This window comes from Myxine glutinosa, chromosome 6, assembly GCF_964187855.1.
Source record: "Myxine glutinosa chromosome 6, kmMyxGlut1.1, whole genome shotgun sequence".
Lineage (NCBI taxonomy): Eukaryota > Metazoa > Chordata > Myxini > Myxiniformes > Myxinidae > Myxine > Myxine glutinosa.
Window position 1 is genome coordinate 71,077,550 of NC_136266.1, and position 72,089 is coordinate 71,149,638.

Below are 72,089 nucleotides of genomic sequence, written 5' to 3' on the forward strand. Positions count from 1 at the left end.
GAATCGGTGATAAAAATTCACCATGCCGAGGAACTCTTGGAGGGCCTTGATGGAACGGGGACGCGGGAACGTGGTGATGGCCTCGACCTTGGTCGGCAGCGGCACGGCCCCGGTCTTGGTGATGCGGTGGCCCAAAAAGTCAACGGTCGTCGCGCCGAAGTGGCATTTGACCGGGTTGACAATTAAGCCGTGCTCGCTGAGGCGACCGAACAGTGTTCGGAGGTGGAGGAGGTGCTCGGCGCGGGACGTGCTGGCGAAGAGGATATCGTCCAGATAGACGAAAAGAAACGGCAGGTCGCGCAGCACGCCGTCCATCAAGCGCTGGAACGCCTGGGCCGCGGTCTTGAGGCCAAACGGCATCCGCAAAAATTCGAACAGGCCGAACGGCGTGATGACGGCCGTCTTCGGGACGTCGGCCGCCCGGACAGGTACCTGGTGGTAGCCCCGTATCAGGTCAATTTTCGAAAAGATGACCCGTCCCGCCAAACGGGCGGAAAAGTCCTGAATATGCGGGATCGGGTACCTGTCGGGGGTGGTAGCGTCGTTGAGACGGCGGTAGTCGCCACACGGGCGCCATCCACCCCCCGGCTTTGGCACGATGTGCAGTGGCGAGGCCCACGCGCTATCGGAGCGCCGCACGATGCTGAGGTGCTCCAACGCGTCGAACTCGGCCTTTGCCACGGCGAGCTTGGCCGGGTCGAGGCGGCGGGCCCTGGGGTAGACCGGCGGGCCCGTAGTGGATATGTGGTGCTCGATCCCGTGCCGCACCACGACGGCCGAAAACGTCGGCCGCGTGAGGGCCGGGAATTCCGCGAGCAGGCGAGCGAACTCGTTCGCTGCCGGGAGGGCGCACGCCAGTTCGGTCGGCGCGGAGCTGCTCATCGTGCACGCCAGGGAGCTGAAGGTCTCGGCGTTGACAAGGCGACGACATTTGAAGTCGACCAGCAGCCCGTGCGCGCAGAGGAAGTCGGCGCCCAGCAAAGCCATGGGGACGCAGGCGGTCACAAAAGTCCATTGAAAACGCTGGCTGCCGAAGCAGAGGGTGACGACGCGTGGGCCGAAAGTGCGTATGGCCGAGCCATTAGCAGCGACCAAAGAGGGGCCGCAAACGGCGTCCCGCCTGTCCTGCTCGGAGGCGGGTATGACGCTCAGTTGGGCGCCGGTGTCACACAGGAAACGCTGCCCAGACGCTTTGTCCCGAATAAACAGCAAGTTGCCCTAGTGGCCGGCGCTCATGGCTGGGAATGAATGCCGGCCCGGCCGTTTCCCGACCTGCCGAAAGTGCACGGGGGCCGGCACGTCCGAGCCTTGTGTCCGAACCTGGCGTGGTAATAACACCACGCCCGGTCAGGTTGGGGCCCCGGCCGTCGTGTCGGAAGCGGGCGGTGTGGCATGGCGGCCGCCAGTTGCACCGGCAGTTCGGCCTCCAACCGCGCAGGGCGCTCGGGCATCGTGGGCGTCGCCTCGGACGGCGGCGGGCTCCAGGTAACCGCGCCGATGTGCTGGCCCGCCGAGGAGATCTTATCGGCTTCCCTGGCGAGGGCGCGGGAATCCGTGATCAACGTGCCAGCCAGGGCGAGGCGTACTGGGTGAGGCAGCTGGCGAAGGAACAGCTCGCGGAACAGAAAATCCGGAGAGTGCTCACCGAGCAACGAGAGCATATAGTCCATGCGCTCTGACGGGCGCATGTCGCCGAGCTCGGGCAGAGCGAGCAGGCGCCGTGCGCGTGCTGCCGGTGAGAGGGCGAAAGCGTCGAGGAGGAGTGTCTTCAGCGCGTCGTATTTGTCAGCAGCCGGCGGGTGCTCGAGGAGGCTCAAGGCACGGGCTGCGGTGGCGGAACCGAGCGCCGCCACAACATGGTGGAAGCGGGTGTCGTCCGCGGTGATGCCTCGCAGGGCGAACTGAGAGTCCGCCTGAGCGAACCAAACAGCCGCGTGAGCCTCCCAGAAGGTAGGCAGTTTAAGCGTCACTGCCGTATCCATGTCGGTAGGTCACCAATGAAGGAACTGCGCTCCAACGCGAGTCGAAAGAATTGACGCGACCAAAGGCGGAATTCGTCCGAGTTGTTTTATTGAAACAAAACAGCTCAGGTATTCTGACAAGCCCGTTTATCGGGCAGCAATATATATACACATTTATGTCGGGAAGTTTGCCCAGCAAAAGCTATACCGGGCATGCCCGGGTGTCAAGGGCGAGCCTTGGAAAGGCGAGTCTGGACCTGCCCGGGCGTGTTTGGCTGCGGCCTGGCAAGTCGAGGCTGGGCGTGCCCGGGCGCTCTGGGCGAGCCCTGGAAAGGCGATAGCGGGCATGCCCGGACGCTCTGGGCGAGCCCTGGAAAGGCGATAGCGGGCATGCCCGGACGCTCTGGGCGAGCCCTGGAAAGGCGAGAGCGGGCATGCCCGGGAAAGACGAGACCGGGCGTGCCCGGGAGGTTCGGGCGTGCCCGGGAACAGTGAGTCCGGGCATGCCCGGGAGAGGCGCGTCTGGCCGTGTTCTGGCCGGTGCAAGGCGATTGTGTGCATCCAGCGGTAACCGCTACACCAACGTGATAACGCGGATGCATAGGTCAGGGAAGAATATTTTCTTGCGGCCAACATACTACCACTACAACATACTACTACTACAACATACTACCACTACAACATACTACTACTACTACATACTACTACAACATACTACATACTACTACTACAACATATTACTACCACTAAAACATACTACGACTACTACAACATACTCCTACCAAAACAACATACTACTACTACAACTACAACATGCTACTACAACAAACTACTACTACTGCAACATACTACATACTACTACTGCAAAATACTACATACTACTACTACAACATACTACGACTACTACAACATACTACGACTACTACAGCATACTACTACTACTACAACATACTATGACTACTACAACATACTACTACTACTACAACATACTACGACTACTACAACATACTACTACTACTGCAACATACTACATACTACTACTACAACATAATACCACTACAACACACTACTACTACTATAACATACTACTACTACTACAACATACTATGACAACTACAACATACTACTACTACTACAACTACAACATGCTACAACAACATACTACTACTACTACTGCAACATACTACATACTACTACTACAACATACTACCACTACAACAACATACTACTACTACTACAGCATACTACGACGACTACAACATACTACTACTACAACATACTACTGCTACAAAATACTACTACTACAACATACTAATACTACTACAACATACTACGACTACAACATACTAATAATACCACAACATATGAATACTACTACAACATACTATTTCTACAACAAACTACTACTACAACATACTACAAACAACTACAACATACTACATACTATTACAACTACAACATACTACTACAACATACAACTACTACTACAACATACTACTACTACTACAACATACTACTACTACAACATACTACTACGACATACTACTATGACAACTTGGCACTACAACTACTACTACTACCACTACATACTACTACTACCACTTCATACTACCACAACATACTACTACTACCTACATACATACTACCTACATACATACTACCTACATACATAATACCTACATACATACCACCTACATACATACCACCTACATACATACTACCTACTTACATCATACCTACATACCACCAATAGGAATACCACTACATAACACTACTTATATACTTGTGACATAATACTTACTACATACATACTTACTACCTACATACATACTACCTAAATACATACTACCTACATACATACTACCTACATAAATACTACCGACATACATACTTCTTACATTCTAACTACATACTTACTTACATACTTACATACTTACATGCTACATACATACCACCACATACTTATATCTACATACTTACTACCTTCTTTCCACATACTACCTTAATACTTACTATCTACATACTTACTACCTTCGCACTACATACTACCTTCATACTACATACTACCTTTATACTTACTACCTTAATACTTACTATCTACATACTTACTACCTTCATACTACATACTACCTTCATACTACATACTACCATCATACTACATACTACCTTAATACTACATACTACCTTCATACTACATACTACCTTCATACTACACACTACCTTCATACTACATACTACCTTATTACTTACTACTTTAATACTTACTATCTACATACTTACTACCTTCATACTACATACTACCTCCATACTACATACTACCTTCATACTACATACTACCTTCATACTACATACCTTAATACTTACTACCTTAATACTTACTATCTACATACTATTGTGGTTTTGGAACCCACACGTGTAAATATGACATTATTAAAAGGTTAAAGGTTGCACCCCATAATTAGGCCACAAGCAACACGTAGGCCACTATAGGACTTCAGTTATTTCATTAGTATGTGTTTAGATAAGGCCGTGTTTCCAATAGTTGAATTAGTCAGGTTCACTATGTCAATAAATTATATTTCGTTCAAAATCATGGTAGATTAGCAAACCTATACATTTTTGGAAAGGTTATAGCATAAGGAAACTAAAAATCAATGTTTACATTTGGAGAGATACCTGTATGGCGGCCATTTTGGATTTTCAAAATGGCCACTGTAAAATACATATTTTGTTCTATTTCTGCCTCTAATTACCCTAAAAACTTTTAAAAATATACTAAACCTATATTTTCAGGGACAAGGAATCCAATGAAAGTATCAAATTAGTGCTATGGGAATGGTAAGACACGAATCAAAGGTTTTGAATTGCAAAATAGTCTTTATATTCACGATAAGTTGCATAATCAAATACATGTTATCATTTTGTACAGGCAGTTAATAACATCAAAATGTGTCACAATAATTCATATCACCAAACATACACAGGCAGTCAGCAAAATCATATATACACATGCAGTCAGTATAACTTCACATCTACACAGGCAGTCAATGGCATCAAACATACAGAATATGCCATTTAGAGTTCGTCATCACTGTCCTGTGTGTCGTATCCGACAATATAGTCCGCATCGTTTTCACAGTCCGTTCCACACAAGCAAAGGTCGGTCAAACTGATTAAAAAAAAAAAAAAAAACACCTTTAGAGGCCATTTTTCCCCGCAAAGCGGGGGTTGGCCTTTTTCGGGAACCGTGGTTGTTGTTGTTTTTCGGTCCCCTATTTGAAGCAATGTTTTACGGCCGGATGCCCTTCCTGACGCCAACCCTTTTTGCCGCCTTTAACGACAAACAGGGAATTACCAGTGAACTGGTACTCAATTAGCCGACCTCGGAAGGATGACAGGCTGAGTCAACCCCCCTGGCGTTAATTCAGCGATCGACCGGGATTCTGAACCCAGGATCCTTGGATCCTAAGCCGGCACCCTAGCCGCTAGCCCAACACCAGGGATCAAATTGATTGGCAAATCGAATTGGTCGAATGGTCGATCGAATCGAATTCGATGAATCGAATCGAATCGAATCGATCGAATTGGTCGAATGGTCGAATGGTTGAATTGGTCGAATGGAATTGGTCGATTGGTCGAATTGGTCGAATCGAATTGGTTGGAATTGGCAAATGTAAACATTGATTTTCAGATTTTCCATGTAATAACGTTTCCAAAAATGTATAGGTTTGCTAATCTACCATGATTTTGAACGAAAAAACATCGTGAACCTGACTAAATCTGCGTTGTGTCAATCAAATAAGAAGTAGGCCCATTCTGTTCATTTTGTCAGCCTCCCTCTCCAAGCGACGCCATTACGCGCCCTCCAGTCTGCACCTCATGCCCCCTCCCAAGTGTTACATGCCTCGACCAGCAGCAGCTGCCTTAGCGCTCGCTCAACGCCGCCATAAGCATAAGGAAAAGGGGGGTGGAGCGCCAGGAAGAAGGTGTGGCCACGTCAACCCACCATCAGGGCGTGGCCGGTAAGCGATAACCAGCCAACCAGGGCTGAAGTGACATCGCCGACAGGCGTGGCTTTGGGGCTCGCGGAGTGATCGCTTGGTTGACTTATATAAGCGCGAACGCAAAGCCCTTTCACAGGACTTATCGGGAGAGCGCACCTTTGTGAGGACTTATGCAGTGGCGCTTATTAAAGGAGGGCCTTATTAAAGGAGGACTGACTCGCTGGCGCTGATTGTGACAGGACTTGCCAGCGAGGAGAGATATACGGCGCGCTTGATGAGAGAACTGTCCAAGATGGCGTGTACAGGACTGTGAGGACTGCAAGGAAGCGCGCTGATTAAGAGGACATTGGAGGGAGTGGGCGTTTGGCATGAGTGTGCACCTATTATATTCCATACGCAGCGTACCAGCTTTCCCACTGTTATATAAATTGTCCGATCGCGTTCCAACTACACGCGGAGCTGCCTGCCGGGTTTTGCCCGCCGGACCGGAGCCTCTACACTGGAGCCGACTGGAGCCTGGATGCGCCGGTGACCATCCACCATCTACAATCCCCATGTGAGTGTGTATGTGTGACGGGCCTGTTTGTCCTGGGTATTAAGAATAAGATTGTTTAAGGCTGCTCTGTGTTCTTATTCTTCCTCTTCCTATCTTGTACATTTCTTTTGTTTCCTCTTCTTTCTGTACATTTGTGATAAATTGCCTTGTTCTTTCTTGGTTTCCTCTTATCCGACCACATTAGTCTTTTCTCAATTGGGTAAACGTGGCACGATTAGGAACCGCTCAGAATCGGGTTTAGTCATTTGTTAATAGCTGTGATCGCGGATTGCTATCCGCTCGGCATTTTCCATCATATCTGTGGTTCGAGCGGGAGTTATTCCCTCGTTTCCAGCCGGCGTTAGTAATTAGGTAGTAGTGAACCCCTAGGCCTAACAAACCCTACCTAACGCTGCGCCGGGAAGGAAGGTATAACTTCCAGGACTCGGGTCGGCCAGATAAAAGGACAAGGGGATTAAACCCCCCCCCCCTTGATAAGGGGAGAGCCGACGTCGGAGATCCGCAACAATAGGTGCCGAGGAGTGGGATTTGGACCCAAACCAAATTTTTATATTTTAGACAAAATTTGGTCAAAATTACGAGCGGCTGAAATTTTATTAACAGCTAAATTTAAAATCATGCCATGGATAGCCAAGGCGATCGGATGCCGGTGGGGGTAGACGAAGAGGAGTTAGAATTAACCCAGGACCCCAGGGAAGAACAATTGGGAGAGATGGAGGAGGAAAGGAATGAGGGTGCGGCAGTGGGGGTTGCAGGCACACAAAATGGCGGCGCCTCGCATATGGCGACGAGGGCCACGCCCGCTGCGCAAGTGGGAGGGATGGACATGCAGGCGCTCATTGCGCAGCTGCAGGCAGCCATACAAATGGGGTTGGGAAACCAAATCGTGGGATGGAAAAATGATATGGGCAACCAAATTGGCGGATTGAGAAATGATATGGGAAGCCAAATTGGGGGATTGAGTAAGGAGATGGGAGAAATTAGGGCCGATAAAAAGCAATTGGGAAGCCAAATTGGGGGATTGAGTAAAGAGATGGGAGAAATGAGGGCAATTGGGAAGACAAATTGGGGGGCTAGAAAGCAAATTGGGAGGATTAGAAAACAAATTAGGGGGCAAATTGAAGGACGTGGGTGGCCAAGCCCGGGAAATAAATGAGGGGTTGGCAAGGGAGAAAGCCAGGTATGAGATAAAACAGATGGGGAGAGACAGAGACCGCAGGTCAAGCGGGAGGGGTACACGGGTATGCGACAGGGTAGCGCGGCTTGAGGAGCGCGGGTTGAGCGAAGTTGAGCAGAGCACAGCCGGGTGGACCGGGATAGAAATCGCGACACGGGGGATAGAAAAGCCGACGACCGCAGAATTAGAAAATTTTATTTTATTAGCACCAGCGGTCGTCGAGCTTAACAAGGAAAAATAAATTGAAATCAAAGAAATAGTGGAAATTGGGGAGGAAAAGACGACAGAGGGAGTACAGGAATTGAAGGAAGAGATGGAAATTGTATAAAGTCTATGTTCGCATCATGATGCCGTACTTGTTAACCCAAATAAAGATTTGCAGGTGCGTGTGGAGAAAAGGATCCCGAAGGTAAGCCAGGCTGTATATGGTGCGAAAAGGTTTGGCGCGAAAAGATTTTTCGTGCGCTTGGGATCCAGATGTCACCCGGGCGCTTGTGGAAGGTCCGTGGAGAGGTGTATGAAAGGAAATGGCACGCGTGTGCGGACGGCGCCGGAGTGTGAGTGTATTACAGAGTGCGAGGAAGGATGCACGACAGAGTGTGATAGTGAGAGTGAGTGTGATACAGAGAGTGAAATGGATGGAGAGAGTGTGCAAGGATGCACACCGGAGATGGATGAGGAGCGTGTGCGGGGATGCACACCGGAGCGCGTGATTGGGTGTGCAACAGGAGATTGCACACCCGTGGGTAGGTGTGCGCTGAGTGGGTGGATGCAAGAGTGCACACCCGGGGTGGTTACGGAGTACGTAACGGGGGAGAGTGCACGGGAGGAGTGCCTGGAAGAAAGGTGTGTAACGGAGTTTGCGAGTAGAATGAGTGCGCAAGAATGTGCGCGAGTGTGTGTAGTAATGGAGTGTATGGGCTGTGAGTATGGGCAGAGTCGCGAGGTGTGGATGTGAGCATGCGATTCGAGCATCGACGCTGACCGGGGCAGCGCTTAGGCCGATGTACAGCCGACGCGAGCTCTCGGGGCGTGGTGCATTTTGTGTGCTGCGGGGGCCGGCGTGGATCGTTGCAGCGGCGCTTTTGCAAGGAGCGCCGTGCACGATTCGGGCCGGCTCCGCCCTGTATGGTCGGTGCCGCGTCGTAGCGGCGACCGGCACGATTCCGGGGGAGAAAGGCCAGGTCGGACCTTCGCCCCCTGGCGGAGGCGGTGCTCCGGCCGGGGGAGGTTGGGTCATCGGGCCGGAGACCGCAAGGCTCTGCGCCGAGATGGACCTTGGAACCTCGGCCCGAGTATGCCTCCTCCCCAGAATCGAAAATGCCGGACGGACCCAACCTACAGGAGACAGACCACCGTATGCATTGCTCGGGTTTTCAAAGCCGAGCAGTAAAAATGTATTTCCCGCACGAGAGGCTCATAGTTCAGAGGACTGGACAGTTAGTAATGGCAGTAGCTTCCGCTTCCGGTCCAGTCTGAAGAGGACGCAGGCGTCACATGCTCGCCGCTTCTTCGACTGGGCCACTGTCTGTGGCTTGCTTTTTTGGTGGTCGTGCGGATTTTTTGGCCATTGAGTCTGCCCTCCGCATAGTCCCGGCTCTGCTCCTTGCTTCGCCTACCCGGCTCCTTCGCCTGCTCGCTGTTTCCTCGGGCACGCTCTCGTGGGTTGTGTCCTTCGCAGCGGTGTGGCGGCGGTTTTCCCGCCGTGATCTTGATTTGTAGCGGCGGTGGTTGATTGCCGCTGCATTTCCCGCTTTGCTGTGATCAACCTTGGCCTCGTGATCGTCTCTTTGCTCCTGTCTGCCCTCTGCCTGGTCCCGACTCTGCTCCTGGCTTCACCTACCTGGCTCCTTCGTCTGCTTCGTTTCCTTGGGCCTGCTCCCGTGGGTTGGGACCATTGTTTCACCTCCTCAACCTTGGCCTCGTGCTCGCCTCTCCGCTCCTGCCTGGCATGGCTCTGCAGTACTCCGCCGCAAGGCTCCTTCTGCTCAATACCCGCTCCACCCCATCATGCATCTCTGCCATCAAATCAAATGGACTCCTCCGACGACCCAGGTACATTCACCGTGGCTCCGGTCGTAAGTTTGTATATGTACAATCAGGTCACTCTATCCGCGTCCTCTGGTCGGCTCAGCGCACTCCCACTCATCGTCCCAGCGCACCTAGTCACGGCAACGCACAAAAACGCACCTCCTGCCTGCGAACCCTGGCTAAATCACCTGAATTCATCCCTGCTGTTCAAAACAACATCAAGCTCACCCTGTTCAACACCCGGTCCCTCAACAACAAATGCCTCATCCTCAACGACTACATCCTGGATAACAAACTGGACTTTCTCTGTCTCACCGAAACCTGGCAACAACCACTGGACTACTACACGCTCAACCTCACCACACCCAATGGATATTCCTACGTCAATAAACCACGCTCGGAGGGCCGAGGTGGTGGAATTGCCGTTATCCACCGTCAAGACATCAGGACCAGCCTCATCCCCATCGCCTCATCCTCATCCTTTGAACACCTGGCTTTTAAACTCTCTGGTCGCACGCAGTCAGTCATGGCTGTCGTCTACCGCCCTCCCAAACCACACCCATTATTCCTGTCTGACTTCTCCTACTTTCTGACCCAGCTATGTTCCCTCTCCCCCTCAATCCTCCTCCTTGGTGATTTCAATATCCACATGGACTCCACTGACTCCACAATAACCACTGACTTCACTGATTTACTCACCTGCTTTAACCTCACTCAACATGTCAACTTTCCTACGCATATCCGTGGTCACATTTTGGACCTTGTCTGCTCCACTGGATTAATTTTGCACCATCTCTCTGGCTCCGACCTCACCCTCTCTGACCACTTAGCCATCACTATGACCATCAACATCCCCACCCCAACACCAAGACATTATCGCACTATCAACTTCCGTAAGCTAAACGCTCTTTCACCTACCTCATTCTCATCCACCCTCTCTGAAAAAATGTCCACTTCTCCCTTCATTGACCTCCACACCCCTTCCGACCTCACTGACTACTACAACCACACTCTCTCCTCCTGCCTTGACCAGCTTGCGCCTGTAAAAACCAAAACAGTTTCTTTCACCCATTCTGCTCCCTGGTTTACCCCTGAACTCCGCCTGATGAAAACTCGTGCTCGCCAACTTGAAAGACTCCGCAATAAAACAGGTCTCACAGTTCACTCCCAAGCCTACAAGGACCACCTACAACACTACAAAGATGCCCTCTCCCACGCCCGCTCCGCCTACTACTCTCAAATTATCCACTCTGGCTCCGGAAACCCAAAAGCACTCTTCTCGACAATAAACAAACTCCTCCGCCCCCTGGACACCACCACCCAGTCATTCACAGTAGACAACTGCATCTCCTTCCATTCTTTCTTCCAACGCAAAATTGACAACATCTACAACAGCTTGACCACCACCGCACCCGCTCCCCCTCCAGCCACCTGCCCCCCCTTATCCTGCCTTCCCCTGTCTCAATTCTCCCCGGTCTCCCCTACTGACCTCTCTGAACTCCTCATAGGATTGAAAACTGCCACCTGCACTCTTGATCCCATCCCCTCCAGCTTGGTCAAGGCCTCCCTCCCTGCTCTCTCTCCACTTATCATTGCAACAATAAACTCCTCCCTGTCTACAGGCATCGTCCCACCATCCCTCAAAATTGCTGCTGTTACCCCCATTCTAAAAAAACCTGGTCTAAACCCTGACACCCTAAATAACTTCACACCCATCTCCAACCTACCCTTTCTGTCAAAAGTTTTGGAACGCGCTGTAGCCGCGCAACTCAAACATCACCTCTCTGCCAATAACCTGTATGAAACATTCCAATCCGGATTCCGCTCCAACCACAGTACTGAAACTGCTCTCCTCAAAATCACCAACGACCTTCTCCTCTCCTCTGATGCTGGCAACCTCAACATTCTCGTCCTCCTCGACCTCAGCGCCGCCTTTGACACCATCGATCACACCATCCTCCTCACCCGACTTGAATCCACCTTTAACGTTACCGGCACTGCCCTCTCTTGGATTAAATCATACCTCTCTGACAGACGCCAGTTCATCTCCATCAATAACTGCAAATCCCCCACTGCTCCCCTCCCCCAAGGTGTCCCCCAAGGTTCAGTTCTTGGCCCCCTCCTCTTCATCCTTTACCTGTACCCCCTCGGTCACTTAATCCACCGTCATGGTCTCCAATTCCACTGCTTCGCCGATGACATCCAGCTTTTCATCTCCACCAAGTCCGTCTCCACCGACACCCACTCTATCCTGGCAAACTGCATCTCTGAAATAAAATCCTGGCTTCAAATCAACTTCCTCAAACTTAACTGTGATAAATCTGAAATAATCATCATTGGCCCAAAAACGCTCACAAAATCCACCCATAACTTTGCCCTCAACATCGACGGTATCCCAGTATCCACCTCCCCTCTCATCCGGAATCTTGGCATCATCTTTGACCAAACCCTCTCCTTCGACAAATACACTAAACAGATCACAAAGACAGCCTTCTTTCACCTGAAAAACATCGCCCGTCTCCGCTCATCCCTCTCCTCCACGGCTGCAGAAACCCTCATCCACGCCTTCATCACCTCCCGTCTGGACTACTGCAATAGCCTCCTCTATGGTTCACCCTCAACAATCACCAATAAACTCCAATACATTCAGAACTCCGCTGCCCGTCTACTCACCCATTCCCGGACCTGTGACCACATCACCCCCGTCCTTTACAAGCTTCACTGGCTCCCCATCTCCCAGAGAATCCAGTACAAAATCCTCCTCTTGACCTACAAAGCCCTCCATAACCTGGCCCCATCCTACCTGGCTGACCTCCTCTCCAGACACACTCCCACCCGCAACCTCCGCTCTGCTGGTACCAACCTCCTGACCCCCCCCCCCCCATCCAGACCAAATTCAGATCCTGGGGGGACAGGGCCTTCTCCATCGCTGCTCCCACCCTCTGGAACTCACTACCTCACACCATCAGAGACTCCTCCTCACTCACCACATTCAAAACATCACTCAAGACCTACCTGTTCAGCACTGCATTCAACATTCAACCCACAGCATTTAACCCCTGACTATCTCTTCTCCTTCTCCCTCCTTTTGCTTTAAATATTTCCCTATTGATTCTTGTCTTTTTGCAATTGTTGTTTTCATGTTTTGTTATGCATTATGTTTTGCACTCTGTCAAAGCGCCTTTGGGCTTCATGAAAAGCGCTATACAAAATAAATGAATTATTATTATTATTAGTAGTGATGGCGAATGGTAGTTTTACCATTCACCTCACATTTGGGGCGAAGGAGCTATAGGTTTATGGGGTTTGGCGGTACGAACTAGCCAGGGAGGGTTAGGGTAATCGTTAGGGATCTAGAGATGACCATAGGTGACTTGAGAGTTAAGTAGTGACATTGTACAAATAGTGGGGACGTAGAGTAGAGGAGATGGATGATAATGACGAGGGAGTGCTTAGTATAAGGGATGACAGGGGAAGCACCAGTATTAGGGGAAATAGTTAGATTAAATGATGCTGTGTGTATGAGCTTGACGTTTAGGATGAAATGAGGAATTGAATGAGAGTCTTGCTGGTGAGCATGTTGAAATGAGGAATTGAGCGTGGGAAAATTTGAGCGCATGAGGCAATGCTCGAGAAAGATGTGTGTGTGTGTGAAAATGTATGAGCAGAGTATTGTGGACAAGTGTAAGTGTAATAAGTGCATTGACTTGCATGGTGTGCAAGTGGAGAAGGGTTGTGTGGAATAAATGGTGTGGAGTAAATGGAGTGTGGGATGAGTGGAGTGGAGTGCATGGTGCGAAGGAGTGAATGGGGGAAGGATGGACCCCTTCACGTATACCCGGGGAGGGTAGTTTAAAAGTAGTTAGAGGGAGTAGGTAAATTGGTTGGATATTGACATCTGTGGTGCGAGTAGTTGCAAAGTAGTGTTTTGTTGGGTGCATAAGTGAAGTGGATTGGCTGGGCGTGTGAGCCTGTTGGTAAGTGTGGTTATTGAGCACTCCGCCACTGGTGCTGTCGGCCAGGTGAGGCCGCAGGTAGGTTCTGGGAGCCAGTTAGTGTTCAGTTCAGTAGAGTTCAGCGGGGCCCGAGGATCCGAGGAGAGGACCCGGGTAGCCCAGTGCCATGGAGGGCAGTAGCGGGGTGAGAGCGCCAGGAGGGCCTTCCCCAGGTTAGGGTAGTGTGAAGGAGCTAGGCAAGCTCGGGTGGTGACTTTCAGTGGCGGAGATGCGCAGGTAAGTAGGACCTGCTAGGAGAGCCACAGGACCCCGCCCCGAAAATGTGCGAGGGCACAGTATAGAAAAATCGGGGGAGTGAGACCCCAAATTGGTGAGCACCACAGTTTGGTCAATGGGAATTGGTTGTTGGAACCACATAGAGTAAAGATGGCCAATGGATTGGCAGGGCGAGCCCCCGGGTAGTTTAACTGTGTTAATGTCATTTGGAAGTATAGTTAGGAGAAAATCTCTTCGCACCATCTGCATCCACTCACCGAGGTGATAGGACTCCACACCAGATTTTTTGCAGACATTTGGAATGTAAGACGCATCTTGACGTGGGTGAGACATTGTGTTGATATTCCATTTCTTCCTCCTTAGGAGGGATTGATGACGAATTTGGTATTAGGGGAGATATGGGGGACAAGACGGGTAGAGACGGAATTAGTAAATTTGTGTAAATTGTGTAAATACGGGGAAGGGCAAGGGTAGTGTAGGCTGACATGGGGGGTGATGTACGAGTAGGGACGAGCTTTCTTAGCTCGCTCTCCCGCGCCCTTCATGTTGCATTACCTTGTTTTGATGTGTACCCTTGCGCCCTTGCCCCCGCTAATCTCTGCTTTGTCTTCCTTCCCCACTCATAGACCATGGTCTTTTGTCTGAGGGGAGTGTGCAGGTGCCCTGAATTTTGCTGCCTGCATGCCTGCCTGCACGGGTACACCCTATCGACCACACGTTCTGTGGCCTGGCACATATGGACCACACGTTCTGTGGCCTGGCACCTATGGACCACACATTCTGTGGCCTGGCACCTCTGCTGGGACAAACCTTTGCTGCCAGCAGTATCTGGCTTGTGGACCACTGTTTTAAGTGGCATCAATGCCCAGCAGTCAGACCACCTACGTTGGCCCTGCTGGTCATGAATAAAAAAGTGGACGCGGTTTGTGCCCTTTTTATTAAAGTAACATCAAGTAAGAAGATCAAGCCAAGATACATCGGCACAGCAGAGGAGCAGAAGAAGACATCATTGATTATTTCTGAAATGTTTTTTCTGTGCATTTTGGTACTGGTGCTTTTTGTGCTTATTTTTTTTATTGGTGCATTTTGGTGCATATGGGTATGGTGTATCGGTGCAGAGCATTGCAATGGCATTTCCTCTTTTCAAATTCTTTCTGCTTTTTCCCACAAAAGACAGGTCCTGGGTTGTAGTGTAAATAATTAGTAGTCTTGTAAAGAATGCTCCCCACCAGCTTAAATGTGTAGTTTGAAAATAATTCCATAATTCGGTTAATTGTGGGCGTGAGTCAGTTAGGTAGGACGCAACGCAGCAGGGGGGACATATCTAGTGTTAAAACTGTCGCACTCAGGGTAGTAGGTTAAAAGTAGAGGGTAACAACACCTAAGTGTCACACTAATTTAAAAGATAGTCCTATTGTTTCGGCTCGGGCCGAGCCTGGAAAAAGGGGCGGGGGGGGGGGGAGGGGGAGGGGTGGTGGTGCAGTGTTGCGGTTTTGGAACCCACACGTGTAAATATGACATTATTAAAAGGTTAAAGGTTGCACCCCATAGTTAGGCCACAAGCAACACGTAGGCCACCATAGGACTTCAGTTATTTCATTAGTATGTATTTAGATAAGGCCTTGTTTCCAATAGTTGAATCTGCGTTGTGTCAATCAAATAAGGAGTAGGCCCATTCCGTTCATTTTGTCACCCTCCCTCTCCAAGCGTCGCCATTACGCGCCCTCCAGTCTGTACCTCATGGCCCCTCCCAAGTGTTACGCGCCTCGGCTAGCAGCAGCTGCCTTAGCGCTCGCTCAACGCCGCCATAAGCCATGAGGTGAGGCCCGGAAAAGGGGGGCGGAGCGCCAGGAAGAAGGTGTGGCCACGTCAACCCACCATCAGGGCGTGGCCGGTAAGCGATAACCAGCCGACCAGGGCTGAAGTGACATCGCCGACAGGCGTGGCCTTGGGGCTCGCGGAGTGATCGCTTGGTTGACTTATATAAGCGTGAACACAAAGCCCTTTCACAGGACTTATCGGGAGAGCACACCTTTGTGAGGACTTATGCAGTGGCGCTGATTAAAGGAGAACCTTATTAAAGGAGGACTTATCGGGAGAGCGCACCTTTGTGAAGACTAATGCAGTGGCGCTTATTAAAGGAGGACCTTATTAAAGGAGGACTGACTCGCTGGCACTGATTGTGACAGGACTTGCCAGCGAGGAGAGATATACGGCGCGCTTGATGAGAGAACTGTCCAAGACGGCGTGTACAGGATAGTGAGGACTGCAAGGAAGTGCGCTGATTAAGAGGACATTGGAGGGAGGGGGCGTTTGGCACGAGTGTGCACCTATTATATTCCGTACGCAGCGTACCAGCTTTCCCCCCGTTATATAAATTGTCCGATCGCGTTCCAACTACACGCGGAGCTGCCTGCCGGGTTTCGCCCGCCGGGCCGGAGCCTGGACTGGAGCCGACTGGAGCCTGGATGCGCCGGTGACCATCCACCATCTACAATCCCCGTGTGAGTGTGTATGTGAGATGGGCCCGTTTGTCCTGGGTATTAAGAATAAGACTGTTTCAGGCTGCCCTGTGTTCTTCTTCCTCCTCTTCCTATCTTGTACATATCTTTCGTTTCCTCTTCTTTCTGTACATTTGTAATAAATTGCCTTGTTCTTTCTTGGTTTCCTCTTATCCGATCGCATTAGTCTTTTCTCAATTGGGTAAACTTGGCACGATTAGGAACCGCTCATCTGCAATCCCCGTGTGAGTGTGTATGTGAGATGGGCCCGTCTCTCTGACATCTCTCTGACCATTCTCAGAGAGCCTCCTCAGCATCGACGAGTCTGGCATTTCACTCATGCCAACTGGCACGGTCTTCAAGCAGCCATCAATCATCTGGACTGGTCTCCCATCTCTACCGCCTCTGACATCAACTCATCCTGGGATTTCTTCTAAAGTAAATTGCTCTCTCTCATGCACAGATTTATCCCATCTCGTCTTCAGTTGTCATACCCTTCCTTCCGTCCATGGTACACGGAATCTTGTGGTGAGGCTATTGCCCAGAAACAACTTGCTTTCGTCTCCTGCAAAGCAAATCCAACGGAAGGAAATCTCATTTCCTTTCACAAAGCCCGAAACAAGTGTGTGTCCACTCTCAGGAGAGCCAGGAAACAATATCTCTCCATTTTCAGGACCGAACTCTCTTATCTGTCTCCCTCTTCCAAATCCTGGTGGCGTCTGGTCAAATCTGTTTCTGGTGTTTGTTCCCCCTCCATCTCCTCCCTCACCTCAAATGGCCACACGGCTGACTCCGCACGTGAAAAAGCTGAATGCCTCAACTCTGTGTTTTCCTCTAAATCTTGTGGCCCAAACCCATCCCTCTCTGTACCCACCGTACCTAGTAGTACCCAGCTGCTCCTGGACTCTGTGTCCTTTCCTCCTGACAAGGTGGAAAAGTTTATGTCAACCCTCGACTCGGATTCTGCAACTGGACCTGACGGCATCAGCCCACAGGTCCTAAAATCCTGTTCTTCCGCTCTTTCACTCCCTCTCTCTGTTCTCTTCACCCTCTCTTTTGCTCAAGGTCATCTTCCATCTGCTTGGAAATCTGCCAACATCACCGCTTTGCACAAAAAAGGTGCAAAAACAGATCCCAGCAACTACAGACCAATCAGCCTTCTCCCAATTATCAGCAAAGTCATGGATTCCATCATTGCTTCAGATATGAAATCTTTCCTCTTCTCCAATGGCTTGATCTCTGATCATCAATTTGGTTTCAGACCTGGACACTCTACTCTGGACATGCTGCTTCTGCTTTCACAACAATGGATGAAGGTCCTCAATGCCAAACAGGAAATTAGAGCAGTCTCCCTTGACATATCACGTGCCTTCGATCCGGTCTGGCACCCCGCTCTGCTCACCAAACTCTCCTCTTTTGGTATCCATGGAAATCTCCACGCATGGCTGGCGGACTTCCTCTCTAGTCGTAGTCAACGTGTGGCCCTGAATGGGTTTCTCTCATCTCCTCTTCCTGTTCAGGCTGGAGTTCCCCAAGGCAGTGTCCTGGGCCCTGTGCTTTTTCTGGTCTTCATCAATGATCTCTCTGACTCTCTTGGAAATCCTCTCTATCTCTTTGCTGATGACTCTACTCTCTGTCGCTCCATTCTTCATCCCTCAGATCGGCAGTCTGCAGCCTCCTCACTCTCTGCAGACCTGGACAAAATCACAGACTGGGCAAACAAGTGGAACATGTCTTTCAATCCTGACAAATCTCACACTCTTACGATGTCTCTCCGAAAAGACCGACTGGACAACCCTCCCATCCACTTTCTGAATAATCCTCTCCAAGAAGTTCTGTCACTCAAGCTTTTGGGTCTCACTATCTGCCATGATCTTTCCTGGGAAAACCACATTTCAAATCTGGCCTCCAAAGCCAGTCGCCAACTGGGCATCCTCCGTCGTGCGAAGTCCTTCCTTGGCACACCTGAGCTCCTCACCACATACAAGGCTTTCATCTGCAGCTCAATGGAATACTGCTCTCCCCTTTGGGCTGGTGCTCCTGCCTCACACCTAGCTCGTCTGCACGCTGTTGAAACCAAAGCGTTCAGAATCATTGGAATCTCCCGCGATGAAGCTAACTCCAAGGGCCTCTCACTCACTCACCGCAGGCAGGTTGGTGGTCTTTCCGTCTTCTACCGACTCCTCTCTGGCCTTGCCCCCCCCCCCAGCTCTCTCTGGGCTCTGTCCCGCAAATATTCCTACAGGTCGCACAAGATCTGCTTGCAACCCTCTTATTGTTAAACTGTCAAAATCAAGACTCTCTGCTCACCTTCACTCCTTCATTCCTCTTTTCTCCCGCCTCTGGAACAAACTCCCTCACTCTCTTCAATCCCACTCCACCCTCCAGGTCTTTAAAACAGCTGTTCACCACCATCTCTTATCTTCCCCCATCCAAAACCTTGATCTTTTCTACCCCCACAAATTTCACCCCAATTCCACTTTTTTGAAATACCAACTTCTGTCCTGGATGTCCTTGGTGTCCTTGTGTTTTATACTTCTCCCTCCCCCCCCCAACCCCCCCCATTCCCACGCCTCCTCCCCCCAAGCCCTTTCCCTTCCACACATCGCCCTGCTCTCAAATGTTGTGTTTGTGTGCTTCCCCTTCTCTCCCCATCTTGTCTTCCGCTCCCTCTTTTTATATACTAGGGCGTGCCCGTACGTGGGTGCAAAAAAACATGCGTGCAAACAACAACAACAAAAAAAAACTTTGAAACCACGTGGCAGTAACGACCACAGAACCCCCCCTCTATTTACATGAAATGGTTTGGTCCATTCGCAAAGCCAAAGCGAACGGCTTGCGAGTACGGTAGAACCCCCCCCCCCCCCCTCTATTTACATGAAATGGTTTGGTCCATTCGCAAAGCCAAAGCGAACGGCTTGCGAGTACGGTGACCATACCTTGGTAACCACTTGTCCGATTAATTTCAAACCTTGAAAAGGCACATCCTCGGGTCCCCAGCAATATACCTGGCAAGTTTCAAGTATATCGGACCCGTGGTTGTCGAGAAACAGCGGTCACAGACAAACACACACACACACACACACACACACACACACACACACACACACACACACACACACACACACACACACACACACACACACACACACACACACACACACATTACTGGAATTATAGATAGATGTTGTTTGTCTGGTTGATTTGTTTGTGAAGTAAATGTTAGCTCTTTCACGAGCCTCGATTCAGTATACAACAACAACAAAACAAAACAAAACAAACAAAAAAAAAAACGCTCAGAATCGGGTTTAGTCATTTGTTAATAGCTCGGATCGCGGATTGCTATCCACTCGGCATTTTCCATCATATCTGTGGTTCGAGCAGGAGTTATTCCCTCGTTTCCGGCCGGCGTTAGTAATTAGGTAGTAGTGAACCCCTCGGCCTAACAAACCCTACCTAACGCCGCGCCGGGAAGGACGGTATAACTTCCAGGACTCGAGTCGGCCAAATAAAAGGACAAGGGGATTAACCCCCCCCCCCCCCCCTTGATAAGGGGAGAGCCGACGTCCGAGATCCGTAACAATACTTACTACCTTCATACGACATACTACCTTCATACTACATACTACCTTCATACTTACTACTTTAATACTTACTATCTACATACTTACTACCTTCATACTGCATGCTACCTTCATACTACATACTACCTACATACTACCTTAATCCTTACTACTTTAATATTTACTATCTACATACTTACTACCTTCATACTACATGCTACCTTCATACTACATACTACCTTCATACTACATACTACCTTAATCCTTACTACTTTAATATTTACTATCTACATACTTACTACCTTCATACTGCATACTACATACTACCTTAATACTTACTACTTTAATACTTACTATCTACATACTTACTACCTTCATGCTTCATGCTACCTTCATACTACATACACACAAAATAAGTCAAAGTACGTTGAACATCTTCGGTGAACGAACTGACTCGTTTCAGGTTTCGCGGGGCGGCGGGAGTGTCACACCAACATGGCCGCCAGACTGCTTCCGGTGACTTCATTAGCTCGCGTGGGAGCGATAGACGCATTGCGGGTCCAGGTTTTTTTATATACGTCCGTGACCGATTAGCATTGATTTGGCGTCGAGCCTCCTATCCAGTTAGTATAGAGATCAGTGATATGTATACCGTCATGTATTGTCTTTGTGCCAAATATGAACTAAATCGGTCCATAGTTGTGCGGAATATGGTTGCGGACACACGCACTAGACTAGAGTGACTAGACGCAATCCGTAAGACTAAGCACAGTGTTTCTGACTGAGTCGCAAGTACCAATCAAAGTCCCAAGTATTAGTTCCAAGTAGCCAGTAGGTACCAATCCTTGAGGTACACCACTACTTACATCTTCCCAATATGTGGGACAGTGATGAGGACTTGCGTACAAAGGGATAATCGAGTTGAGCAAATTAGTTGTTTGCTGTCGAAGGGAAGAAGGGTAAAATAAAATGCGTACGTATTAAATAAACATTTAAGGTTTATAATAAGACAGGCAACCTCAATGTCCTGGCTTAGTGTCCCCTTTGAAGGACTGCACGATACACGAGCCTCCAATGGCAGTTTTGTAGCCGCATCAGGTTCCACAAGTAATCCAACTTGACCTGAGATTCAGCATCAGATATCGATCCACCGTGGAAAGTGCTCTGACATACTTCAAAAACGTTGTTTGGCCGGTAGCGAAGAAGAATCCTGAAGTAAGTAAAGGTGAACCCGAGAGCACCAAACAACAAAAATGGTAACAAAGCGAGTGAATGAAGAAGAGAGTAACGAGAGCTCTAAACGGCGTTCTTGCAAATCGGCCATTTTGAATTTTAAACTCGTCCAGCCAATGAGAAGGCGGAGGGCGTTTGGCCTTGTAACCCTCCGCGGGCAATGAGGAAGAAGAATCCCTGACACAATTCACCTCGGTCGTCAGCGCGATCATCTCAGTGAGTTGCAGCCAATCTTTATCGGCCGACCCATCGCAGCCCCATCCCCGGCCCCGGCGCATCGCCACTGGCGCATCGCGGGCTGCCACCGCCGCTCCCCGAGACCCGTTGACGTCTCGGCTACGTATCGACGGGCGCGTCCAGTCCGGGCCCGGTGTGGCCGCTGACGAGGCGAGTACGTAACGGCGACGAGTCTGGGCTATAAGGAAGGGCTGCGGCCTGCGTAGTCTACGTAGTACGTGTTGGGCCTGGAGTGTGGAGAACGACGTCCGATGGCGATGGCGCCGCCGAGTCTGGTCGTGATGGTTCCTCCTTGTACCTCTGTATCTGTGGCTCTCCCCTCTAGCTCGCTGTCCCCTCGGTTGTGTTTGCACCGTGTGCCCGATAGTCGGGGAGGCCAACGGGACGTGCTAACCCAGCATGGCCTATCGGGCCAGATTTTCCCCATTCGGCTCCATTGCTTCTCCTGACGTTTACTTATAAAAGTTAAACCAAGTTTTCGAATTATTGTCGATGTCGTTTCGTCTTTATTATCAATTATTATTAATTACAATTTCACGATCTGCAAAATGTGTGTGGAACTGGAAGGCGTTCAAACATGAAACATTGAAGGTGTGTGTTCGGTACTGGAGCGTCTCTGGTGAAGTATATTTGCCTGAGAAAGAGTGAGAACGTGTCTGTGTGTGTGTCTGCCTTTGTGTGTCTGTCTGCCTTTGTGTGTCTGTCTGCCTTTGTGTGTCTGTCTGCCTTTGTGTGTGTGTCTGCCTTTGTGTGTGTGTCTGCCTTTTTGTGTGTGTGTCTGCCTTTGTGTGTGTGTGTCTGCCTTTGTGTGTGTGTGTCTGCCTTTGTGTGTGTGTGTCTGCCTTTGTGTGTGTGTGTCTGCCTTTGTGTGTGTGTGTCTGCCTTTGTGTGTGTGTCTGCCTGTCTGTGTGTCTCTGTCTGCCTCTGTGTCTGTCTGCCTTTGTGTCTCTCTTTGTGTGTCTGTCTTCATCTGTGTGTCGCTGTCTTCCTCGGCCACCTGGCTGTCTTCCTCGGCAAACAGTCTGTCTGCGTGTCTGTCCGTCACTGCTTCTTCATGAACCTCTAATTGTTTGACTTCAGATTTTTGGAGCTTTGGGACTGTAATCATCTCCACCTTCATCGGTTGCATGACCCTTCTGGAATTTCCTTCTCTAAAGGGAACACCATATTACGATCTCTTCCTGCTTGCCACATTCGGTGAAATTTAAAGTAAACGTGAACCGGACGATTAGTTAATCGAAAGCACCAGAAGTACTGGTTTTTGCTTCTGTTTTGGTTTGTCAAATTTGTTTTATACTGTATTTGGTAAACTGATGCAGTCTCACTTTACCAGTCCTGGATGTTGATGTATTTTTGATTTCCCATTTATGAAGATGCAAAATGGCAATTCTGTTCCTGGTTGGAGACTATCTGCATGAGCTGTGTACATGTATAATGGACCCATCCCCCTCTCCTTTTTCACCCTGTATTCCATGCATCCTTATTCCTTCCCTCATGTTACTTTTTATCTTCTTTCAACATCTTATTTTCTCTTCCTCATATCTACAGTTCCTTTTCCCTGTCATATCTTCTCTTTTCTCAAATTACACCCCAATGCCCCCTCCCCCCGCACCAAGCTTCCGCCCCTCCCCCCGCGCCCACAAGTCTCCGCCCCTCCCCCCGCACCCACCAAGCTTCCGCCCCTCCCCCCGCACCAAGCTTCCGCCCCTCCCTCGCACCCACCAAGCTTCCGCCCCTCCCTCGCACCCACCAAGCTTCCGCTCCTCCCTCGCACCCACCAACCTTCAGCCCCTCCCTCGCACCCACCAACCTTCAGCCCCTCCCTCGCACCCACCAAGCTTCTGCCCCTCCCTCGCACCCACCAAGCTTCCGCCTCCCCCTCGCACCCACCAAGCTTCCGCCTCTCCCTCGCACTCACCAAGCTTCCGCCCCGCCCTCGCACCCACCAAGCTTCCGCCCCTCCCTCGCATCCACCAAGCTTCCGCCCCTCCCTCGCATCCACCAAGCTTCCGCCCCTCCCTCGCACCCACCAAGCTTCCGCTCCTCCCTCGCACCCACCAACCTTCAGCCCCTCCCTCGCACCCACCAACCTTCAGCCCCTCCCTCGCACCCACCAAGCTTCTGCCCCTCCCTCGCACCCACCAAGCTTCCGCCTCCCCCTCGCACCCACCAAGCTTCCGCCTCTCCCTCGCACTCACCAAGCTTCCGCCCCGCCCTCGCACCCACCAAGCTTCCGCCCCTCCCTCGCATCCACCAAGCTTCCGCCCCTCCCTCGCATCCACCAAGCTTCCGCCCCTCCCTCGCACCCACCAAGCTTCCGCCCCTCCCTCGCACCCACCAAGCTTCCGCCCCTCCCTCGCACCCACCAAGCTTCCTCGACTCCCTCGCACCCACCAAGCTTCCTCGACTCCCTCGCACCCACCAAGCTTCCTCGACTCCCTCGCACCCACCAAGCTTCCTCGACTCCCTCGCACCCACCAAGCTTCCTCGACTCCCTCGCACCCACCAAGCTTCCGCCCTCCCTCGCACCCACCAAGCTTCCGCCCTCCCTCGCACCCACCAAGCTTCCGCTCCTCCCTCGCACCCACCAAGCTTCCGCTCCTCCCTCGCACCCACCAAGATTCCGCTCCTCCCTCGCACCCACCAAGATTCCGCTCCTCCCTCGCACCCACCAAGCTTCTGCCCCTCCCTCGCACCCACCAAGCTTCCGCCCCTCCCTCGCACCCACCAAGCTTCCGCCCCTCCCTCGCACCCACCAAGCTTCCGCCCCTCCCTCGCACCCACCAAGCTTCCGCATCTCCCTCGCACCCACCAAGCTTCCGCCCCTCCCTCGCACCCACCAAGCTTCCGCCCTCCCTCGCACCCACCAAGCTTCCGCCCCTCCCTCGCACCCACCAAGCTTCCGCTCCTCCCTCGCACCCACCAAGATTCCGCCCCTCCCTCGCACCCACCAAGCTTCCGCCCCTCCCTCGCACCCACCAAGCTTCCGCCCCTCCCTCGCACCCACCAAGCTTCCGCCCCTCCCTCGCACCCACCAAGCTTCCGCCCCTCCCTCGCACCCACCAAGCTTCCGCCCCTCCCTCGCACCCACCAATCTTCCGCCCCTCCCTCGCACCCACCAAGCTTCCGCCCCTCCCTCGCACCCACCAAGCTTCCGCCCCTCCCTCGCACCCACCAAGCTTCCGCCCCTCCCTCGCACCCACCAAGCTTCCGCCCCTCCCTCGCACCCACCAAGCTTCCGCCCCTCCCTCGCACCCACCAAGCTTCCGCCCCTCCCTCGCACCCACCAAGCTTCCGCCCCTCCCTCGCACCCACCAAGCTTCCGCCCCTCCCTCGCACCCACCAAGCTTCCGCCCCTCCCTCGCACCCACCAAGCTTCCGCTCCTCCCTCGCACCCACCAAGCTTCCGCCCCTCCCTCGCACCCACCAAGCTTCCGCCCCTCCCTCGCACCCACCAAGCTTCCGCCCCTCCCTCGCACCCACCAAGCTTCCGCCCTCCCTCGCACCCACCAAGCTTCCGCCCCTCCCTCGCACCCACCAAGCTTCCGTCCCCTCCCTCGCACCCACCAAGCTTCCGCCCCTCCCTCGCACCCACCAAGCTTCCGCCCCTCCCTCGCACCCACCAAGCTTCCGCCCTCCCTCGCACCCACCAAGCTTCCTCGACTCCCTGGCACCCACCAAGCTTCCTCGACTCCCTGGCACCCACCAAGCTTCCTCGACCTCCTCGCACCCACCAAGCTTCCTCGACTCCCTCGCACCCACCAAGCTTCCTCGACTCCCTCGCACCCACCAAGCTTCCTCGACTCCCTCGCACCCACCAAGCTTCCGCCCTCCCTCGCACCCACCAAGCTTCCGCCCCTCCCTCGCACCCACCAAGATTCCGCTCCTCCCTCGCACCCACCAAGCTTCCGCCCCTCCCTCGCACCCACCAAGCTTCCGCCCCTCCCTCGCACCCACCAAGCTTCCGCCCCTCCCTCGCACCCACCAAGCTTCCGCCCCTCCCTCGCACCCACCAAGCTTCCGCCCCTCCCTCGCACCCACCAAGCTTCCGCCCCTCCCTCGCACCCACCAAGCTTCCGCCCCTCCCTCGCACCCACCAAGCTTCCGCCCCTCCCTCGCACCCACCAAGCTTCCGCCCTCCCTCGCACCCACCAAGCTTCCGCCCCTCCCTCGCACCCACCAAGCTTCCGCCCCTCCCTCGCACCCACCAAGCTTCCGCCCCTCCCTCGCACCCACCAAGCTTCCGCCCCTCCCTCGCACCCACCAAGCTTCCGCCCCTCCCTCGCACCCACCAAGCTTCCGCCCCTCCCTCGCACCCACCAAGCTTCCGCCCCTCCCTCGCACCCACCAAGCTTCCGCCCCTCCCTCGCACCCACCAAGCTTCCGCCCCTCCCTCGCACCCACCAAGCTTCCGCCCCTCCCTCGCACCCACCAAGCTTCCGCTCCTCCCTCGCACCCACCAAGCTTCCGCTCCTCCCTCGCACCCACCAAGCTTCCGCTCCTCCCTCGCACCCACCAAGCTTCCGCCCCTCCCTCCGCACCAACCTTTTGCCCCCGAATCCCCGCACCAACCTTTCGCCCCCGAACCCCCGCACCAACCTTTCGCCCCCGAACCCCCGCACCAACCTTTCGCCCCCGAACCCCCGCACCAACCTTTCGCCCCCGAACCCCCGCACCAACCTTTCGCCCCCGAACCCCCGCACCAACCTTTCGCCCCCGAACCCCCGCACCAACCTTTCGCCCCCGAATCCCCGCACCAACCTTTCGCCCCCGAATCCCCGCACCAACCTTTCGCCCCCGAATCCCCGCACCAACCTTTCGCCCCCGAATCCCCGCACCAACCTTTCGCCCCCGAATCCCCGCACCAACCTTTCGCCCCCGAATCCCCGCACCAACCTTTCGCCCCCGAATCCCCGCACCAACCTTTCGCCCCCGAATCCCCGCACCAACCTTTCGCCCCCGAATCCCCGCACCAACCTTTCGCCCCCGAATCCCCGCACCAACCTTTCGCCCCCGAATCCCCGCACCAACCTTTCGCCCCCGAATCCCCGCACCAACCTTTCGCCCCCGAATCCCCGCACCAACCTTTCGCCCCCGAATCCCTGCACCAACCTTTCGCCCCCGAATCCCCGCACCAACCTTTCGCCCCCGAATCCCCGCACCAACCTTTCGCCCCCGAATCCCCGCACCAACCTTTCGCCCCCGAATCCCCGCACCAACCTTTCGCCCCCGAATCCCCGCACCAACCTTTCGCCCCCGAATCCCCGCACCAACCTTTCGCCCCCGAATCCCCGCACCAACCTTTCGCCCCCGAATCCCCGCACCAACCTTTCGCCCCCGAATCCCCGCACCAACCTTTCGCCCCCGAATCCCCGCACCAACCTTTCGCCCCCGAATCCCCGCACCAACCTTTCGCCCCCGAATCCCCGCACCAACCTTTCGCCCCCGAATCCCCGCACCAACCTTTCGCCCCCGAATCCCCGCACCAACCTTTCGCCCCCGAATCCCCGCACCAACCTTTCGCCCCCGAATCCCCGCACCAACCTTTCGCCCGCGAATCCCCGCACCAACCTTTCGCCCCCGAATCCCCGCACCAACCTTTCGCCCCCGAATCCCCGCACCAACCTTTCGCCCCCGAATCCCCGCACCAACCTTTCGCCCCCAAATCCCCGCACCAACCTTTCACCCCCAAATCCCCGCACCAACCTTTCACCCCCAAATCCCCGCACCAACCTTTCACCCCCTAATCCCCGCACCAACCCACACGGCTCCCTTTGCTTTTCTTGTACTCTGTGGGTGATGTTGATGACTTGAGAACCACTTCTGAAATGGGACTGTTTGTCCTGGTTTGATGGTAAATTATATGCATTAAACGAAGATTTTTTACCCTTAATCCCATCCTTCCATTTAAGTTGTGCATTATTTCCACTTACAAACTTCTGCTTTTGTTTGTGGGATGTGTGGCTGTGCAGGAAATACACTACCATGACAGAAAGCCAGCAGGAGAATTCTGTGGTGAGTGTAGCTGAAACAGATGTTCCACAGCTGGTCTCTGTTTCACAGCATGGATAGTTCTCTATCAAATCACCTGCATGGATCTGGTTTTTCCTGAAGGCTAATTATTATTTTTCGCTGATGTGTATTGTGGTTTGCTTTTTTTTACCAATATGGCAATGTATTTGGCCCTTTTCTAGCATCAAGTGTCCCTAGCCTCGGGGAATGTGGTTCCAACAATGGCGGTGGTGCAGCTGCCAGGTGGACAGACATTGCAAGTGCATTCGGTGATCCAAGCAGCACAGCCATCTTCGGTGATCCAAACCCCACAGATGCAAACAATACAGGTGTGCAACGCAGGTTTTTTTTTTTTTAGTGCCTTTCTTGCTCTGATTGAAGCTGCGTTCACATATACACTGATGCGGTAAAAATTTGTGATCAATGGTTTTCAATGTCTGGACGTGGATATGGGTACGGCATACGGATACGATTGGTCGGATCGCATGGTGTAGCGATATAAATCTTATCGGCGATCCCACCCAACGGTGAATTGCCACCACAGACGTCGTAATCTTCAACATGTGGGTTGTTGAGAACCATGGCCGCACGATTCTTCTGCGATCAGTGCTGACAGAGTTGAGAACTTGATTAAACTGGTGAGGGGAAACCTTTGCCTCCACTACCCAAGACTCCATCAACACAAAGATGCTCTCCTTGGCATTGGTGTTTCTATCTTGTTTTTTCGTGCAGAAAAAAAATAAAAATCTATTTTTGCACTCGTGACATTTTATATTCATATCCCTGTGCGTGTGAACGCTGTCCAATTTCCAGCATGCCTTTGCCGTATCTGTATCCATGTATATTTTTACTAGCAGAAGCCTGTCGTTAAAAATACCATGACAGAAAATATTAAGCCTATTATAATGTATATAAAGAGGAGAGAAGATTGGACACCCTCCCCCCAGAGAAGCAAAGGTCACTACGAAATGGTACACTGTCGCTCAGCACACTGACTGGGCCTGAAGGCCCAGAGAAACAGTCAGCGTTCTTTGCGATCTGGACGCCGAGGACAATGGCGACCAGAAAACCGGAAGGGTGGTTTGCACCATGGGATGACAGCCCGCGTCCGACTTGGGGTCAACCGGGGGGGTCGGGGGCGGTAATGGATGGTGGGGGCCATCTGGGGAAAAGCCTTTACCTCCGAGAGGATCGAACCTCCACACCCCGCCCCTCCCCCCACCTCTCCACTCTGACCCTTAGCATATTATAATTTATAATATTGATGTGATATGATGTTTTTAACCTTGCCATGTTTCACGAGATGTTCGGTATTATTTGCTTTAAGTGAATATCCTTGTGCAGGTTATGATAGATTTGTGTTGTTTGTGATGTTTGACTTTCATTATTGGCCCTCCCACCTTTGTGCATAGGTTGGATCTCTTGCAGAAAGTGATACATCACAGGAGTCTGGAGACAGCACATCTGATACACAGAAGCGCCGAGAGTTGCTGTCTCGCCGACCCTCCTACAGGTAGCTTTACTTCCTCGCGTTCACTGATGCTGTGGTGCAAATATCTGTTTAACATGCAATGTAAGACCCTGCCCTGACTTGCACGACTTTGGATACAATTTCAAATAAAAGAAGAAAAGGTCACACTGTCGCTTTGACATGATGTAATTTGGATTGACTCCCATGTAAACCTATTGTGTGCCAAAAATTGGACTCTTCCAACTTTTCGTGGGATGTCCGCACTTGTAGGAAAATCCTGAGTGACTTGTCATCAGACAGTCCTGTTGTGTCCAAGATCGAAGAGGAGAAGGGAGAGGAGGAAGGCACCACGACCATAAACAGCGTGCCAATTTCAACGCCGATCTACCAGACCACAGGAGGGCAATACAGTATGATTTGAACCTTTCCCTCTCCAACCCCAGACACCACTGTTGTTGAAAATTACTGCTCGTATCAGAGCACCAGTTATCGTAGCTGTTCTGAATGCCCTGATGATTGCTTATTATTTTCTTGTTTTGTTTCGAATCTACTGGTGAAATTGCTAGTTTCAGAAGCAAACATCCAAACTAAGACTCAAACATGCCGATAGTAAATGGCATACACAAAGGGCATCCTGACCCATTGCTGCCACCAATGCCAGCAGATATCTAACTTGTGTAAACGGCATTTGGCAGCAGGAGGAATGAATGGGACCCAAAAGCAAATAAGGGGTAAATAAAAGATTTAAAAAAATTTTTTTTTGCCAATAAAATACAACCTGAATGGTGGAACAGCTTGTTTTTAATGTAATCCAGAGGGTGATGGGTCTGGCTCCCCAATAAACAATGGGAATGAGCTTGTGAAGGTGGTTATGGTAGGGGAGGAGAACTATTTGAATTGTAGGTGACAATGTTATATTCAAAGGCCTCATTTGTAAGCAATTTGTTCCCAAAATGTAATCAGATGACCTGTTTATCAATAAGCCTTTTTTTCTTCTTTAATGACAGATATAGGATGATTATTCTGTCGCTCACATTCGGTGTGTTTGTTTTTGAGTGATGGGGCCCCTGCTGGTAGTCGAATACTATCTCATACCTGCACAAAGATTTATTCAAGATTATATTGCCTTAAATGCTGATAAATCGGACAGAGAACCCTAATTTGCAAATGTCCCTCTACTGGTCTGATAGCGAAATTGGTGTTGCAGCCTTCTTGCAAAGTCGAGGATGCCTCCCAATGGGTAGCTCCTTCACTACTGCACACGCCAGATCACACCACTGTATATGAGGATTTGGACAGATTCACAAAAGGCGGTTATTGGCATGGCAACAAAATTGCTTCCTAAATTTACTTTGGCTTTAAATCCGTTGGATCGTTTACATGAATCTTCTACGATGTATGAGAATGCTACCTCACCTTTAATGATCCGTTTCCACATTTGTGCTCGTGGATGTGCAGTTGCCATCACACAAGGTGGGGGGGCGATCCAGATTGCCAATGGCGCAGAGCATCTGCAGAGTCTGGGACTCGCGAGCTCTGGTACCAGCCATGGTACGCCAACAATAGTACAGTATGCACAGACGAGTGACGGACAACAGTTCTTTTTGCCCGGAGGCCAGGTCGTGGTGCAAGGTACGTTGGGTGTGCTCTCCCCAAAGTACTTACTCAAGCGTAATTGAGTACCCGGTTGGAATTTTGCTTTGATTCTTTGTGGTGTGTGGTTGTGTTCAGCTTCTGGAGACACGTACCAAATACGAACGCCAACGGGTGGCCTCTCACAGGGTGTGGTTGTTGCATCTCCAGCGTCCTTACCCAGTCCCCAGGGTGGTGCGGAGGAGGCTACGCGTAAGCGTGAGATGAGGCTACTCAAAAACAGGTAATTGGCACAGGTTTTATTAAGTTTATGATTTTGAGGTGGTGAGAAGGGTGATGGTGAGGTTTAGACATTTGGAACTGTGTGGGCCAAGTCCAAATTTGTTGGTCGTACATTTGCGTGTATGTGCACATGTTATAACAGATGTGATTCTTATTGAGGTGCAAAAAGCCCATTCATTCATTCAAATGAAGACCATATCCATCGTGTTACATCCTTTCTTCTTTTGATTGAGAATTGTATGTTTGTGCCTCACCAAACGATGGCAAATCTAATTTATCCTTCGTGTGCAAATTAACGTATTCACTCATTATAGTGATCTGTGTACAAGTGCAAGTTCAAATCACTCTGCAAATCCCCGTCGTTTTGTAACTGGCTCCGTTCTGTTGGCGTGATTTCCGTTTCGCACTTTGTGCAAAAATGCTGTGGCTCGGTATGAAACCATTACCTCGCATTGCTCCATTGCCCCTGTATTGGAACACCACTGGAATGCTGCAATTTTAATGTGGCACAAATTTGGAAAGCTGGAAATCGGAAAGCAAAAACCTGGAAAACAAATCCAACGGAAGGAAATCTCATTTCCTTTCACAAAGCCCGAAACAAGTGTGTGTCCACCCTCAGGAGAGCCAGGAAACAATATCTCTCCGTTCTCAAGACCGAACTCTTATCTGTCTCCCTCTTCCAAATCCTGGTGGCGTCTGGTCAAATCTGTTTCTGGTGTTTTTTCCCCTTCCATCCCCTCCCTTACCTCAAACGGCTACACAGCTGACTCCACACGTGAAAAAGCTGAATGCCTCAACTCTGTGTTTGCCTCTAAATCTTGTGTCCCAAACCCATCCCTCTTTGTACCCAGCTGCTCCTGGACTCCATGTCCTTTCCTCCTGACAAGGTGGAAAAGTTTGTCAACCCTCGACTGATTCTGCAACTGGACCTGACGGCATCAGCCCACGGGTCCTAAAATCCTGTTCTTCTGCTCTTTCACTCCCTCTCTGTTCTCTTCACCCTCTTTTGCTCAAGGTCAACTGCCATCTGCTTGGAAATCAGCCAACATCACCGCTTTGCACAAAAAGGTGCAAAAACAGATCCTAGCAACTACAGACCAATCAGCCTTCTCCCAATTATCAGCAAAGTCATGGAATCCATCATTGCTTCGGATATGAAATCTTTCCTCTTCTCCAATGGCTTGATCTCTGATCATCAATTTGGTTTCAGACAAGGTCACTCTACTCTGGACATGCTGCTTCTGCTGTCTCAACAATGGATGGAGGTCCTCAATGCCAAACAGGAAATTAGAGCTGTCTCCCTCGACATATCACGTGCCTTCGATACGGTCTGGCACCCCGCTCTGCTCACCAAACTCTCCTCCTTTGGTATCCATGGAAATCTCCACGCGTGGCTGGCGGACTTCCTCTCTAGTCGTAGTCAACGTGTGGCCCTGAATGGGTTTCTCTCATCTCCGCTTCCTGTTCAGGCTGGAGTTCCCCAAGGCAGTGTTCTGGGCCCTGTGTGTTTTCTGGTCTTCATCAATGATCTCTCTTCCACGCAAAGTATTGACATGGGCATTGAGGAAGTTAGGAGTGGAGGAATGGTTGATCAGAGTAGTGATGGCAATGTACAAAAGAGCGCGCACAGCTGTAAGGACGAAGGACGGGAACAGTGCTGAGTTTGAGGTGAAGGTGGGAGTGCATCAGGGGTCGGTACTAAGTCCACTACTATTTGTAGCTGTGATGGAGGTGCTGGCTCAGAACGTAAAGGAGGGTTTACCGTGGGAGTTGTTGTATGCAGATGATCTGGTGTTGATTGCGGAAAGTATGGATGGACTGAAGGAAAAGATGAACATGTGGAAGGAATGTATGGAGACAAAAGGTCTGAAGGTGAATATCGGAAAGACGAAGGTGATGGCAAGTGGTAAAGCATGTGGTGAGGTGGAAATAACTGGGAAGTGGCCCTGTGCTGTGTAGGAAGGGTGTCTGAGTGAACTCCATTCAGTGTACAATGTGCGCTGAGTGGGTTCATCAAAAATGTAGGGGTCTGAGAGGGTCATTAACCAGTGTGGCAGCTACATTCAAATGTAAGGTGTGCACAGAGGGAGCTGCAGATGGAGGAAATGTTGAGTTGGATCTTGGAGACTGCGTGAAGCTGGAAGGTGTGAAAACATTTTGCTACTTCGGAGACATGCTGAATGGAGAAGGTGGATCAGACTCTGCAACGGTTGCTCGAGTGAGATGTGCATGGAAGAAGTTTCGGGAATTGAGTGGCGTGCTGATGAGCGGAGTGTCGTTGAAGCTGAAGGGAAAGGTGTATGCTGCATGTGTGAGAAGTGTTATGATTTATGGGAGCGAGACATGGGTAATGAACGTAGAGCAGCAACGAAGGTTGGAAAGGGTGGAAATGCGAATGGTTCGACGGATGTGCGGAGTATCGTTGAGAGAGAGGAAGACAAATGATGAATTGCGAAAGATGATGGGAATAGAGCCTGTGATTGATGCTGTGAAGAGGAACAGGTTGAGATGGTTTGGTCATGTGTTGAGGAAGGATGAAAGTGACTGGTTGAGAAGAGTGATGGAAATGAATGTAGAAGGAAGTAGAAGACGGGGAAGACCGAGAAAGACTTGGCTAAAGATGGTGGAAGAAGAAATGCGGGCAAGGGGGTTAACAAGGAGAGATGCAGAAAATAGGGCAAAATGGAGAAGATTGTCATGGGGACCGCAAGGCTAACCCCCGCTCTAGCAGGGAAAATGGCCTTTAAAATGCATGTTGTGTTGTTGTTGTATCAATGATCTCTCTGACTCTCTTGAAAATCCTCTTTATCTCTTTGCTGATGACTCCACTCTCTGCCGCTCCATTCCTCATCCCTCAGATCGGCAGTCTGCAGCCTCCTCACTCTCTGCAGACCTGGACAAAATCAGACTGGGCAAACAAGTGGAACATGTCTTTCAATCCTGACAAATCTCACACTCTTACGATGTCTCTCCGAAAAGACCGACTGGACAACCCTCCCATCTACTTTCTGAATAATCCTCTCCAAGAAGTTCTGTCACTCAAGCTTTTGGGTCTCACTATCTGCCATGATCTTTCCTGGGAAAACCACATTTCCAAGCTTGCCTCCAAAGCCAGTTGCCGACTGGGCATCCTCCGTCTTGCGAAGTCCTTCCTTGGCACACCTGAGCTCCTCACCACAAACAAGGCTTTCATCCGCAGCTCAATGGAGTACTGCTCTCCCCTCTGGGCTGGTGCTCCTGCCTCACACCTAGCTCGTCTTCACGCTGTTGAAACCAAAGCATTCAGAATCATTGGAATCTCCCGCGATGACGCTATCTCCGAGGGCCGTTCACTTACTCACCGCAGGCAGGTTGGTGGTCTTTCCGTCTTCTACCGACTGGCCTCTCCAGCCTTGCTCCCCCAGCTCTCTGGGCTCTGTCCCCCAAATATTCCTACAGGTTGCACAAGATCTGCCTGCAACCCTCTTATGGTTAAACTGCCAAAATCAAGACCCTGCTCACCTTCACTCCTTCATTCCTCTTTTCTCCCGCCTCTGGAACAAACTCCCTCACTCTCTTCAATCCCACTCTTTCCTGGGAAAACCACATTTCCTGGGAATGTAGTGGTCTGAGCGGGTCATTAACCAGTGTGGCAGCTACATTCAAATGTAAGGTGTGCACAGAGGGAGCTGCAGATGGAGGATCCACCATTTGGAGTCTCACTATTTGGGTCTCACTCTGATCCTTGCAACCTTTGGATTAGCCTCGGCTTCACGCTGTTGAATCCAAAGCTTTCAGAATCATTGGAATCTCCCGCGATGAATATCTCTGAGGGCCTTTCACTCACTCACCGCAGGCAGGTAGGTAGTCTTTATGTCTTCTACCGACTCCTCTCCGGCCTTGCTCCCCCAGCTCTCTCTGTGCTCTGTCCCCCAAATATTCCTACAGGTCACACAAGATCTGCCAGCCACCCTCTGATGGTTAAACTGCCGAAATCTCGGCTCTCTGCTCACCTTCACTCTTTCATTCCTCTTTTCTCCCGCCTCTGGAACAAACTCCCACACTCACTTCAATCACACTCCTCCCTCCAGGTCTTCAAAACAGCTGTTCACCACCATTAGTCCTTGAGCCAGACCAAAAGTAATGCTCCGGCGGGGGGAGTAATTCTCATTATGATTTTCCATTAGACCAATGTCTCAAGTGTCAGAAAAGGTGTGATGGACATCTGAGAACGGTAGCTTAGTGCCCGGATGGACGCCATCTTTGAAACCACCCTGCTCGAAAATGCCCATTTGGTGGGGTACATTGTTGCACGTGTATCTGGACTTCTATACTAGCTATCGATGTGCGGTTGACGACTAAATATACGTCCAATGTGTACCGTCTAAATAAAAAATAATATGAAGCATTTTGTTTTAGATTAATTATTATAAAAATCAATTATCGAAAAAAAATCATATATTTTTCAATATTTTATTATTAGACTTGTACTTTTTTTAGTGAAACAACACTGGTATGATTTTCCAAATTATGCATTGTGCTACACCGTTTATCTGTCTATAAAAATAACTCAAAAACTAAAACATATCCACCACGAGTTTTCAACAAATAAATGTAAAGAGGCATAAAATGACTTAGGCCGCCGCTGGCATTATCTATTCTGGCGATAACGCAAGTTAGGAATGTCGTACGGAGAGGATTTTAACACCATACGATATCTAATAAGCAGGCGGAAATTGTTACATAGGAAATCTGCACTTTGGTGGCCATCTTGGATTTCAAAATGGCCGCCAATTATATTAATTATTCATTACTAGAGTTTGGAAAGACGTATGGAGCTGATTTTAACACCATACGATGTCGAGGTCGAGCATGTCGAGGTTCCTTGTCTTGGCGATGAGTATCATGGTGGCAAACAGTTGTCTGTCAGCTCTCAGGACGATCTCCTTGTTTGTGCCCTTCACAACTTTCTGCTTGATCTTACCAAAGGTCTTCAAGTTTAGCTTGTTCAATGTGTCATGAAAGCCTGTTCCCTCTTCAAGACGTTTCTGGAAGCTTTGATACGCCGCTTCCCCCTTTTGCAGGGTGTTGAGTAGGTCATTAGAAACGTTCTCCCTCGCAGCCGCTCCGGTAGATATACTGAGAAGACATGACGGATCATCGGCGAATGGATTGGTCCAGTCATTTTCCAGTAGATCACAGATAGCTGTGACGCCAGACTCATCACGTTTGATGCGAGAAGTAGACAAGTCAGGGTGCTTGGCGTGAGATGTGTCGCTGCCATTCACAAGGATAGTTTCTCGTAGTTGCCTCAGTGCAGTAGCCCGATTTTCTGCAGTTAGATAGTATCGTGACACAGCCCCTTGTCGAAGACTAAAACCTCGTGTTCCTCCAGCTGTTTGCGTATCTTTGTTTACTGTTTCTTCTGTTGTCTGATCAACAGCGATTCTGGCAAATGGATTCCCTGGTCTAAGCTGTACGGAGAAGTAGCCTTGATTGAAATGCCTGTACAACTCGGGGCATGTTTCGTGGAGTTGCGTCATCTGTGCATAGTACACTGGTAGATATCTAGCATAGTTCACCTTGTTCATTGCGAAACACCAAGGGATCACTCTTCTGACACAAGCCAAGTGAAGCATCCAGTCGCCTTCTCTATCCGCACGAATCAACCCCAGCAGGGTCTCTACCATATCAATATACATCATCCAGAAGCGAGCCAGGTCTCCATGTTTGGTTCGCAGAAAATGTAGGTATTTCGCGAACATGTCAAAGCTCTGTACACATGAATCATCATCGAGAGCAGCAGCGAGAGTCTCGTGGCAAACATCCTCCTTGATGCTGCGAATTTTGAGGTCAGTGCTTCGAATCTGGGGTTCCTTGTCAGGATGATTGCTTTCTATCCACACCTGGAAGCCCTTCCAAATGATGCGCATTAGTGCCTCGTACATCAACTTGTGGAGTCGCACAGCACGGTTGTATTGCTTGCCTTCCAGAACCCTGTTGATGGAACCTTCAGCGATTACTCCTGACTCAACAGCTACATCCCGAAGGCCTGCATCTCCAAACATTTTCCCAATGCTCGACATGAAGTTACAGATGGTATGGAAGTTCCCCATCATGAGCACGATTCTTCCATATCGATCGACATATTTCCATGCTATTTCGGTCGCCTTAGCAAATAGTGCCTGGTCTAGCACCACCGGTATACGCTCAAGCTGAAGTGATGACATGATGTTCAGAGCTTCTCTGAGGATTTCTTGCACTGTTGCCATATCTGTGGCAGGCGCGTTTATAGTCGGCAGGTAGCCAACTACATCTTCCGTCACCTGAACACGATCTCTAGTCATGATGTTGAAACCAGTCCACGAACTGATTGTCTGGTCGCATGGTTCCAGCATGCGAGTCATAATCCATACGTGATTTCGGCGCTGCGCAAGGGATGTTGCGCCTGCAAGAGTGTCAGAAAGATCTGCAGGCTTGATTGCAGGTGGGCCCTCTCGTTTCCCACCGCTGTATATTGGAACTAAATCGCTGGATGACGGGATAGATCGCTTCTTATCTGCTTTGGATACTGCCGATGGAGGTTGGGGCAGCAAACACGACTGCGACTTCGGTTGGACGATGATACCGTTGATGCGATGCGATGTTCCGCCACCACTCAGCGATTCCTCTAGCCTGTCGATGTTATCGAATGCTAATACAGTCGGGACCGAAGGGTGCACATGTGACGGAAGTGGTACTGTATCTTTCTCCACACTTGCTAATTTGTCTATGCATAGCGCTGTCTCGATTTCTTCCAGAACTGTGTACGAACATCCGTGCCCGAGTCGATTCAATATTCTGATGACCTCTGTATTACCGGTGAGCGTTTTCATGACCCACGGAAGTAGGACATGCTTCGATGTTCTGATGGTACCCCGGTGTACAGCATTGATGATATCTTGAGCCATCGACCATACCAGTGTGTCGGCACGCGCAGAGCTACCCCCACTCCCGCAAATCAAAGTATGCAGAAATACACGAAGAGAATCTGGTATCTTCACGTAATCTGAAGTGAGTTCTGCTGGCTGAGGCGGCCAACGTTCATTGTAATGAGCATCTTTGATCTGGTGTCGCAGTGAAGTAGCTGCACGCACAATGTTACTTTCACCGTCCGTTCGTTCAAATGCTTTCACTTCTGCTTTCAGGTTTACGCACTCTGCAGCAATCTCTCGCTTTGTCAGATTATCGGGCATCAAGTATACACGGTGTTTCACATTGAAGAAGATGAGCGATTCTCCAAACTCTCTTTGTAATGTGCACTGCAGATTCTTCTTGATGGAGTCACGAACATCAACTGAAAATGTATCTGAAGACAGGATATCTGTTGCAACATCAACTATTGGAACAATCCTCGGGTTCAAGAACAAGTCAGTGCGAATGAAATTGAATATACATCGTATCATTTCTTTTTTCTCGATATTATCTTCAATGTCAGTTTCTACTTGAGGTTTTTGGGGCCGTGTGTAGTTTCTATAGCAGGAGAAGTGGTAGTGAGCCTCAGCTGCAACCATATCTCGTGTAGTCAATGCCAAAACTCTCTCATCATTGCGAGCTGTCGCAGCATCTCTTATTGTCTTATCTGCTCGAAGTTCAACAGCCAAGACAACTGTTTCACGGGTACGACTGCCTTTTATGAATTTTGAAGCACGCTGGCAAAAAATGCATTTATCATCGTAGACCGTTGAAGTTGATCCTGTCTCTTCCCGTGATGATCGCCGTCGCACCGCATCGCCAGTATCAACTGAAGAACTTCTAGCTGCATTGGTCAAAGTAGCTAGGTGGTTTTTGTGAGTGAAGTCTGATCTACAAGCCCTATGGTATAATATTGGAATATTAGGAAGTTCAACTGCGCCTTCTTGGACTAGCTTTAGAATTGGATAAAAGTTTCTAACTGCGGCTGCGTCACACAATGTCTTCCAAGAACTGTTGCCCGCTGCCTTGCTTAGTTCAGAGAGTGGCGACTTCTTGCTGCACAGGATGCACGTTCCGGACTCAGGTTCAATCTTCGCCCGTTTCGCCTCGACACCGGCCATCTCAGCTGAAAGAACAAAAAGACTGACGTTAGATTACTCCGATATCCGAAAAGCTCGCCAGCTTACATAGACATACTCATCCAAGTCAGTGAACATGTTAGATGGCGCCACAATACAACTCTATAATAGAGTTGTATGTGGCGCCATCTAACATGTTCACTTTTAGTTCTTAAGCCACCCATCCCCCCCCCCCCCCTCAGAAATTAATCAGGTCACCGCAACAAATCTCAGACTGAGATATAGAATATAGAATATAGATATAGAATAGACTGACGTCACTTTCGGCACTGGGTTCTGTGGGTTGATTATCGGCGGGAAATTCCAACTGACATAGTTTCGGTTTGTGGAAAGTGCATGCCTTTTCATATATTTTTTGTGTACACTCGTGGTGGATGATATGTTTTAGTTTTTGAGTTATTTTTATAGACAGATAAACGGTGTAGCACAATGCATAATTTGGAAAATCATACCAGTGTTGTTTCACTAAAAAAAGTACAAGTCTAATAATAAAATATTGAAAAATATATGATTTTTTTTCGATAATTGATTTTTATAATAATTAATCTAAAACAAAATGCTTCATATTATTTTTTATTTAGACGGTACACATCGGACGTATATTTAGTCGTCAACCGCACATCGATAGCTAGTATAGAAGTCCAGATACACGTGCAACAATGTACCCCACCAAATGGGCATTTTCGAGCTGGGTGGTTTCAAAGATGGCGTCCATCCGGGCACTAAGCTACCGTTCTCAGATGTCCATCACACCTTTTCTGACACTTGAGACATTGGTCTAATGGAAAATCATAATGAGAATTACTCCCCCCGCCGGAGCATTCACTTCAAAATATGGCCGGTTGGCTCAAGGACTACATCTCTTATCTTCCCCCATCCAAAACCTTGATCTTTTCTACCCCCACTAATTCACCCCAGATCCACCTTGTTTGAAATTCCAACTTCTTTCCTCGAAGTCTTGGCAGTGTCCATATGTTTTATACCTCTCCCACCCCCCCCCCCCCTTCCCATGCCTTCCCCCCAAAGCCCTCTCCCTCCCACAGTTCTCTCGATGTCTCGAGAGTCTCCATGTCTCTCGGTCCCTGCTCTCAAATGTTGTGTTTGTGTCCTTCCCCCTCTCTCCCCATCTTGTCTACCGCTCCCGATGTTATTTGTTTTGTGTGTCTGTTTGTCTTTCTGTGTGATTAATGTTCGCTCTTTCACGAGCCTCGATCTTGTATACAAAAAAAACAAAAAAAAAAACTCCTCCCTCCAGGTCTTTAAAACGGCTGTTCACCACCAGCTTCCCCAATCCAAAACCTTGATCTTTTCTACCCCCGCTAATTTCACCCCAAATCCACTTTTTGAGGTGCCGACTTCTTTCCTGGAAGTCCTTGGTGTCCTTGCGTTTTATACCTATCCTGCCCCCCCCCCCCCCAGGCCCTCTCCCTCCCACACATCTCCTGATGTCCCTGCTCTCAAATGTTGTGTTTGTGTGCTTCCTCCCCTTCTCTCCCCATCTTGTCGACCGCTCCCCTCTTTACATACTTTGTTTGCTTGTTTGTTTGATTTATTTGTTTGATAAATGTTAGCTCTTTCACGAGCCTCGACTCTGTATACAAAAATAATAATAATAATAATTAACTTCCGTATTGTGCACACATTATCTTTTCCTCAAAAGCTATCATTGCTGAACTCGTCCGAAATGATACTTGGAAAGTTATTTGACCAGACTTTTCCTATTTATTATTTTTCATCTGTTTCTGATCAAATGCAATTTGTTTGCACATTTTCTGTTGACTTTATCTCACACAGCGAAAAGCAGGGTTAAGCGATCGGTTAAGTGCGTACGTGCATGCGTGTCTGCATTGTAAAAATTCATTTTCTCGCCAACTGTTGGTCCGATTGACACAATTTTCACCATCGGAGTGTCTCCTTCTGTAGAATTGTTTTAATGATAATTATGGCATCATAGTTCACGTGGTACAGCGCCGTCTTGGAAAAACGTTGCACCTCTATCTCCAAAACTGCTCCATGAAAAAAAAAAAATTGAAACATGGTGCGTTGCCAGGTACTCACCATGGGGAATAAGATGTGTTTGTGATATGTCATCAGTTCCTTCGTTATGAGGTCATAATTCGACAAGTACAACGCTTGATCCGATCAGGATGAATTTTATTTTCTCTGCAACCGTTGATCCGATGGACAACATTTTTATCACAAGAGCGCCTCATACAATTTTTAAATAACTATGATGTCATAGGTCATGTGGTACAGGCGTCATCTTGGAAAAACTTTGCCCCTCTATCTCCAAAACTGCTCCATGGAAAAAAAAATTGATACATGTCATTGCCAAGTACTCCCCATGGGGAATACCATATTTTAATGATGACTAAGTCATTGGTGCCTGAAGTATGACGTCATAATTCGTCAGGGACAATGCTTAGTCTGATCAGTTTGAAATTTGTTGAGTGTGATCTACGCAAAAATTCTATTGACGAGTGTAAATATATGATGTCATCGCTTACGTGGTGTGGCAACCATATTGGATAAAAAAAAAAAAAACTTCAAAATCAGAAGAGTTGGCTTGCACCAAGCATGACTTCTATGAATACCATCTCGTTTGCTTTATTTAATGATACTGGGTGCTCGTGACCTCCGAGCGGGAGTGCCCTTCTCGCCCGCCCACTCTGAGCAATGTGTTGCGGCACGAATAATCCAAATAAGATCGCTGCGGAATCCCCCCCCCCCCCCCCCCAAAAAAAAAACACGTTAATTTTTTTGAAAAATGTTTTCATGGTAAACCTAGGCACACCGTGAAAATTTGGTGTCAATCAGCCCAAAGGCCTTAGGAGTTACCGGACAAAGATACGTGCATATAGACACGGCTCTGTTTTATCTTTAAATAATAAAGGTCGAACGTTCCTCGTGAGCCTTTTCCAGGATGTAGTCTTTTTTTTATGGCGTAGCCCATAGGGCAAAGCCGTCTAGAACAGTGTTTTGTATGTATATATATATGTCCCCTCAAACGTACACCAATCAGAGCTGAGGATCTGGTCACATGACATGGGGGATGTGATGTCATTATGGCGGTACGACGGTTGACTCCAGACACTGCCATTTTGATTTGATGATTGGATGTACGGTCTGGAAGCTAGAAGTTGTTATAGCATGAAGAAGAAGTCTTCGATTGTGAATGATTAATTTATGTATCGCATGTACAGACTTGCAGGCATCGTTTGACACAATCTCATGGGTTAATTTGAACCTCAAAAAAATTCTAATTCCAGATTTATCAATGGCTGAGGTATATTAAACGAATAAAACAGATTTGGCAAAATTCCAACTTTTAAAAAAAAGATCGCATATTCACCCAGGGTTGTGAGGCTGCAGAAGAAGAAACCTCGCATGGGCTTCCCAGACCAAAGAAATAATTCTGGTTCTGGATCTGCGATTTTCAGGTTTATTACTCTCTGGATATTACTCCTGAGATCTTAACGTGTGTGTGTGTGTGTGTGTGTGTGTGTGTGTGTGTGTGTGTGTGTGTGTGTGTGTGTGTGTGTGTGTGTGTGTGTGTGTGTGTGTGTGTGTGTGTGTGTGTGTGTGTGTGTGTGTGTGTTCATGATATCTGGAACAGATTTGGATGAAAGTTGGTGGGATGATTGACCTTGGGATAAGGAAGAATTGATTAGTTTTTGGCGAAGCTCAGGATATTATTCCGGATCCAGGAATTTTTTTTGGGAAAGATTTTTTCTGTTTTACTGCATTAAAGCTTTTATTCTTATTCTTAAATGATGTTTTTCTCCTCTAATTCCGAGATATATCAAAATTAATTCTCTGACAGTTCAGGCCTACTTTCTTTTTCATTTATTGTTTTGGGGAGAGGGGATGTTAAACAAAACATATTATTCCAACTAAACCCACGGCGGGAGTATGCGCTCTACTGAGTGGCGTTCTAGTTCTGACTTATTTTCAATTGTTTCTAACTAATTTGGTGCCCACAAATCCGAATCTGTCCTTAAAATTTCGCTATCACGTAACCTTGACGTAGTACATCATAAGCGTGGAAAAAATCTTTAGAGCATGCGAATTTCTTGATTAAGTTTCAATGTCTATTTATTGTCACAAAAAATAATATGAACTTAAAGTTTTTATTTACATCACATAAAAAAATGTAAACCTCCAAAAATAATATGAACGTTATACAATATCACAAAAAAAAATATGAACTTTTAGTTTTATTTACATCACATTAAAAGTGCTTCTGAACTTTACTTTTGCGTTTGTAGGAGCAATCACTTTCACGCTGTAAAGTCCAACAGTAGTCGCCCATCATGTTTGGATTGAATCGGCCTTGATATCGAGTCTCCATGATGGCAATTTCCTGGTGAAACCTTTCTCCATGTTCATCACTGACATCGCCAAGATTTTGTGGCAAGAAGTCCAGATGAGAATGGAAGAAATGTATCTAGTGACATTCGAGCACCGAGTGCCTGGTAACTCCAACATCTTGTCCACAAGCTCTTCATAATTTGGTGCTCGAAAATTTCCAAGGTAATTGTTAGCAAAAGCCACAAAGCTGTCCCAAGCAACGCTTTCCAGCTCAGTCTCGTTACAAAGTCCTGATTAGTGAGTCCAAGACGAATTTGAGGACCATTGAAAACACCTGCCTTTACTTTGGCCTCAGATACAATGCCTTGGAACTTCATTCGCAAGTAGTGGAAGCCAGCACCATCTTGATCCATGCCCTTCACAAAGTTCTTCATTAAACTAAGTTTCAAATGAAGTGGTGGTAAGAATACCTTCTCAGGGTCAACAAGAGGTTTGTGAATTTCAAATGAAGTGGTATTCCTATGGTATACTGGTTCTCAAAAACTGGATGTGCTAGTGAAAATTGGATATCATAATCGAAATCTCCAGGTTCATGTTTATTAGAATCACCTCAAAATATACTAGAACCATAAATTTTAAAATTTTGTTGACCAGTGTAATTATTAAAGCTTTGATTAAGGGCTCTTCAAACATTGAAGCATTTCTTTTGACTGCCTCCAACCACCCTAAGCCTGGTGTTGGCTTAACGGTTAGGGTCGAGGGTTTGGGATCCTAGGGTCCCGAGTTCAAATCCCGGTCAGCTGTTGCATTAACACCAGGTGGGGTTGACTCAGCCTGTCATCCTTCTGAGGTCGACAAAATGAGTGCCAACTCACTGGTTCCTCTCTCAAGGAGGTTGGTGGTAGGATTTGCACTCATGCCGCCGTAAAACACCTCATTCCGTAACACAGTGGTGTGTCGGGATGGTGCTGAGGTCACTTTGATAGTGTTGACGAACTGGCAAACATAGAATAAACTATTGTGTCAATGCAATGTCTTCACTTCCATGGTGACAGCAGCTTAGAGACTAAGAGTACTTCAAAATAATTTTATACTTACATTATTTGCTAACTGGTATCTCCACCCAGGTCATGCTATCCTCTTCAGCAATACTAAAGTATCAAATGAGCCCGGCTACTCCGCTGTAGGACTTTTGGTCTTGTTTATTTATTGGGGGTAATTTAGCTTATTGGAGTCATGACGTGCATTGTATTCTGGCCTAATGAGGCAGTTGCCATGTAATGGCCCCTGCTGGACAAATCCCAAAGGATTTTGGATGTTTATGGCTCTTTTAAAGTCACATTTTATTTATTTTCCTGTGAGGCACCAGGTGGTTATTTGTGCTCTGCTATGGTGCGCAACGCAACGTTTGTATTTTTTGATTGGCTTTTTCTTTCCTGTCATTTTCATTTTGGAAGAGTTTGCTTGTTGCGGGCACTCAATGGATTGGATTTTCTTTTCCGACCGTAAAACAAAATCAGTTTATTTGTTTATTAGTTTATTTATAATCCTACTTTGGGATTTTGATTTATAGCTCTGGTATTCCCTGGTGGTGCTTTTGTGGCGTCGTGTTTCGATTAATGTCCATGAAAGAGTTAGTAGTTCTTGATTGACTGGACCCTGAGATTATTGCTGGATTTTACTTTATTGGCCATCAGAGATCTGTGTGTAGTTGGGAGAATCCATACTAACCAAATTTACAAAGTGTAAAAGCAAAACCAATTTGTGATTTTGTCAGATGAAGACTCAGACTCAATCAAACATTTTGGCCAAAGAGTCACCTTTCATCAGGGACTAACGTACACCACGTGTGCCTCGATGTGGATCATTCCAAGTTTTTCTTGATGCCCCAAGTTGGTTGTTTTGTTCTCCTCTTTGTCATTCTTAAAATTTTGGTGATACTTGCAGTGTGTTTTTTCACACCACCTTTTGGGGGAGAGCTTCAGGAAGTTCCAGAATGTTTGCAAAATTGTGAATTTTAAATTTTCCTAGATCTTCTATTTCGCAAATTATTAGATGGTAGTACCTGGTAGTGAGGGAGAGAAATAGAGAAAGAGGAAGCAGTGGGTGAGCCAGAGCCGGAGAAAGCCACTTGCCACCTCCTCAGTTTATCCTTCTTTCGCCCTCTAGGGAGGCAGCCCGTGAATGCCGCCGGAAGAAGAAGGAATACGTGAAGTGTTTGGAAAACCGTGTGGCAGTGCTCGAGAACCAAAACAAAACTCTGATTGAGGAGCTCAAGGCCCTCAAAGATCTGTACTGCCGTAAAGCTGACTAGCTTGGCTTTCCGTCGCCAAAGGCGAGCAGCAGAGGCTGAGGAGAGCAGCCAGGGAATGCCAGATTTGTTTAGCAAACTGTGATGTATGCACTTAACTTATTGTGTACTGCTAATGTGTTTAAGGAGTTTGCTCATTCACGTGGAGGGGCAAGTGTGCCTCTCATGTGCGCCATTGATTGCCGGTCACGGCTTGTCGTCGAAGACGCAAGTCGTGATCCTTTAAAAAGAAATTATTTTTATTTTTTTCATTTTTCCTGCTTGCTTTTGAGTAAACAAACGATCGGCTGAGAGCAGGATTTTTTTTTTTTTTAGGAATCTTTGCACTGACATTTACTATTATAATATTATTATCATTGTCTTGGGGGAAGTTGCTCTGTTTTTTACTTTATTTGTAATTGTAAATAAACTTGTAAGTTGTTTATCTGTTTCTAAGAAACTATAGAATATCTTGCTGGTGCTTTTTTTTATCTCTCCTATGTGCCTTCTATTCCCTCACCTCTCCTTCCCTGTTTTAACTATTATAATTCGTCGGCAAGAAGCTTAGCTTGCCTTCCTTGGCAGGGTGGCAGCTAAGGAGTGCCGTCGACGCAAGAAAGAGTACATCCGCTGCTTGGAAAACCGTGTCGCCGTGCTGGAGACTCAAAACAAGCAGCTGCTGGAGGAGCTGAAGGAGCTGAAAGAGTTGTATTGTGGGAAGGGAGACTCCGCACGGTCGCAGATACAATAGTTCACTCTACGTGGCGCTCCAGCAGTCCATTTCTCGCCTCGCCGTGGGCCTGCATTTCCATCCAAGGACTCCTGACAACAGTTGTACGGCGTTCCGGTTCCGTACACGATCGTCATGACACCTCAGACCTGCATCTTGTGACTATCTTTAGCCTCTACGTGGAACTGCACCCGTAGCCATCTAAGAAGGCACAATGTGAGCAATCGTAGCCATGGCTCCTCTTTATGCAAGCCTACCCCAATGATGTCACTTACCTGTGTGGTGGTGTGTGCAGAAGTACATTCCTCGTATGGATTGTGGGGTGGGGAGGGGGGGGGGGGGAAAGCAGTTTGTAAAGTTTATCTTTTCCATTATACAATTGTACTTTTAATTTTTTTTTTTTTTTTTTTTTTTGGGGGGATGAATATGGTGTTTATGCATGAGTTGTTTTTGTTTGTATATTTTCTGGCTCCATAACCCTAAGTTTTGCCCTTTATTATTTCATCAAAGCAATACGACAGTGTTCGTTTGGCTGGACTTGCGTCAAAATGTCGGTTCTTAATGTTTACTTCGGCTGTGTATAGCAATTTCCACTTGATTTCTATGTTTTTGTAAAGAAAAAAAAAAAAAGAGAGAAAAAAAATTAAAACGAGCGTGGGATTGCCGGAGGTCGAATCCATGCTATTTGTATACCTTCAAGAGACGGCACAGATTGTTCTGATCATTATAAATTGGCGGTGTGTTCGAGCTAATGAACCAGGACTGGTGCCTACTTTATTTAAAGATGAATTATGCTTATTTTTATATCCTTAAATGTCTGGCATGTTTGTACTGCGCCTTGCTTTTTAATACATTCTTTTCAAACCCATTGTTGAGGGTCTCCCCCTTAACCACCCCGTTCCCCTTTTCCTGATGCTTTGATGTTTTCCAGTTTTGACGTCAAATGGCCCCTATTGAATATCAAGGTCTCCTTTGTCTAAACTCAAGATCTAGGGAAAACAGCGTCGAACAAACACTTGTTGGCTTAACTGGGGGTTGGAGTTCAACAACCTGAGGGAATTTTTACCATTAGGCCAAAGATCTTGGTGTTTTATTGGAAAAAAATTTTTTTTTTTACTACATGCCAACTATATTGCAGGGCACAGTACTACGACTGTGATGCGTTCTCTTCTGGGACGGTCGGCTTCAGTCCTATGTGGAGAAGGTCCTCCTTGGTGTCATTGAGGGTGTTTATCATACGTTGCAATTATTGGTCTTTTCGTCTTTAGCAATGGTGATTGTGGAGGAGATCGTATGGAAATGTAGGACAAGGTCATTGTGTGACATCATTGGCCTTTTCCCATTGTCAGGCAGCAATAGATGAATCGACTTGCTCTTTCGGTTTTGACAAGCATCGACGAAGCTACACTAGCTGTATTTAGATGTGAACAACAAACAGGCCATGGCAAAGCAAATATCTCCAATCGATTTCTAATTAAGATCTTCAAGGTGTTTATTCACCTTTGGTCAGAATTTGATATCCTCAGCACAAGCTCAAAGTAACCCCCTCTAATCCCCCATCACTCCCCTTATTTAAAGCCATGTTTGTAAGATTGTCCAAGTCGTGCTGCCTTTGGCTCCAGCGCTGAAAGGTCGTTAAACCTCAACAATCGGGTGTTTGTTGATGTTGCACTTAATGGTATATAACTGTACCTTTTTTCTTTTTTTTTTCTAAAGTAAAACATTTTGTACAATTTATTGAAGTCTGAATAAATTGAAAATGATTGATTGGTCTTCAGGAATGTTCAGCTCATTGGAAACATGATGCTATAAAAGGAATTCCTCAATGACTGGGTGTCTACTGATCCAACTAATCAAGATTCTGGAAAAAGGTCCGTCTGGAAATGATCGGTTTCTCGCATCAAACTGGGCTGTATACTGAATGTATTGTGCTGGACACGAGGGAAGCAAATGCTTTGTATCATGTTGAATCTCGACCCGGCTGTGAAGTATCGCACGTGTCCTTTCAGTCATGACGTAAAGCTGACCACCCGGCCTGCACTTGTGTTGTGGACGGTGTCTTTCCAAGCAGGTGGACCATTGCCAGTACTCCTGTGCTTTCTATGCGTCATTGGTATGGACTGGAGGAGGTGAAGGTGCGTGGTGTGACGTTGGCACGATCGGTCAGGTCTCTATTTCTTGCATTTCCATGTAAAGAAAAGCTTTGGAGGTGAAGATGCCAGTAGTGCTTTCATTTTCTAAAAGGAGGAAAGTCGATTCAAAAGGAGTCAATCCTCGACTGATTCTACAACTGGACCAGACGGCATCAGCCCACGGGTTCTAAAATCCTGGTCTGCCGCTCTATCTAGACCTCTCTCTGTTCTTTTCACCCACTTTTGCTCAAGGTCATCTGCCATCTGCTTGGAATTCAGCCAACATTACCGCTTTACACAAGAAAGGTGCAAAAACAGATCCTTGCAACGACAGACCAATCGGCTTGCTTCCAATAATCAGCAAGGTCATGGAAACAATCCGCTTCTGACATCAATTCCTTCCTCTTCTCCAATGGCTTGATCTCTGATCATCAATTTGGATTCAGACCAGGTCATTCTCCACGCATGGCTTGCGGACTTCCTCTCTGGCCATAGTCAGCGTGTGGCCTTGAATTGGTTTCTCTCATCTCCCCTACTTGTTCAGGCTGGAGTTCCCCAAGGCAGTGTTCTGGGCCCTGTGCTTTTTCTGGTCTTCATCAATGATCTCTCCGACTCTGTGGAAAATCCTCTCCATCTCTTTGCTGATGACTCTACTCTCTGCCGCTCCATACCTCATCCCTCAGATCGGCAGTCTGCAGCCTCCTCACTCTCTGCAGACCTGGACAAAATCAGACTGGTCATGTGGAACATGTCTTTCAATCCTGACAAGTCTCTCCGAAAAGATCATCTGGAAAACCCTCCCATCTATTTTCTGAACAATCGTCTCCAAGAACTTCTGTCACTCAAGCTTTTTGGTCTCACTATCTGCCATGATCTTTCCTGAGAAAACCACATTTCCATGCTGGCCTCCATAGCCACTCGCCGACTAGGCATCGTCCGTCGTGCGAAGTCCTTTATTGGCACACCTGAGCACCTCAACATACAAGGCTTTCATCCGCAGCTCAATGTTCTCCCTTCTGGGCTGGTGCTCCTGCCACACACCTAGCTCAGCTTCACGCTGTTGAAACAAAAGCTTTCAGAATCATTGGAATCTCCTGCGATGAAGCTAATTCCGAGGGCCTTTCACTCACTCACTCACCGCAGGCAGGTTGGTGGTCCTTTTGTCTTCTACCGACTCCTCTCCGGCCTTGCTCCCCCAGCTCTGGCTGTGCTGTGTCCCCCAAATATTCCTACAGGTCGCACAAGGTCTGCCTGCAACCCTCTTCTGGTTAAATTGCCAACATCAAGATTCTCTGCTCACCTTCATTCCTCTTTTCTCCTGCCTCTGGAACAAACTCCCTCACTCTATTCAATCCCACTCCTCCCTCCAGGTCTTTAAACAGCTATTCACCACCATCTCTTGTCTTCCTCCATCCAAAACCTTGATATTTTCTACCCCCGTTAATTCACCCCAGATCCACTTTTTTGAAATTCCGACTTCTTTCCTGGAAGTCCTTGCAGTGGCCTTGTGTTACGTACCTCTCCCATCCCCGCACCCCTTCCCATGCCTCATCCCCCCAAGCCCTCTTCCTCCCACAGATCTCCCAATGTCCCTGCTCTCAAATGGTGTACTTGTGCTTCCCTCTCTCCCCATCTTGTCTCCCTTTATTATTATTTTATCCCTTTATCTTATGTTTTATGTGTCAGTTTGTCTTTTTGTGATTAATGTTAGCTCTTACATGAGCCTCGATTTTGTATACAAAAAAAGAAAGAAAATGTTTTTCATTTTGAAAACTTAATACCTTTTCGGAATCTTGATAGAAGGCTGTCGAGCACATTTGATGAAACCTTTATCATGTCTTTCAAAACGCTCCACACCATATAATACTTTGATTCTAACATCTATGTTTTGCAAAACTCAATATAACTTCATTCGTTCAGATAAAATAAAAGAAATTTTAAGTCTCCATTTCAATCTATATAATAATAGCATAAGGACTCGACTTTGTTATCCCTTTTACGCCGCACCCAGTGACCCGATGCCCACGGCACTAATGGATTTACGATCTACGAACCACGCTCTTTGTTTATCACGTACAGGCATACTCGAAAAATCTGAATTAGCCGACGTTGGGGCCCAAAAGTATCCGATTAACTGCCGATACGACGCCATCGTATTGGCGTCTGCTGGGTGAAGGTGAAGCAAGCCGTCCGCTGATTGGATAGGCAAAGGCGACAGCAAGCCGTCCACTGAGTGGACAATCCCAGAGGGGTGCTGTGCCAATTCCTATTACGAATCCATTCATTTTTCAAAAGTATATCGTAGCGTTGTCATTTAAGTAGATTGCAATAAATACGTTGTTCATATCCGCACTCTTCATTCTCATCTTTCTTCCTAACTTACTCGGACAAGCAAATCCCCTATGCCATCCATAATGGTACACTCTATCCATACACCACATCCTCCCTTCCGTGGATGTTACACGGGTTTCGGCTAGTCTATATAATAATAGCGTAAGGACTCGACTTTGTTATCCCTTTTACGCCGCACCCAGTGACCCGATGCCCATGGCACTAATGGATTTACGATCTACGAACCGCACTCTTTGTTTATCACGTACAGCCATACTCGAAAAATCTGAATTAGCCGACGTTGGGGCCCAAAAGCATCCGATTAACTGCCGATACCACGCCATCGTATTGGCGTCTGCTGGGCGAAGGCGAAGCAAGCCGTCCGCTGATTGGACAGGCGAAGGCGAAAGCAAGCCTTCCACTGAGTGGACAATCCAGAACATGCATTTGTGCCGGTGTCGGCGATCGTTGTTCATATACGCACTCATCATTCTCATCTTTCTTCCTAACTCTTACTCGGACAAGCAAATCCCCTATGCCATCCATAATGGTACACTCTATCCATACACCACATCCTCCCTTCCGTGGATGTTCCACGGGTTTCGGCTAGTTTATAAAATAAATCCTTTAGTTGAAAGCACATTTCACGTCTTATTGTCCTTTCAGCAAAACTCCTAATTCGGATTTTTATTTTAGAAACTCGCACTGCTCATTATTGATAATTGCTTTATTTATGTGTAAACCAGGTGATAGTAAATTGATAAATCCATCTCGGCACTGTTTTGAAGGCTGATTGTGCAAAACAGCAGTGTGTGAAAACATGGAGCAGGCAGTTAAACAGAGGACGTTGTCTGCGTGTTCGGGATGGTGCTTCTCATTTTATGATAACATAACATGATGGTAAGATTATATAATAACAATCACTGGGCACGGTCGAGGTGGAGGCAGAAGTCAAGAACACGCAGTTAGACCTAGGCTGTCTGCTGTCCAATTAAATAAGACAACGCGGACCCAGTCCACTACCGACGCCGATTCTCTTCCCCGCAATGCCGACTGCCCCCGAACTGCTCTTCCTCAGTCTTTTTCCACAAAGCGCACACGAGCAAAACCACCCGAGCCAACCGCGGCCCAAGACAAAAGAGAGAGAGAGAGCGTGAAGCGACCGTCTCCTTTCCAAACCCAACGCGCGAGGGAGGGACGCATCCTCCTTTCTTCCTCACTAATGTCACCCTTGACCAATCCTGACGTCCCATCGACTCATCCCATCTTCACAACCAATCATCCGCTTCGGGGCGGGGCCTCGCGGCCTGCTTGACGTCCCATGACGAAGCTTGGTGCGTGGCCTACCATTTACGATCCTTCGAAGCAGAGCCTAGCCATCCTTCGGGAATGTTCGGCTGGGTGGGGTGTACTTGCCGGTCGTAATAGCCGCGTCGTCAGCGATTATGGTTGTTGTAATGGCGGCCCTTTTTAGATGGAATAAAACTGTAGGGGAAATCACAGGAGGCAATTACATATTGGGAATTACCCTTACGCCCTATTTAAATAACACAAAACCACCCTCCGTGTGGTGACATGCAAACACTTTTAAGCTCAATGTTTACCCTGCTTATGTACATTGAAATGGGCTTTCTACGCGTCACATGGTCCATGCTAATCTTTACATTCCTATCTTCATTATGGCAATTCGTCACCTACCCCCACAAACATAACAATATTATTACCCTTGCCAGAGGAGAGGGTATTACATTTGAGTCCGTTTGTTACTTGGCAAAACAAAAAAAATTTGGACAAGTATGTTGATCACTCAACATATGGGTGGTTTATGGGTGGTTTATGGGTATGGGTGGTTTTGCTCGTGTGCGCTTGTGGAAAAAGACTGAGGAAGAGCAGTTCGGGGGCAGTCGGCATTGTGGGGAAGAGAATCGGCATCGGTAGTGGACTGGGTCCGCGTGCCGCGTTGTCTTATTGTCCCCCGTCGCACAGCGTAGCGAAAGGGGGACTATGGCTTTCCTCTCCGTCCGTGTGTCCGTGCGTGTTTGCGTGCGTGTTTGTGTGCATAAGCGAAGGACCGCATTTGAATTTGGTGTGTGGGTGCAACCCACGTCAAAATCCAAGATGGCCGCCCCCATGTATGTCTGATGCCATGTATGTCTTAACCTTGTGAGATGAATATCTTGAAAAATAAGCGAAGTACCAACTTCTAATTTGGTGTGTGGGTGTATCCAGGCAGAAGCAAGAACGCTGTTTAAAATTGGGTCGCCACGTCAAAATCCAAGATGGCCGCCGCCATGTATGTCTGAACCTTGTGAGATGAATATCTTGAAAAATAAGCAAAGTACCAACTTCTAATTTGGTGTGTGGGTGTATCTCGGCATAAGGAAGAACGCTATTGTAAATTGGGTCGCCACGTCAAAATCCAAGATGGCCGCCGCCATGTATGTCTGACCCTTGTGAGCAGAATATCTTGAAAAATAAGCGAAGTACCAACTTCTAATCTGGTGTGTGGGTGTATCTAGGCATAAGGAAGAACGCTATTGAAAATTGGGTCGCCACGTCAAAATCCAAGATGGCCGTCTCCATGTATGTCTGAACCTTGTGAGCAAAATATCATATCATAGCATGTTTTCTGCGTCTTCCACTTTGTCAACTCACATCACTTCACCGACGGGGGACCTAGGCGTAACGCTTGTTTCATTGGAAACAGCAGACGTGTGTGTGTGTGTGTTTGTGCGTTTGTCTCTCTGCTCACTTGTACTTGCATTCAGGTCACAATTTAAATCAATCTTCACGAAACTTCACCAAATGGTGGAGGTGGTGGTCTGACAGAATCCTATTTATTTTTGAGGTCAAAAGGTCACCAGGCCAAATGTCAACCACGTTTTTTTCTAATTTCTAAAATCCTCAATTTTCATCCAATTGATTTTAAATCTGAATAGGATTTTCATATCAGCTAACTGAATTCAACCACCAACTATTTTTGAGGGCAACTTAGGCCAAATTTCTAAAATTGTCAATTTTCATCTGATTAACTTTTTCTTTTTCTTTTTTTTCTTTTTTTTTTGTATACTGAATCGAGGCTCGTGAAAGAGCTAACATTTATTTCACAAGCAAATCAACCACACAAACAAAATATACAAAAAGAGGGAGCGGAAGACAAGATGGGGAGAGAAGGGGAAGCACACAACCACAACATTTGAGAGCAGGGAGAAGTGTGGGAGGGAGAGGGCTTGGGGGCAGGAGGCATGGGAGGGGGAGGGGGGGGGGGGAGAGGTATAAAACACAAGGGGACCGAAATTAGCGGGGGTAGAAAAGATCAAGGTTTTGGATGGGGGAGGATAAGAGATGGTGGTGAACAGCTGTTTTAAAGACCTGGAGGGTGGAGTGGGATTGAAGAGAGTGAGGGAGTTTGTTCCAGAGGTGGGAGAAAAGAGGAATGAAGGAGTGAAGGTGAGCAGAAAGTCTTGATTTTGGCAGTTTAACCATAAGAGGGTTGCAGGCAGATCTTGTGCGACCTGTAGGAATATTTGGGGGACAGAGCCCAGAGAGGGCTGGGGGGGGGGGGGGGGCAAGGCCAGAGAGGAGTCGGTAGAAGAAGGAAAGACCACCAACCTGCCTGCGGTGAGTGAGTGAAAGGCCCTTGGAGTTAGCTTCATCGCGGGAGATTCCAATGATTCTGAACGCTTTGGTTTCAACAGCGTGAAGACGGGCTAGGTGTGAGGCAGGAGCACCAGACCAGAGGGGAGAGCAGTATTCCATAGAGGAATTTGAAGTTTGAAGACGATTTACATATCAGGTAACTGAATTCAAACACCAGAGTGCCATTCTACTTTGTTCCTTTTGACAAGTGTCGCTCTGTGAGTGATTTTTCATTTGTCTGTTTGTCCGCACAGAATAAATATGATTTTCTTTGCAACCATGGAATTTTTCACCAAATGTGCACTTCCTGTAGAATATTCTAATGATAATTATGACGTCATAAATCACGTGCTACAGGCCCCATCTTAGAAAAACCGAAAAACTTTGCACCTCTGTATCTCCGAAAGCACTGCGTAGAAAAAGTTGACATGGCTCATTGTAAGTATGTTAGTGATGATGTCATAGGTTCCTCCATTATGAAGTGATAATTCAACAAGTGCAATGCTTCATCTGATCAAAATGAAATTTCTTGTGCATCATCTCTGGATAAAGTGGTGGAGAAAAAAATGACGTCATCGGTCACGTCGTTCGGCTGCCATATTTGTTTTAACACAAAAGCCTTAAAAACGTTTTCTCCAAAACCGCTAAATAGATCGAGGCAAAAATTACATGCATGATTGCATACGCATGACAAACAAAAAGTTATGTGACCATGACATCATAGGTCACATGGTTTCATGGCTGTGATTTTTTGAAGAATAAAACTTTAAAAAGCCACTCCTCCAGAAGGGCTGAACAGATCAAACGGAAACTTCACACATATTTTCCCCATGCCTTGCGTATACCATGTTATCCTTGAATAATTCATACGTCACATGGTTTGGTGGCCATATTGAATTGAACGAAAATCTTTTAAAATTATATCTCTTGAACTGTTTCATTGATCGATGTGAAACTTTAGAGTAATGTAGTAGTCATAAAAGCGAAACACGTGTTTAAAATTTCAATAGGATTGGGCTTGTAGTTTGGCAGCCAGAAGTTATTTTTTAAAGAAGAAGAAACTTTACTATATTATCTTCTCCAGCCATGTGAGTTTTCAATATATCTATTAATTATGTACTATTTGAAGTCAGTGGCATCCAGTATATTAATAACGTACGTCTATTAATTATGTACTATCGGAATGTACCTTTCAACACTTTGGACTGCTGAGACCCATTGGACCTTTGAATAACTTTTACGACCCCTCAAGACCCTTAAGACCACCAAGATCCCAACATACCCTAAATATCCTTAAATACCATGAAGAACCACAGGACCCCAGGGACCCAAAAGACTGATGGCTCAGAAGACACTGAGGACCCAAAAAGACCCTGAAGACTCTGAAGACGCAAAATATCCTGAGGACAAAATACACCCCAATGACCCAAGAGTCACCAAAGACCCAAGAGTCAACCCTGAGGACCCAAAAGAGCCATATGACCCTGATCACCCAAAAGACTACGAGGACAGCCTCATTAATAAATATATTTAAAATACAATGCTGAATTCATTTTTATAAAGAGGATGTAATGTGTCACGACGTGTGTCTGATGAAAGTAGGGTTGTACAAAATAATGAAAGAATGTACAAAAACACCCACAAAATACACCTCACAAACTCGTCCTGCCGAGGGTATGCAATCTCTGCTCTTTTTAGTTTCGTCTTGTTTTGATTTTTAAATCAATGACATCTTGCCATTTCATTAAAATATTTTGCTTTATTATTTTAAAAGATCTCAATAAAACTGGGTATAAATTTGCACATAGTTTTAAGAGTTTCATGTCTATAAATAGCTTTTGTAAATAGGGTTAGTGGTTTTGTGTGAACAGTTTTGAAAACTGCCAATAGTATGGAAAAAATGTGCGTAAGAAATAGAAAAAAACAAACAAACTGTAAACGAGTAAAGACCCCAATGGCTCAAGCAGAATAACGTGGCGTACAAAACGTTATCGAAGGATGTAAATTGTCCAAAGGATGCCAACACCTATATTTCGCCCCAGGTCGAGCGCAGCGAGGTGGAGGCCTTTTATTCCTGATATGGGAAACACCCTGCAACGGACTTTTTCCTATAGAAATGCCTATAGAAGACGGACTTTTTGGAAGGCAGGTTGCATTTACCATCCAATCATCATGTTCATGTAACTTTGGTTTTCCATCAAATCAATCATTTGATTCTCCATCCAATCAAAAAAAATCCATGGGTAGGCACTCCTATGTTGAAAGGTTCATGTCGATCGCTCAAGCAGTTGCGGAGAAAACGAATATAGCTGAAAAGGTGAGGATGGAAGAAAAACGTGAGGGCCTCGGCCGACGTTCCACAAGGTGGTCAAGGGTTGTTGAGGAGGCTTATTGCTACTTGAAAAAAAAACTTTTATCGGATATTTAAAAAAAATTATATCGTGTATAATCTCATTGGGCTTTGCGGTGTCATTTTAGGACCGAGTGTTTGTACAACAGAGGGCGCACGTGTTTGGCACGCTTTTGTTGCTATTCCAACATCGAGCTGTTGTTAAACACATCTGGGGCCACATCCGAATTCTGACCTGAACCAAAGTCTAATCGGCTTGTTCTCGTCGCCTAACCAACTCATCCACCAAGTTCCGTCCAAATCCATCCATAACGTTTTGAAATGTCATGCTGTGTGTCGTTTTTGCCCCTATCACTCGATGGTGAAAAATGATTTTAAAATTCTCTGATCCGGATTCGGATCGTCACCAAAATCTAATCATGTCGGTCTTGTCAAATACCCAACCTGTCCACCAAATTTCGGCTGAATCCGTCCACAAATATTTGAGATATTCAGTTCACAAACAACAGTCAGACAGGGGTGAAAGCATCACCTCCATCCACCTTTGGTGGCGGAGGTAATAGCCGGCGAAGCCGGTGTTGTGAATGAATGCGTACGTATTATGTTGAAAAGCCAGATTTTGCTGAATCCTTTGAGAATTTCGAAGCTTTGACGCACCAAATCGCTCAATGGAGGCCGCCATATTGAGGATGCGGAGGTATGCATAAAAAATTGTGCAAGAGTCCAAAAGGAGTTTGTTTCACCCGTCTTTTTGTGATTCACAATCTTATGCACCTCTAATTTGTAATTAAAATACTTTAAGACCAACCTCGTTCCCCGGGCCCGCATGGGCCCTGGTTATCTTCAACGAAAATCGTCACCAAACACCGGAACCAATGAGATTCGAGCATTTGAAAAAATATTTTAAAAAGCTTATTACGCGTTTCGGAGGTTGAAAACGGCGTCAAATATTCTAAAATTGACGAATAATTATTTTTTAGAAATCTCGCAGCCGTAGGGGATAGTTTTTCGCGGCCGGAAATATCCGAAGTTGAGACGGAATTCACCGAATTAATTAAGAAGGAAATTTTATAAATTTTAATCTCATCCAGAATGCAAATGGTGTCATTTTGAAATAGGTACGGTACCTACTCCCAACTACCGAACCTACTGATGCCATAGTGATGGGTAAAATAGTGGCAAGAGGCTTTGGCTTCGCCGGCTCATTGCGGCTTTGCAGTCGGGTACTAGTAGCCGGCGAAGCCGGTGTTGTGAATAAACGCGTACGTATTATGTTGAAAAGCCAGATTTTGCTGAATCCTTTGAGAATTTCGAAGCTTTGACGCACCAAATCGCTCCATGGAGGCCGCCATTTTGCGGATGCGGAAGTATGCATAAAAAATTGCGAAAAAGTTCAATCGGAGTTTGTTTCACCCGTCGTTTTTTGATTCACAATCTTATGCACCTCTAATTTGTAATTAAAATACTGTTACAGACGTGGCTTGGATGTTATTTACCGAGCGGTTTTATGGTATGACCACGTCTGCACAAGTTACCCGATTGTGCCCGAACGTTGACTAATCGCGCTATGCTAGACCAATGAAGGAAAAAGAAGACACACGGCTGGAATTAATACGACACGACACCAGGGATACGGTTCTCAAAGGTTGTTATTACAATAATGCGGAAGGTTTAGATTACAGGGACAAGAGGGAAACATAGGAAGGTGGGCACTTAAACACACTTATATTAACCCCAACGGACGACAGATAAACGGGACAAGGCTCACTCACACGGGGATTGATGGAAAGGACAGGCGGGTAGCGATCGCTCCAGGTGCACCTGGGCTCAGGGCAGGATCACGTACGGTCCAGTTTAAGAGATGCGGTGGAGGTATTGCAGCGCTCGAGGGGTGGCGACTTCTCTCTCCAGGCTGGGGGCGCATCTCACGTCACATCCGGCGCGGGGCCGCGTATATCCGGCGGGGAGTGACACGCCCTCGGCTCGTTAGCTCCGCCTCGTGGAATCGGCACGTTGCTTCTCATTGGGTGCGTGCGGGGGGGGTTACTGGCTCCGCCCCTGACGAGGAGCTGACAGCCAGCCCCTTCGGGGTAACGCCGTGGAGCGTATGGTCATGGCGGGTAACCGAGCCGGTGTGAGGACGCACACTCCCCGCCCCTCTGTTGTTGTAGTCGTAGTTGTAGTTGTAATTGTTGTTGTAGTTGTTGTTATTGTTGTTGTTTGGGGAAGAAGATGGGAGGAGGTATGGGAAAGGTCCTAAACTCACTACTGATGCCATATAATCACATTCTGGTGCAACGAAGAGTCATAATTAATGGAGACGAGGCCTTAACTGACATAGAATAAGAATAACTAGGAAGATGTCCGAAAGTTGTCTACGTGTGGTGCGGTGGACCTGGGCACGACATTTAATGGGGGAATAAGGGGAAGGTCGGCTCTACTGATTGTTATTTACATGCAATGGGACTAGGGAATGGGGGATTGGGGAAAGTTGGGGAGTATTGGAGAAAATAGGGGAATATTTACAAGTGGATATGGAGGCCAAATTCCATATTCGCAACATTGCACCCTTCTCTACCCTCGGGGCGTCCCGACCCGATAAATTTTTACCTACTTTAGTGTGGCACGCAATGTAGTTCCCTCTACTATTAACTCTACCCTGAGTGCGACAGTTTTACAGATATTCACAAATGAGTAAATATGTCCCCCTGCGACGTTGCACCCTTCTCCTCACAGAAACACACCCACAGGATAACCGAATCCGGAAAGAATTCTCAAACTAAACATACAGCCGGTAGGGAGCATTATTTACAAGACTACGCTGCTATTTACACTACGATCCAGGACCTGTTTTTGGAGGAACACATGCAGATGTTATGCATAGAGAGAGCGCGCTTGCCAACATCGATACACCAACCCACGAGTGCTCTGTGGCCGACGGCCTTTAATAACGTGCAGAGCACCCTTCCCGAGCATCAACAGCACCACCCCACCACCAATCGGTGCAGTCACCATTGTTCATTGGAATAAAAATAAATTCGACAACCCCTAACCCTGCAGGTGTCTCTTGCTCTTCTTGTGGTGCACTTGGTGGTAACTAAAAGTGGTTCACCTGTATGGCATAGGTGCCACGTTGACCCATAGGTCCATCCCCGGGTGGTGCTTGGCCGCAAACGAACTGCGGTCCATTGTGGGTGGCCACAAACATTGCGGTCCATATGGTGTATCGATCCCGGCAGCAAACAGCGAAAGTGCAGGCCCACAACTGCGCAGCCAGCACCTCTCTCTCCTCTCTCTCTACCCCAAAGCCAGATCCTCGGAGGTGGGAGACAAAAGAAGCAGACAAGTGAGTAAGGTGGTAAGGGCGCAAAAGTGCACGCAATGTAAGGTGATGCACACTGGGGGCACATGGGAACCAGGTGAGACAGGTACGTTCCTATCGTACGCCCCCCCCCCCACCAGGTAACCTACATGGCCCCTCCCTTACCCCTTACTGTATCCACACAACACAACACTACCCATAAACATCTACTTTACAAATCAACAAACATCCCTACTGTCTTCCCCGTTCCTCCCATATACCAAATTCGTCTTCTCTCCCTCCTAACCAATCAAATTTGCCATTTTCAACTCTCATCAAAATTTGCCATCTCCAACTGAACATCAAAATTTGCCATCACCAATTCATCATCAGTCCCTCCTAGGGAGGGAGAGATGGAATCACCCCAATGTCTCATCCACGTCGTGATGCGTCTCACAATCCACACAGCAATTTCATTTTCTGCAACAAAACAAAGAAAACACAGGTGTGGAGTCATCATCATCACCACAGGCAAGTGGCTGCGTATGGTGCGACAGGTTCATCAATCCTAACTATCTCCTAAATGACTTTAACAACTTTACACTACCCGGGGTCTTTCTCCGGCCAAACCATTGGCCCTCTTACACTATGGGTTCTAAAAACCAATTCCCATTGGCCAAACTGTGGTGCTCTTCAATTTGGGGTCTCACTCCCCCGATTCATCTCCCGGTGCCCTCGCACAATTTCTGGGCTGCGGCGTGTACCTCTCCCAGTGGGTCTACCCACCTGCACACCTCCACCACTGCAGTTGCCTCCGAGCTTACCTGCTCCTCACCCTAACCTAACTACCTGGGGAAGGCCCTCTGGCTCTCTCCCCACTCCGTGCCCTCTCTGGCACTGGGCTGCCCGATCCACACCCGGGATCCTCAGGCACCCACTCACAACTACCGGCTCCCAGAGCCCACCTGCGGCCTCACCTGGCCGACATCCTCACAGTGGTGGAGTGCCCAACCAACTACACACACTAACAGGCTACACGCCCAGCCATTTCCACAACACTAATGCACCCATCCACAACACCATTCTGCAACCGCACCACAAATGCCAATATCCAACCACAATTTACCTATACCCTCTACCTAACACTTACACTACCCGCCCCGGGTACTCGTGAAAGGGGTCCACTCTTCCCCCATCCACACCTTCGCACCATGCACACCACTCCGTACCACTTACTCCAACTCTCTCCACACACCTGTACCTGCACACCTGTGCTCTCACACCTGGTGCCACCTGCACCCTTCTCTCCCCAAGCGCATTCGCGCTGATCCACAACACTCACTACTCATACACTGCTCCACACACCTGTCCAGTTGCACACCTGTGCAATCACACTTGTTCAATCCTCACACACACAGCATCATCTCAGCTAACTACTCCCTTCTGAAACTTGCGCTTCCCAGTCGTCCCTTTAAACTATTGCGCTCCCTCGTCATTATCATCCACACTAATCTACCTGCGTCCCTACTACAGGTATCAGTCACTAACTAAACTTAACGTCACCTAATGTCAATCTTCTAGATCCCTACACACAATATCCTAACCCACCCGGGCTAGTTTTCACTGCCATACACCCCATAAACTATTGCGCATTTGCCCCACCATGGGAAGGATGGTGGATTTGCCATCCCACCACATCGGGGGTCTCTCACTACCAATTTTGCACATCAAATTTCAACAAATCAAAAATTTGGCCAATCACTGCCCATCATCTGCCAATCACTACTGCCAATCCTTGGCCAATCATCAAATTTTGTTTTTCTCTAATTTTGGGTCCAAAACACTAACCTCCTCACCCAGTCTACTCACTAATACCTCTCGGTGCGCCAATTCCTGTCCAAAGCCCGGCTTCGTAAAGCCAAGCAATGGATGCTGGTTGTTTTGTGCCGGCGGCTGGATGCGTCCGGCATTCGGGGCAGGGACGGGGGCTTACCCGGGCCGAGATCCCACGCACCACCTCGGCGTGGAGCCATCCAATGTCCCGATCTCGACCTGCCGGCACGTCTCAACAAAACGTGGTCGCCATGACGACCCTTCCTATCCAGCTGCCCGCTCCACCTAGTGGAGCACGGACGCGGCCGTTCAAAGCGAGGCCCGGCACGCACCGAGGGCCCGATTCGGCTATAAGTCGTTCTAAACTCTACCCCGTCTAACGTCGATGCTTCACCTGGACGCTTACACCCCGCAGCCCGTTCCTTGCTCACACATCCAGCCGTGCCCATGCTCCTCGTACCTTTCCTTACACACCCAGGTACACCCATTCCACTCACAGCCTTGGTCACACACCTGACCACCGAACACTTTGGCACACATTCGTTGCTCGCACACCTCACCAATACACCGCTTCGCGCCCCCTCCTCTGTCACCTCCTCTGTGACAATCACAGGTGTGCTCTCATTCGCACACCCAACCACGTGCCTCACCACCAACTCCAGCGTGCATTCCCACTCACGCTCTACCATTCCAGGTGTGCATCCTTCCATCCCAGGTGTACATCCTCGCTCACCTGTCACAACTAACTCACGCTCCATGTCACTCACTACTTTCACCTCCACTCGTGACAACGCACTCACCCTTACTCTTGACAGCACACTCTTTCCCCATGCACCCGTCCGTCACACACCTTTCTCGCGCACACTCTCCCGTTACACCCTCTGTAACACTCACCACAGGTGGACACTCTTCCTTACTTCTGACAGCGCACTCTTTCCTCATGCACCTGTCCGTCACACACCTTTCTCGCGCACACTCCTGCGCACACTCTCCCGTCACACCCTCTGTAACACTCACCACAGGTGGACACTCTTCCTTACTTCTGACAGCGCACTCTTTCCCCATGCACCTGTCCGTCACACACCTTTCTCGCGCACACTCTCCCGTTACATCCTCTGTAACACTCACCACACCGCGCTTCCATGTGCCCCCTCGCACACGCGCTACGACCGACTCACTCTCGCCAGCACCCTCACTCCTTGGCACGCACTTTTTCCTCACACACCCCAGAGTCGGACTTTCTCGCACACCTCCTTTTTCGCACACCAGACCTGTCGCACACTTCACCAACGGCCTCTCACGAACACCCGGGTCCATCTCGACCCCCAAGCTTCTTAAATCCCCTGGCGCATCATACGCACGACCATATTGGTCACCACTTACACCGGGTCCTCTTCCTCTTCGCTTCTCCTCCATCACCTGCGAATCCCTCATCCGGTTAATGAGCACATCATCACGATCCAAACACAGACTTTGGACCAATTCTTTTATCTCCTCTTTTATCTCTTTCTTATCCCCTCTCCGTCGCTTCTTAATTTCACTCATCCCTTCTTCCACTTCTTCTAATTTGTGCTTCACCTCTTTTATTCCCCGGTACGTCTCCTCAAGCTCGTCCTCCAAGGCTACCTTGACCGTTTCCAGGTGCGTCCTCACCTGCCGGTCCTTCGTCTCCATTACCTCTATCACCTCGTCCAACCTCGTTGTCAGTCCCTCACGTACCATCTGACATTCCCTCTTTGTCGCTATTAAGTCGTTTTTTATGTCGTTTTGTGTCGCTTTTAAACCTCCTAATACCGCAGTGTTCCTTTGAACCTGCTCCACTAACTCCGTCTGTCCCACCGTCAGCTGCTCCACCTCCTGCGTCAGGTCCTCTATGCCCCCTTGTAACTTTACAGTCCCCTTTCTCACCTCCTTTTCCATGTGCTCCTCACAGTGCCTCACCTCCTCGCGCACTCCTCCGACCTCCTCACTCACTCCTCTTCTGATCTCCTCTCCCATCACTTGCATCTCCTGCCCAGATGCCACCCTCATCTGCTCCATTTCCTCCCTGTGAGCATCCAGTTTGGTTTCTACCCCCATTCTGACCCCCTCTATCTGCTGCCCCATTTGGTTAACTTCCCTTTCCGCTTGGTCCCTCATGTCCCTCAATTTGCCTTCCATACTGTTTTCTAACCCCTCTAACCCATTTTTCACTCCCTCTATTTGATTCTCTTGAGCGGCCATTCTGTTTTCTACCCCCGTTAACCCATTCTTTACTTCTTTTATCCCGTTGTCTAACCCCTCAAATTTCTTTTCTAATCCCTCACCGGTACCCCTCATTTGGCCCTCCAATCGCTCACCCTGAGCATCCATCCGGTTCCCCATTACCCCCATTTGGTCCTCCAATCGCTCACCCTGAGCATCCATCCGGCCCTCCAATCGCTCACTATTCTGGGCCATAAGGGCCTTCATTTGTATAAAAAAAAGGCCCCAATCCATCGGGGGCGCTGCCACGGTCGCTGGCGCGGTGATCAGCGAGGCGCCATTTTGCGCGCCCGCTTCTTCGTGCGTGACGGCGCTATTTTGCGAACCTGCCGCCCTCACTGCTTCGCTCTCCTCCTGTCCCTCATTTTGGTCCTGGATCGACCCTACCTCACTCTCCTTTACCGGACCCCAGCTGTCTTGATCCGCCATAGCGCGACTTTCAAAATTCGGTTTTTATTTTTTATTTTCGTAAAACAAATTCAAATTTCGCCGTTATAATTTCGCGCGGGAAACGCGCTCCGAATCGATTTTCCCTCCCAAAATTTGGGCCTAACTAATTTAGTCCCGGGTTCGAATTCCACTCCTCGACACCAATTGTTACAGACGTGGCTTGGATGTTATTTACCGAGCGGTTTTATGGTATGACCACGTCTGCACAAGTTACCCGATTGTGCCCGAACGTTGACTAATCGCGCTATGCTAGACCAATGAAGGAAAAAGAAGACACACGGCTGGAATTAATACGACACGACACCAGGGATACGGTTCTCAAAGGTTGTTATTACAATAATGCGGAAGGTTTAGATTACAGGGACAAGAGGGAAACATAGGAAGGTGGGCACTTAAACACACTTATATTAACCCCAACGGACGACAGATAAACGGGACAAGGCTCACTCACACGGGGATTGATGGAAAGGACAGGCGGGTAGCGATCGCTCCAGGTGCACCTGGGCTCAGGGCAGGATCACGTACGGTCCAGTTTAAGAGATGCGGTGGAGGTATTGCAGCGCTCGAGGGGTGGCGACTTCTCTCTCCAGGCTGGGGGCGCATCTCACGTCACATCCGGCGCGGGGCCGCGTATATCCAGCGGGGAGTGACACGCCCTCGGCTCGTTAGCTCCGCCTCGTGGAATCGGCACGTTGCTTCTCATTGGGTGCGTGCGGGGGGGGTTACTGGCTCCGCCCCTGACGAGGAGCTGACAGCCAGCCCCTTCGGGGTAACGCCGTGGAGCGTATGGTCATGGCGGGTAACCGAGCCGGTGTGAGGACGCACACTCCCCGCCCCTCTGTTGTTGTAGTCGTAGTTGTAGTTGTAATTGTTGTTGTAGTTGTTGTTATTGTTGTTGTTTGGGGAAGAAGATGGGAGGAGGTATGGGAAAGGTCCTAAACTCACTACTGATGCCATATAATCACATTCTGGTGCAACGAAGAGTCATAATTAATGGAGACGAGGCCTTAACTGACATAGAATAAGAATAACTAGGAAGATGTCCGAAAGTTGTCTACGTGTGGTGCGGTGGACCTGGGCACGACATTTAATGGGGGAATAAGGGGAAGGTCGGCTCTACTGATTGTTATTTACATGCAATGGGACTAGGGAATGGGGGATTGGGGAAAGTTGGGGAGTATTGGAGAAAATAGGGGAATATTTACAAGCGGATATGGAGGCCAAATTCCATATTCGCAACAATACTTTAAGACCAACCTCATCCCCTGGGCCCGCACGGGCCCTGGTTATCTTCAATGAAAATCGTCACCAAACACCGGAACCAATGAGATTCGAGCATTTGAAAAAATATTTTAAAAACCAAATCGCTCCATGGAGGCCGCCATCTGCCGGATGCGGAAGTATGCATAAAAAATTGCGAAAAAGTTCAATAGGAGTTTGTTTCACCCGTCTTTTTTTGATTCACAATCTTATGCACCTCTAATTTGTAATTAAAACACTTTAAGACCAACCTCGTTCCCCAGGCCCGCACGGGCCCTGGTTATCTTCAACGAAAATCGTCACCAAACACCGGAACCAATGAGATTCGAGTATTTGAAAAAATATTTCAAAAGAGCTTATTACCGCGTTTCGGAGGGTGAAAACGGCGTCAAATATTCTAAAATTGACGAAGAATTATTTTTTAGAAATCTCGCGGCTGTAGGGGATAGTTTTTCACGGCCGGAAATATCCGAAGTTGGGACGGAATTCACCGAATTAATCAAGAAGAAAATTTAATAAATTTTAATGTCATCCAGAATGCAAATGGTGTCATTTTGAACTAGGTACGGTACCTACTACACCTATCTACGACCAACTACCTAACCTACTGATGCCATAGTGATGGGTAAAATAGTGGCAAGAGGCTTTGGCTTCGCCGGCTCATTGCGGCTTTGTAGTAGGGTACTAGTAAGAATGTAAAAGATGCCAGAATACATTGCTAAATGAATCGAGATATCGCAAAATCGCCAAATTGTTCATGCACGGATTCTATACACAAAGAATTAAGTTAAGCACCCCCCCCGTTTTTTTACAACCTCGCACATTACAAGTTTGTTGTCGTCAAAACAGTGTAATATACCCATGATATTGCTATATTTTCTGGAGAAGTGATATTATGGTCACATAAAAACATAACAATCATGCCGTTTTCAATATTTTATTCTGAATAATTTAAGGTGAAATTTTTTGGGAATTTTAGGCATATTTTCACCTCAATTTAAGTATGGAGCTATAGGTCCATCACGGACAGTGTGGATGACGTTTATGTTTTCTAACGTACAGTCATTGTTCTGAGAAGACCTCTAGCGATCTTTGCGTCAATAACGTGTGTAGGACCCACGTGATCGGATCACTGACTCAACCCTACGTCTCATAGACCCTGTAAGCCGTCGTATGCGTTGCTGTGGCAGGTTGTTCCATTCCCGATGTAATGCACGTTCCAATTCATCCAGATTGGCTATTGGAGGGACCATCTTCGCAATTTGTCGTCCCAACATGTCCCAAACGTGCTCGAGGGGGTTCAGGTCAGGACTGTACACAGGCCAGGGGATGGTTGTCACAGCACCTTGCTCCAGCAAGGCTCGGACGCGTCTCGCACGGTGAGGCCTGGCATTGTCATCCATGAAGATGGGATTGACGCAAAGATCGCTAGAGGTCTTCTCAGAACAATGACTGTACGTTAGAAAACATAAACGTCATCCACACTGTCCGTGATGGACCTATAGCTCCATACTTAAATTGAGGTGAAAATATGCCTAAAATTCCCAAAAAATTTCACCTTAAATTATTCAGAATAAAATATTGAAAACGGCATGATTGTTATGTTTTTATGTGACCATAATATCACTTCTCCAGAAAATATAGCAATATCATGGGTATATTACACTGTTTTGACGACAACAAACTTGTAATGTGCGAGGTTGTAAAAAAACGGGGGGGGTGCTTAACTTAATTCTTTGTGTATATATTATAAAACAGGATGTCCGTCCATCCCTGAAACTACTCCCTCAGTTTTGGGGCTAGCTCCGCCAAACCTGTGGAACGTTTGGGGTCCCAGCGAGTGTCGTAAGGTAGGTAGGAGGTTTCACAAGTTCCTCAATATATTTATGATTTTGAAATTCGATCGACCCTGACCTTGCTCCCGAATCCGGAAGTGAACAGATGATGAAGATTCGCTCGTTTGATAACTTCTCAATCAATCATGATTTAACATAGTATTTTGTTATATTAATATAGTGTTAATCTACGATTGAAATGATGCTGTTTGCAATGAAAATATATAGAGACATTGAGTTTAAATGAATGAGGAAATGACGAGGGTTTTTACTTTCTCACGATGACGTTCACCATTTTCAGATTCACCATTGACTAAGTAGAGAACCGTTTAGACTGGGTACGTTTTTGTCCAAGCCCTTCACGAACCTGCTGTCAATGTCTGTTGTTCGACTGAAGGTGGGACAGGAATGTTGAATTGATTGGTTCATCGTTTCCCATTTGCCTTTTTTTGCACAAGTCATTCATGAACCGGCTGTCCGTGCCTGACGTTAGACTGAATTTGGAACAATGTGGAATTTATTGCTTCCATGGTTTAGCACTTGCTGTTTCCGCATTGTCTATTTGCTTTTGGCTTCCAACCCGTGCATATCACGGGTACCTCACTGGTCTACTACATAAGAGAGCCGTTGGTCTGTCTGTCTGTCTGTGTGTGTCACCATTTTTCTCAGAGATGGCTCAACAGATCTTCATCAAACTTTCAGAAGTTCATCAGTAAGTGCCTGGGAGTGTTTTAGGCAAAAAAAAATAAAAAAAATTGATCTTTAACTTAAGATTTAAAAAATCTTAATGACAGTTATATACAAGCACACATTCGCATAAATAAATACAAAACAATCACCAGACATTTGAACACAAATAATAAAACAATTCTGGAAGTGGTCGAAGTTGGTTGTAAGGCTTCTTCTTCTTCCTGAACGTCACCATACTTAACCTCCCCCCACCCCCCTTGGTAACAACTCCCTCCCCCCCCCCCCCACCGTAACACCGGGTACTCCTGCTAGTTGTTGATAAATTTAATCGAGCCTAGCACATTATGGCTGAAGTAATTGCAATGATTCCAACGGAGGAAGCGACATTGTCTCTTGGGTATTGTACCTGTACCATAAGGAATTATTTTTTTTATCGGATTAGAAAAATAATACAACCACAATACACCACAACCTGTTGAACGCCACTTACGCATGCCCAGAGTGAGAAACTTCCATAAAACTAGCTGTCTCACGGTTGCCAACTGGTTCCTCTATGGTTCCTCTATGGTTCCTCCTCTATGGTTCACCCTCAAAAATCACCAATAAACTCCAATACATTCAGAACTCCGCTGCCCGTCTACTCACCCATTCCCGGACCCGTGACCACATCACCCCCGTCCTTTACAAGCTTCACTGGCTCCCCATCCCCCAGAGAATCCAATACAAAATCCTCCTCTTGACATACAAAGCCCTCCATAACCTGGCTCCATCCTACCTGGCTGACCTCCTCTCCAGACACACTCCCACCCGCAACCTCCGCTCTGCTGGTACCAACCTCCTGACCCCCTCCATCCGGACCAAATTCAGATCCTGGGGGGACAGGGCCTTCTCCATCGCTGCTCCCACCCTCTGGAACTCACTACCTCACACCATCAGAGACTCCTCCTCACTCACCACATTCAAAACATCACTAAAGACCCACCTGTTCAACACTGCATTCAACATTCAACCCACAGCATTTAACCCCTGACTATCTCTTCTCCTTCTCCCTCCTTTTGCTTTAAATATTTCCCTATTGATTCTTGTCTTTTTGCAATTGTTGTTTTCATGTATTGTTATGCATTATGTTTGCCACTCTGTCAAAGCGCCTTTGGGCTTCTTGAAAAGCGCTATACAAAATAAATGAATTATTATTATTATTATTATTATTTTTCATTACCAAATTTAACTAAATTTGGGAATGAAAAATCTGTTTTGTTATCTCATGGGCCCGTTAGTCCGTTGTACCAAATTTACATTGGTCTTCACTGCCTTGTAGCATACCTGCCTGCTGGACTCGGTGGGTCTTTTGAGTCCTTGGAGTCTTTTGGGTCTTTTGGGCCATCGGGGACTATTAGGTCTTTTAGGTCCTCACAGTCTTTTGGGTCCTCTGAGTCTTTTGGGTCATCGGGGACTTTTGGGTCTTTTCGTTTCTTGGGGACTTTTGGGTCATCTGGGCCTTTTGGGTCCTCAGGAACTTTTGGGTAATCTGGGTCTTTTGGGTCCTCTCAGACTTTTGGGTTTTATGGGTCTTTTGGGTGTTATGGGTCTTTTGGTTCATCTGGGTCTTTTGGGTCCTTGGGGTCTTTTGGGTATTCGGGGAACTTTGGGTCCTCTGGGTCTTTAGGGGTCTTCGGGGTATTCACAGGTCGAAGGGGTCTCTGCAGTCAGCAGTCAAAAGGGTTAAAAGGTACATTTCAAAAGTATGTAATTAAGACACAAAATGTATGCCTCACACAAACACACACACACACACACACACACACACACACACACACACACACACACACAAACATACACACACACACACACCTTATCCATTTATCGTATTTTGGTAATGAAAAATATATCTTGTAATGATGATTTTGATAAATAAGTTTGCTAAATCTGGGGTGTGTTCCGTTAGTAAGCAGCTTGCTATCGTTTTCTAAACCAGTTCTATGTCAACCACTTTTCAAGCCGCTCCCTTAGCCACTCGTCAAGTGGAGCAAGCGATGAAGAAAGGTGCTTCGTTATGTTAGCAAAAATGACCGCCGGATTAAAAACGATAACTACAACCTTTGAAATGTTCAGAGTATGTATACACTCGTCTATACATGTATACCTCCCGAATAGCAAAGGCTCACAACAAAGAATGGTTTCATTTAGGGATATTCGTCACTTATCAAAGGTCTTAATGCGCTACAATGAAGTAGCAGTCCCACAACAGTGTCTGGTGATTGTACAATGTCACCGTTACCATTTGGCGATACCATTTCCCCACCCTATTCAAGGGGCGATTAACTTTTCAATTAACTTTTCAGAAGGCTTTCGAATCATTAACTTTTCAGAATGAAGGGGGTAAATTATCATTTCCACCACCTCTGCTTCAAAATTCTGCCATGTTGGCGTACAAAATAAATAGATGACTCCAAAAGTGAAGGACAACAGAGTAGCATAATGTCTGAGTGAGGACAGAAGGCATGGGAATATTGTCGTGACATTAAGGGAACGAGAGAAGGGACTTGTACGAGATACAGTATATCGTTGAGGGGAGTAGGAATTTTATTTTTGGAGTTTACAACCGTTGATGCAGTGTCTGTTATAACACCCTATTTAAAATGTTACATTATTTATTTGTGCCTGTTGTTTGTGTCCTTTATAACATCCTTAAAAACAGTACGTTTCCTGTTTGGAATGATTGTACACCGCTCCTTTCATATTCCATCTCCAGGCGCTGCATAACGTCATTGCCGGACACCGAAGGGGGCCCGGCGATGACGTGCGCTGAAAGGGGCACTCAGTTTTCACTCCGGTTGTTTTCTTGTTTGTTTGTTTGTTTTCTTGTTTGTTTGTTGTACACCACTCCTTTCCTATGCCATCGGCAGGCGCTACATGACGTAATTTCCAGGTACCGAAGAGGACCCTGCGATGACGCGTGCTGAAAGGGAGTACTCAGTTTTCACTTCGGTTTTTTTCTTGTTTGTTTGTTTGTTTTCTTGTTTTATTGTTTTTTCGTGTTTGTCCGGGCGATATCTCAGCCATCCTTTGATTGCTAGGAAACTGAAATTTCCGCACAATAGTGAGCAAGTGCTTTAACAAAAACTGTATGTTTTGTTTTTTGCTTAATCAATTAATTGATGAATTACTTAATTATTATCGAAGAATTAAGTACTTATTTATTTCCTTTCTCATCTGCGCAATATCTCAAGGACCTTTTGAGCTGGGAAGCTGATATTTGGACATGACAATGACCAAGAGATTTGGCTGTGAAGGGCATTTTAAATGTATTGATTCATCAATTAATCGATTAATTATTTAATTATTCGATTAATGCCTCAATTAATTATTTTTTAACTCACCTGGAACGAAGATTAGTGGAGCTTATGCGATGGTGCGTCATCAGTCCGTCAGTCTGTCAGTCCGTCCGTCCGTCCGTAAACACTTGCAACTTCTTTTCCGAAACCGCTGAAGGGATTGTGACCAAACTTGGCACAAATTACATTTGTTGTGTTGTGACTAAAGCTTGTTCACGGCAATAAAAAAGATCGGGGTCTAAGGGGGTTTACCGGGGTCAAAGTGGATGCAGGTTTGCCCCCCAAAATAGGAATTTGCTTTTTCTTCTGAAACTACACTCACTATTTCGATGAAACTTGACCACAACCTTCATCACCCACGATGTACCGAAGTTTGTTCACGGCATTAAAAAAATCTGCCTCTTTGGAGGTTTACGGGGGGGGGGGGATTGCC

General features: G+C 47.9%; 1 protein-coding gene across 9 annotated transcripts; it reads left to right on the forward strand.

The window, feature by feature from the left end:
* The first annotated feature begins 21,411 nt into the window (after positions 1–21,411).
* On the forward strand, positions 21,412–47,124 carry LOC137429956 (cyclic AMP-responsive element-binding protein 1). Of its 9 annotated transcripts, XM_078780005.1 has the most exons (9): positions 21,427–21,645; positions 27,468–27,510; positions 27,690–27,836; positions 28,920–29,020; positions 29,249–29,388; positions 30,437–30,610; positions 30,710–30,854; positions 45,406–45,571; positions 46,112–47,124. In XM_078780005.1, the coding sequence occupies exons 2-8, from the start codon at positions 27,481–27,483 to the stop codon at positions 45,548–45,550; spliced, it is 882 nt and encodes a 293-aa protein (XP_078636131.1). In that variant the 5' UTR covers positions 21,427–21,645; positions 27,468–27,480; the 3' UTR covers positions 45,551–45,571; positions 46,112–47,124. The 9 variants fall into 9 exon arrangements, with proteins under 9 accessions (XP_078636130.1, XP_067976452.1, XP_078636131.1 ...); XM_078780004.1 differs by having other exon boundaries at positions 21,412–21,649; positions 45,406–47,124; XM_068120351.2 differs by lacking the exon at positions 45,406–45,571 and having other exon boundaries at positions 21,418–21,645.
* Positions 47,125–72,089: the final 24,965 nt, after the last annotated feature.

Coding starts and splice junctions, on each gene's coding strand:
- LOC137429956 (XM_068120351.2), top strand. CDS start 27,481: ATGACAGAAAGCCAGCAGGAGAATTCTGTG. Junction 27,837..28,919: donor CACAGATGCAAACAATACAG/GTGTGCAACGCA, acceptor CTTTGTGCATAG/GTTGGATCTCTTGCAGAAAG. Junction 30,611..30,709: donor AGGCCAGGTCGTGGTGCAAG/GTACGTTGGGTG, acceptor GGTTGTGTTCAG/CTTCTGGAGACACGTACCAA.